Source organism: Gorilla gorilla, chromosome 5, assembly GCF_029281585.2.
Source record: "Gorilla gorilla gorilla isolate KB3781 chromosome 5, NHGRI_mGorGor1-v2.1_pri, whole genome shotgun sequence".
NCBI classification, from domain to species: domain Eukaryota; kingdom Metazoa; phylum Chordata; class Mammalia; order Primates; family Hominidae; genus Gorilla; species Gorilla gorilla.
Window position 1 is genome coordinate 163,616,017 of NC_073229.2, and position 72,089 is coordinate 163,688,105.

The window sequence follows — 72,089 nt, forward strand, 5'->3', positions numbered from 1 at the left end:
TCCCTCCACTTCAGCATCCTGAGTAGTTGGGATCACACGTGCACACCACCACACCCAGCTAATTGTTTGTTGTTGTTGTTGTTGTTTTGTATTTTTTGTAGAGATAGAGTTTCGTTATGTTGCCCAACCTAGTCTCGAACTCCTGAGCTCAAGCGATCCTCCCACTTCAGCCTCTCAAAGTGCTGGGATTGCAGGCGTGAGCCACCGCCCCAGCCTGTATACCAATATTTTACCTGATGACTTCTCCAAATGTTCTTTTTCCTTTGTTTTTCCAGAGCTGGAAGAAACGAAGAACCTCAACAATTTTTATTTCTACTTTTGATCAAGGAAAAGCGTATTTAGAAGGTTTGCTAGAGAAAAATTTAGCAGTTTGGAGGATTGAGATCCTTTGGCAGAGGTATGGGAGTGTGAGCAGGAAATATTTTTTTAAAGGAAGAGCTGGTGTTTTAGGATGTCAAAGGTACAAATTATGATGGTGCCATGGTTGACAGAAATTTGCAAGATCTCCATATCTACATTAACTCTTTGCTCCTGACTATTAGCTGACTGGTCCAGAAATTCTTGATCCAAGCTTGATATGTAAGCTTCTCTCTCCTGTGAATATGGCACTGAGAGACACAAGATTAGAAGCCCTGGGTGCTGATCAAACTTGTAGCAAGGAAGAGTGGTGGCTCAAGACTGCCTGCTCCTGAGACTTCTGAGAAGGGTGTCTCTCTGTCTGTGTGGATGCCTGATGCTTCTGGTATTTCACAAATCTTGAGCCTGGCCAGGAGTTTACTAACAGGCACCCCTGTGTCATCTGAACAAGGTATGTTCAGCTCTCTGTTTTAATCCCTCTTCTGCCTTGAACCTCCCCGTCTGCAGGAAGAGGCAGAAATCCATTCTGTCTTTGTGTGTTGCAGGGTGAGCACAGAGGCCCAGAAGAGTCTCCTAGGCTTGTTCATGTTACTATGATAGTGCTTAGCAACTGCTAGCTCCCCCTTCCCTATCTGTTGTTGCTGCCAGGCCTGAGGCTGAAAGGGTGAGAGGATGAAGTGAGGCTGAAAGGGTGAGAGGATGAAGTGAGGCTGAAAGCAATGGTAGCTGCTGCTAACAAAACTTGCAGGGTGGGGATGTTCTCTTCATGGCTCCCTGTTGGGTAAGAAAGGAAAAAGAGGAAGGCCGGTATACTGCAGAGGGACAGAGTGTGTACACAAGGAGTGTGGTGGTGGGGGGCGGTGCGCATGCCCTAAAGGCTAAAAAGCTCCTCTCAGCCTTGGCGAGATTGCATAACCACCTGAGAAACAAAAAATAGATGATTAGTAGAAACACCTTGTAAAAATATCTGCTCATTAAAAGTAGGTGTCTGAAATGTAAATGCTCAGAAAAATCTGCAAGTCTAGAAGATAAACTTTCTGAGTTTATTATCCTTTACAATGCACCGTAGAGCTGGGAGGAGATTCAGGAATAAATTTGCAATGGCTGGAATAAAGGTGTCTGGAAATGACCTCCTAGTAAATTAGATATGATGATTTCACAAGACAATGTAAGAAAAATTGAGAGAAACAGCAGCAGTACTGAACACCTAGCTATTCAGGAGGCCGAGTCAGGAGGATTGCTTGAGCCCAGGAAGTCAAGGCTGCAGTGAGCCGAGATTGTGCCACTGTACTGCAGCCTGGGCGACAGAGTGAGACTCTGTTCCCCCCCCCCCCCAAAAAAAAAGAGAGAAAAAGAAAAAGATCCCCCCTGCCACCCACAAAAACAGTTCAGAATACCTTTGTTGATGTAATCAAGGGCAATAAATAACATAGATTTCGAAGTGATCAATTGCAGCAAGCCAAACTGGTGGATTTAAGGAGACTTACAAGACTAACAATTGAGTCCGGCCAAGCAGATGTTAAATATTCAGAATTTAGGAAAGCACTTTGGGTCAGCTCTCAAAACATTTTACTTGCAAAATGAGTTCAGATTCATTTGGATATGAGCATGCTGGAAATTAGACAGCAAGCATGGGCTTTGGTGAGATCCAGGGTGCCCAGCAGAAAGGGAGATAGGAGGAGGAGGACAAGGCTCTCCACAAGGAATACTTCTTAGATTTATATTTATTCAATAATTATAAGGAGCTGATTCAATTTTCCTAAACTGTGAAGGCATAAAATAAAACAGAAACAAATATATGCCAAGAAAAAGAAATAAGCAGATTGGATTCTGTTTTTTCAAAAAGCAATCTGAATCTGTGTATTTTCCATGTTGAAGGGAATCATGGGATGCAGTGAGGCAATCCTAGTCCTCCTCTCTAGGAAATCATGGGATGCAGTGAGGCAATCGTAGTCCTCCACTCATCCCATGAGCATATGCTCCCTGCCTCCTGGAGGCCAGGTGCCATTCTAATGCTGGGCACAGGCTGAGTAAACACAGCCTCTGCCCTGGGCTGCTATTTGGTGCTGAGGAACCTCAGTGGAGTGGCTTGGAGGGACAGTGAGGCTCTCCAGAATAGGCTGGGCCTGAGTTGAGTCTTAAGTTATAATAATAATAACTGCTTATGTTGTATCATATTTTGTATTTTAGAAAGCACCTTTATATATTTCTTATTTGGTCCTTGTCACAGCTATGTGGGGCAGTGCAGACAGTGCCAATCCTTCTGAGTCTACTTCACATAACCTCTTTACTGTGTTTGACATGACTGGCCATGCCCTTATTGTTGACATTCTCTCCTGGTGTCTGTGAGACTTTGAACCAATAGTTTCTTACTGCTATGGTCTGAATGTTTGTGTCTGCCCCCATCCCTCTGGATCCCCTCACTCATATGTTGAAGTCCTCACCCCCAAAGTGATGGTGTGAGGAGGCAAGGCCTTTGGGAGATGATTAGCTCATGAGGCCAGAGCCCTCATGAATGAGGTTAGTGCCCTTATAAGAGAGGCTCTAGAGAGATTTCTTACCCCTTCTGCCATGTGAGGTTAGAGGGAGAAGACAGCTGTCAATAAGGAAGTGGGTCCTCACCACCAGATGTGGAATCTGCCTTGATCTTGGACTTCCCAGCCTCTAGAACTGTGAGAAATACATTTCTGTTGTTTATAAGGTATCCAGTTTATGGCATTTTGCTATAGTGGCCCAGACAGGCTAGGCATTTACTGTCTTCTTGGATGCTCCTTGGGATCTATTGCCACTCTTTTCCTTTATCCTACCCCTTAAATATCAGCGTCCCTAAGGAGACTATCTCCTGTTCTCTATCACTGGTGTTAATGTACTCCACTGATGGCTGACAAACCCAGTAATTGGAATGGCTTGCAGTTAGGGGATGGGAGGAAAGGCACTGGAGAATTTCAAAGGGTTGGTAGATGTAGTTGGAAATAGTTTCCCAGGTAAATCTGACAGCCCTCATTCCTCTCTGTTTTGGGAACCACCTACCTGTAGATGCCAATGGTTACATTCCTAGCTGATCTCTTCATTGAACTCTGGATCTACTACCTAATCTTCTACAGGAACTTTAGGCCTGGCTGTTTTACTAGAGCTTCAATCAAATGTCCCAAACAAAACCCACTAGTTCCTGCTCCCCCTACCATGGCCAGGATCACGGCTGCATCTTCCACTTCTCCTTCTCCCCTCACATCCCTCCCCATGGCTTATAATCCACCTCAAAACCTTCAATTATACTTTAAAAAATCTCTAGAATATGCCTAATCCTCTCTGGCCCCACTACCACTGCATCAGTCTCTGGACTTGTCTTCGTGGTTGTAAGCTCTCCATGCACGTACTCTATACTGCCATTGGGATAACAGTTCTAAAATAAAAACCTGCCTGCATTACTCATTGCCAATGGCCAGACAGAGAGGATGCTGTGTGCAGTTCTTTGGTACTAGTGCTTACTTACCAGCCTCATCTTCTGCCATTCCCACTCTGCCTTTTCCTTGATGTCTGTGCTTCATTCTGTACTTCTTTCCCCAATGCCCCATGCTGTCCCTCGTCTGCCTGCACAGCCCCACTCTGCTTGGCTAACTCTTCCTATACCTGCACCTTTACATTTGTTATGTCCATCTGGCAAGCTTTCCCTGACCCCTTCTAGCTAGGCAGAGTAAGTTTTCTTCTCTTTATTTGCTACCATAATTCCTTGGGTGTTGCAGCTATTTTATACCCCCTGCTAGAGTATAAAAGCTTTTTTTTTTTTTTTTTTTTGACAGAGTCTCACCTTGTCGCCAGGCTGGAGTGCAGTGGCACAATCTTGGCTCACTGCAACCTCTGCCTCCCGGGTTCATGCCATTCTCCTGCCTCAGCCTACCGAGTAGCTGGGATTACTGGCGTGTGCCACCACTCCCAGCTACTTTTTGCATTTTTAGTAGAGATGGGGTTTCACAATGTTGGCCAGGATTGGTCTTGATCTCTTGACCTCATGATCCGCCCGCCTCGACCTCCCAAAGTACTGGGGTTACAGGAGTGAGCCACTGCGCCTGGCCGCCTTTTTTTTTTTTTTAAATAAAGACAAGACAATTGTTAATACATCATTTTACACTTAGAGCCCAAACTGAGCAGACGTTCAGTTAGTGTCTGTTAGATAAATACATGTTGCATAATGAATTATTTCTCATATGAAGAAATAAAGGTTAATTCACACGTCTAAGAGGGACAGAGTGAGTCCTCTAATCTAGGGTTATTCCTAATAAATCATTTATCTGTGATTAGAGAGACTCTGTACATATACATGAATTGGGGTTAAACCTTAATGTGAGATACTATTTGATAGGCTTTTCTAGTTTTCTTTTAAAATTTTGCTACAGAATGATAGCATTCTCAAAGACAGCAAGGGAATAAAGAGCAAATGTGACTGCTTAGAAATGGGGAGCCCACTGCTAACTCTCTGTGTGCTTCTCTTACAGCACTTAGCTCCTCCCAGGCCAGGCTCCCTCTCCATAATATATGTGGGTAGATTAGATGATGTTTAAAGGTCTATCTCTGTAATTCTATTATGCTGCATGTGTCACAGTGCCCTTTAAGCTACTTCCTCCTTAAAAGGCTCAGTGAGCAACCAGTGAAATATACCAGGAAGTATGATGTATCCTGAAGCTTGACACAAAAATCTCTTGGCACAAGTATCCTGGACAACATGCAACTGATGGGCACACCTGGCCGGTCTCAGCTCCAGATGTTTTCCTTAATCCCTGGCCTTTCATCAGGAATGTGGATTTCTACTGCCATTTAATCCCTATCTAAACATACACCCACCTGAACGGTGTGGAGGACTGGATAGTAGATGGAATCAGTTCAAAGTGTAGATGGTGGCATGGTGTTTTTCACAGACAGCCTATCCTGGGGGTCTGTACTAGATATTTTCTCCCTATACCTATGTACAGGAAATTCTCCAGCCCATGAGGAAAGGACCCTATGCTGGTCTAGTACAGGGGCATGTTCAGTTCCCTAGAGGAGTCCCCTATCTTCTCTGCCACCAGCTGCTGCTGATTGGATTAGGGGTGGTGTCTGTCAGCACAGCCAGACTATGAACTGGTTCAAAACCTGTGGCCTGACCTCATGCAAAATACATCAGCTGCAACCAGACTCTTGAATTGAGAAATACTGAGAGAATGGGACCATTAACCCCATTAATTCCAGAGGAGGAAATGGTAGCTGTGAAGATGCAAGAGAGAAACTCAGGTAAAGTTAGAACCATGAAGTGTCATGGTAACCTGAAGTTATGAAGAAGCAGAAACTGGAATTTTTAAGAATTCAGAGGTTGCACTTCCACGTGGGAGTCCCCGAGGTGTGAACCATACAATCTGGAGTAAAGAATAAATCAGTTAGATAGAAGAGAACTGAGTGGATGAGCAGAGACAGATCACAGGGGTCCCACCACATACTCCTGCTGCTGCTGGCAGAGAATTGTCTCTGGACCTGCACAATCTTCTTGTCCAATTTCATGCTCAGAAAGGTCTGGCCCTACCACAGTGCTTGTTCTTATTTCTGTGAGGTTCTCTCTCCAGTGTGTATTCTTACAACCACCACTCCTCCCTCATTTCTTGCAGTAACTGGAAGAATCTAACACAGACACCTGTAGGGCAGGACTCCTTATTTTCTGACTCCCTGGCTCTGACCACAGGTAGGACATTCCGGTGTCTAAGTATCTGGGTTGCTCTTTCTCCACATTCATGTAACATTTTCATTTGCAGAGCAATGTCTTTAGATAGTCAGCAATCAAATCCCTACACCTTAATACTTAAGGAAATATTTAAATAGGAGTGCCATAATTTAGGGCTTATGGATACCAAGGAAATGCTGGATGGTTTTTAAGGGGTTCTAGAAACCCTTGTAACTGTATGCAGTGAAAATGTGTGTGTACGTGTGTGTGTGTGGGGGGGGTTGCATTTTCCTCGTGAGAGGTCCTGTAACTTTAACCAGTTTCTCAGAGAACTCTGTAACCCTGTGTCCCCCTTAAACTGAAGATCACTAGTCTGTGTGGCACGAGCTCAGACTCTAGAATCAGACCTGTGACTGATATCCCAGTTGTACCACTTACCAGCTGGGTAGCCTTGTATATTTACTTTACCTCTCTACAGCATATGTTATTTATGTATGAAATGGGTCTAATACTTATAGTACTCACACAGAGAAGTTTTATAAGGATTAAGGGAGATAACCCACATAATGTGTTTAGCACAGCACCTGGCATATAGCAAGTTCTTAGTGATGGTAGATATTACATTTTTGTTATAGTTAATAAATGTAAATGTGACCAATTCTTCACTGTCATGTGTTTTCAAATTCTGAATATTTATGTTTTATTGTAGAGGGTGTATTTTTTTGTCAGAGAATTATAAGACTAGAGGGAAAGACTAGTAACCAAATATAATTTTTCAAAAGTATAAATTTTATTCTCTAACAAGGCACATCAGAAAATACCATGAAAATTTCCTCATATTTTATAAAATTTATGAATATATAAAATACTGATGAGCTAAATGGATCTATTTTGTATTGATGAACATGATTTTATGTATTATCATAATAATAAAAATTAGATGAATTTAAAAGTCAATTGCTTGGAGGTTAGCAAAATATTGAAATGACTGAAGTTGAAGATTTATTACCACTTAACATACACTTATTTAATACCAAATATTTCACTGTGGAGGAATAGCTGAGAAACAAAATGTATTGACTAGAGTTTATATGAATGTTTCAATATAGCTGCTCTTACTTGATTATGTATTTTAAAATTTTGTTATTATTTTTTATTTATAAAATAGAGACAGGGTCTCATGTTGCCCATGCTGGTCTCGAACTCCCTGGCTCAAACGATCCTCCCGCCTCTGCCTTCCAAAGTGCTGAGATTACAGGAGCGAGCCACTGTGCCTGGCCAATTATATATTTTTAATGCCTAGTAAAATCCATTATAAGTTACATTTTTGGCATTACCAATTTAACTTGGATGGGAAAATGTGTGATCCACAGCAGGGCAAGATTTCTATTTTAGAATAAAAGCAGATACAGTCAAATGAACCTTACTGGAACGAATAGGAAGGATATTATTATGATATTCTGCATCCAAATGGCAAGAGATGACACCATTTTCTGAATTTACTTCAGATAAATATCCCGCAGTGGAATCAGCCTTCCCAGGGACCTCCCTGGACTCTGAGAAGTGATTAAAGGGACTGTGCGGCAGTCATGGGGATGCAAGCAGCTGTGGCCATCGAGCTGGTTCTAACAGGTCAGTCCTGATGAGAACTCCATGGTGGGGAAAATAAATCCTCTAAATTCCTGATGGGAGGCCTTTGACTTTTAATGTGACAAGTGATTAGTCAGGTGTATGTGAATAATCATTATACAGGAAACAACAACAGCAAAACAAAACCCAACCCAACTCACAAATGCAAAAAATGTCATGTTTTCAAAGTAATGATGTCCAGCCTGCCTTTTGCAAAGGGAAGAAGCACAGGAGCGGGTTTTACCAAGACAACAATGTGTTCTTATTCCACCAAGTGGAAGAAATAAAAGTAAGGAATTTTCTGGCCCACATCCAATCACTCAACCTCTGTTGACTGGGTCCAGATCTGCAGATGCCTCAGGCCACAGAGGTATTTGGCTGGACTCCATGTCTGTGTAGAAGGACAAAAGTCTTGCTATTTGCAGATTGTGTGGGTAGCAGGAGTCATGACGATGATGATGATGATGACGATCATGATCATGCTTTTAGTTGAGTGTTCTCTGACTTTTTGATAGCTATTTGCACATAATTTTTAACCTAAGGATCCCAGGTAGATCTGCTAGTGGGGCTTCCAGGGGCTGTCTTGTCTCTGAGAGAATGTCCTTGGTGTCAGTTGCCTCCACCTGCCCTGGGCCATGCCCAGGCTGAAGGCCAGCGGCCAGCATTTTGCTTAGGTGTGAGGCTGTTGCATAGCAACTTTCTGTTCAAATATGCTAAGAATGGATTATTATCCTTTTTCCAATCTTCTGTAAGACAGTCCCCATGTAGGACGCTATATTAGCACAGTGCCCAGCCTGCCCGAGTAGCTGGATAGGTACTCTGTAAATGCTTGGCTGCTGCTTCTTGTCGATGAATACATGAATGACTTCTTCCTGCAAAGAGCAGCTTGCTACTTTTATCTTTCTCTCTGTCTGTCTCCTTTTTTTTGGAGGGGAACAGAGAGGATTAGGAATTTGGAAAACTCCTTAGTACATTACTGGTAGTTGCTTTTAATTCAATAGAAGACATGATCATTAGTATAATTTCAAATAGTTCCCAACTCCAATCCTTCATTTCTTCTTGTTTCTATAAGGATCTCCTATTTAGTTGACTTCTCCATTCCTACATTTAGACATGAGAATGAGACCCTTAAGCAAGTCTTCTGGAAATTCCAGAACCTTGAGATTTGGTGCCAAGCCTAGGATTAAATTGAATTTAGAATGATTATAGCTGTTGTTTCTACAAACTCATTCCAGGGAGAGAAATGGAGACATCTATTGTGTACCTTTGTACTGGGTCATCTTAGTTAAACTCCATTTCTCGTAATCCCTTTCATTGTGGCTCCAGGTTACATTTAGGCACAAAAAAGATTTGAACAAGATCTGGAAGGAGAAAGTGAAGCAGCAGCCATATTTTACCCACTGAAGGTGAATGTAGAACTGCAGGTGCAGTGGCAGATTATGCAAACTGATGATGGTCATGAGTTCACATTGTGGACCACCCAGGCCACAACTCCTCCAGCAACCACGGATCTTCCTTTGGCTTCTCTGAATCTCTAGCCTGATATATGCACAGCTCCGTGGTAAAGTGTGTTGGCTTTACCATGCAGATTTCCTTGTCACTGATGCTGAAGGGGATGAAAGACAGAAGTGAATTCCAATTTGTCCTCATGGGTTCCAGTTTATTCTCTCTCTTTCTCCTTTTTTTTTTTTTTTTTTTCCTGATAAGGAGTCTCGCTCTGTCGCCCATGCTGGAGTGTAATGATGCGATTTCGGCTCACTGCAACCTCTGCCTCCCGGGTTCAAGTGATTCTCGTGCCTCAGCCTCCTGAGTAGCTGGGATTACAGGTGCATGCCACCAGGCCCAGCTAATTTTTGTATTTTTAGTAGAGATGAGGTTTCACCATGTTGGCCAGGCTGGTCTCGAACTCCTGATCTCAAGTGATCCACCCGCCTCGGCCTCCCAAAGTGCTGGGATTACAGGCGTGAGCCACCGCGCTCAGCCCAGTTTATTCTCTTAAGCTCTGGTTTGTCCTTGCGCTCCTGCACTGACGACCAGCTTTCCTTCCTGACTGTTGGCTCAGGTCCACAGCCACTCCATGCCCATGCCAGTCACAGAAGCCACAGCCTCATGTAGACTTTTCCACTAGCTCCCATACTAGTGTTAAGACTTGAATCCCTATTTTACATCACTCACGGTAGTTCTGCTTCTCTCATTGAACCTTGATTCACACACCCATTCTTACCCTAAATGAATACCAGCATCCCTTTTAAAACGGTGGCCCTGGTGTTCAGATGTTCTTTATACTCTCTTGGGGACCACCAACCCTAGTAGGGGAAGGCATGATGATCCTTTTCTGTATTTTATCCGGTATGTTAGCTGAACTTGTTTCATGTAATTCAAGTATACTATCCACAGGAGAGAAGTAGCGAAGGTTTATAGGGAAAAAAAATAGACAATCCATTGCCATCGAAGAGCCCGATCGGGAGGGAAAGTATACACACAGGTGCAAATATTAAAGGACTGATTAAACACCTGAAGGCATAGGAGAGATGAGAAAAAGATGAGGGGAGGGTGGAGTAAACAAAGGTAAACACAAGTCAAGAGTACAATAAATGTTTGTTGAATGAATGCATGAGAGGTGTTTTGACATTTTTATAAAAAACAAATATAACAAGAATATAATATTATTTTTTAATCTCCTACTTTCGTAATACACCAATAAAACTATTTTCACTTTCAGCTATTATTCTTCATCTCTGTATACATTTGTCAAATACTTAGAATTGCAGTGCAACAGCTTTTTGTAGTTTCTTTATTTTTCCCCACTTATTTTTTGATATATATATTTTTTTCCATTGACCTGGGAAGCTATGATGACTTTTAAGGAGATATTAAACCTCTGTTCAAAAAGGTTTTATGTTTTCCACCTCAACTCCTGCTTAGAATGTTGAGTTCTGAGAGGGATCTGAGCTGTTTTGGAAATCAGTCTGACAAACGATTGCGAAAGCAGTGTGTAGCCAAGGTGAGTCGTAAAAAGTAAGAGCTGTTGCCAAGGGAACCGCTAGAGAAACGGTGAGGGTATAAACTTTGCTATCATATTTAAATTTCTTGCAGCAGTCCTTGGTTATTGTACTTGAAAATTTAAACAGCTCCAGTTAAGACACAAATGTCCTAGGGGTGATGGATGTGGTCTGGCAGAGGCCATTGTCACAGAAGATAGTGCAAGCTGCTGGAAGGAAGGGAAGGAAGCTGTTTCTGCCCACAGACCAAGAAGAGCACTTTCTGGACCCAGGGATCTGTGGATTTGAATGAGAATTTAGTTTACAATTGGGAAAAGTCACCTTTGTGTGGCTGCACAGGTCCCTCTCTACCTGGGTGCAGGTGTTTTGTTAAGGTGGCTGGGCACAACTTATATATACACAATTAAATGCAACCTTACATTGAACTCCAGTGCCTTCAACTGGTAAAAATGGAGCTGCTTTGGTTGGGTTTTGAGTGAGGTGACAAAATTTCTCACTCTTGGCCTTCACCTCACCCTTACTCTCAACTCTACTTCTTTACCGCTGCAGTCCCTGAGGCCCACGTGGCTATCAGAAAAATAGCTTGAAAAATGTTAGTTTAGGACCACTTTTATTCACACTTATGAGGACATTGGAAGCTTTAATTTGTGAATCAGAGATTTTGCATTTCTTTTTCCTTTTCATTAATCTCTTGGTAATAATAAAGATACTACAAAAGCAAAATCTTCCATCATTCCTGTAATGTGCCAGGCATCGTGCTAAGCACTTTACAGATAGCAGTTCATTTGATCTTTCCAACAACCCTATGTGGAAGGTGCTACTGTAATTCATGCGTTGTAAAACAATTTTCTCTCACATTTTAACACTTGTGAACTTAGAATGTATCTTACTTTTGATGGTGTGACATAGTTTAATGGGCAGCATTTTAAAATTTCTTAATGGACCATAACATAATGGTGTGTTTTACAATGACAGCTTAGATTCCATGAAATGCAATATTAATATTCCCATTTTACAAATGGAGAATGAAGGCACTGAGAGGTTCAGTAACTTTGCCCAATAATACACCTTGGCATCCTGGCTCAGGAGTATGCTCTTTTCCAGGCATTTGGCCTGGGCTTTCCCCTGTTTATCTCTGAATTGACATTGAGGGTTGCTCCCTGGGCCTCAGAGGTCCCCTGCAGTTCTGACACTGGATTTCATCCATTGGGTGGAGGGCTTCCTGCAGGCAGACACCCCTGGCAAGGTTAACACATCAAGCATTTTTCATTCTATCATTAACACTGCTGGAATTTGCTTATTATATTGCTTTTCCAAATGAAAACCAATTCCAGAACAGTCCTTTGGAGATGAGGCCCAGATCAAGTTTTGATAAGGGAAAAGACTGGAAGGATAGATGTTGTGCTAGAACTGATTTCAACTGGCTTGGAAGAGCTCTTGCTATCTGGTTGTTTGAAATCATTCTGCCAATAAAATTGACCATGGGGGAACTATTTACATCATAGAAATGGTCAAACGTTATGAATCAAGACTTTTTTGTTTGTTTGTCTGTTCTTTTAGCTTAAAAAATTTTTTTTGGAGGCGATGCCATCCAATGTCTGTCCTTTTTAGAGAGCAGATTCAGAAGCCCGTCAGCAGATAGACGCTCAACCATCTGATTTCCACAGAAAACCTCATTGGTCAAAACACAATAGTGGGAGGAAAGCAGGTAGACTGAGTGTGAGAAAATGAGCAGAATCCGAAGTTTTCAAAATAGTCTTAATGTCAAATAATTTCATTATTATTACGGTTAGATCTTGTGCACGTGTGTATATGTTAATTTAATTCACATTATCTTTTTTTTTTTTGAGACGGAGTCTTGCTCTGTCGCCCAGGCTGGAGTGCAGTGGCATGATCTTGGCTCACTGCAAACTCCACCTCCTGGGTTCATGCCATTCTCCTGCCTCAGCCTCCCAAGTAGCTGGGACTACAGGCGCCCACCACCATGCCCAGCTAATTTTTGTGTTTTTAGTAGAAACGGGGTTTCACCATGTTAGCCAGGATGGTCTCGATCTCCTGACCTCATGATCCACCCGCCTCGGCCTCCCAAAGTGCTGGGATTACAGGCGTGAGCCATCGCACCCGGCCAATTCATGTTATCTTAATGTCATTATAGGTAGGAGAACATTGACACATATGCTATCCATATGTGTGGTGCTGTAGAGAAATAAAAATTTTCCAAGGAGCGGCCAGGCACAGTGGCTCACGCCTGTAATCCCAGCACTTTGGGAGGCTGAGGTGGGCGGATCACAAGGTCAAGAGATCGAGACCATCCTGGCCAACATGAGGAAACCCCGCCTCTACTAAAAATACAAAAATTAGCCTGGCATGGTGGCAGGCGCCTGTACTCCCAGCTACTTGGGAGGCTGAGGCAGGAGAATCACTTGAACCCGGGAGGTGGAGGGTGCAGTGAGCCGAGATCACGCCACTGCACTCCAGCGTGGGCAGCAGAGTGAGACTCTGCCTCAAAAAAAAAAAAAAAAAAAATTAGCCAAGGAGAGAGCACTGATCACTTTTAATTTTGTGTTCATTGCTAAGAGCAGGAAAGGCCAGGGAACTATTTGCCAACGGCAGTGAGTGGCCAACAGAGCTTCCAGGATCACCCAAGGGTAGCCCAGAAACAATAAATATTGGATCTCAGAGGGCATCCATGATCACCACATAAAAAGTGATCAGTGTATGTTCATTGCTGAGCTGAGCAATTATAGGAGTTCTCAAACAGTCACATCTCTTCCATATGAATTATTTTGTTTTGTTTTTTTTTCCTTCTTGGTAATTCTCAGTAAAACCCACGAAACGAAAAGAGCTGTGGGCTTATCACGAGAAGGAGGAAGGAAGTGAGCAGAAGCACAGGAGGCCTCACTCTCCTCAGCCTGAAGAGAGAAAACTCCAGGGAACAGAATGGATTGTGGCAAGGTTAGAAAGAGACCCAAAGCGACCTGAGATCTCTGGTGTTTGGCAAAGAGGAAAGGAAGAGCCTCGAAATAGGTTGGGGTTTGAGGAGAAGCCGTTGGGGCGAAGAGTGAGGGGAGGGAGATTGGGTCCTCAAACAGGAGCTCTTTGGTCATCTTGGGGCCACAGAAGTCACAAGACACTGTTGGGTATTGATGGTGGGGAAATGAGACAAGGGCAGGTGACCCCAAAAGCTGACTGGGGGAAGGGTTAGGGATTACGGTTGCCTTACAGACAGCAACGGGCCTGCCCATTTCTCATTTTCAAATTGGGCTATTTTAGAAAGAAATATCTTTGTGATTCTCTTCTGTTTAGAGCTGCCAAGGATTCAGTTCAAGAAAGGTATCTTTATGGATGTTAGGATGGAAATGTTAGCAGCTGGGTTCTTGGTTAACTTAAAAGGAGGGGTTTGGCTTTTTAGGGTATAATGTAAGGCTGGACAGCAACTTCTGAAATAGCCTTCCCTGATACCTGCCCCCACTCATGGAAAAGGGCTGCTCACAATTTATTAACAAATATGGCTCTTATTAATAATTCTTTGAGCTAGCAGAGCAATCCTAGCTGATTGAAAATAATTACCAGCCTCTCCAGTTGATTAAACAGCACATTTGGATTTTCATTTATATCATCATTTTGATTGAATGATGTGTGTGTACGTGGGGCTCTGTATTAACAAGGTGTCTCTTAAAAATAATAATAAGTACTCAATGAGAAAGAGTTGCATATTGCTTAGTATAAAAGCAAAAACAAGAAGTCTAAGGCAGGTGAGCAAAAGAACAAAACTGGGACCTAAAATAAATTATGAAAGACAGACTGTGACAGAGATAAAGTCTCATGGGACACAATGATAAACACGTAGAAAAATACTTATGACGTTCCAAGCATAGCATCAGAGGATTGAAAATTCTGGTCAGCATCAACAAACAAGCAGTGTAATTAATCTGGAACAGAAAGAATACCACAGATGTTTAAAATTATTTTTTTTTCTACTGACTCAGTCTCCTGCATACTTACAAATTGAAGCATGTAGATTAATAGCTCCTGAGGTTCACGCCCAACGGGCCCAGCTCCAGGACTGTGTTTGCACTCAGTGACATCCTTTTGGATTCAAACTATTTCCCCTAATCAGAATATAAGAATAATTAAAGCCTAAACTCTCTTTGTCTCGCAGTGGTCACCCAAGTGTGTTCTGTTAGAGATTCACTCAACAAGAATAACAAACAAAAACTCCCACCAGAAACTGCTGCGTCTCACAGAAGGGATGCAGGCTGCTCTTCTTTGCTCACGTAACTTAGTTTGGAGCAGCCTCATTCATAACACGATAGTGCTAACTTGCTTCCACCTGGTTCATTTGAATTCGGATTTTGCTGCAGGTCTCCATCTGGTTTAGTTCCACAAACTTTAAATGCTAGAGAAAAGATTATGCAAACGTGGAAGTTCATAACACCCTGAGGCCATTTTATTTCACAACCTTGAGGAGTAGCGCAAATGTTTTCCTGGAGAGGTAAACCAAGTCACCAAGCTGTTCTGCTGGTGTCTTAACATTTCCTATCAAGTCAGAGGCAAAACAAACATGAGACTCTCGGCCAGAATTGAAAATTCGCAGGTTTGTTAGAGCACTGCCCTCTCTTAAGCTGGCTTTTTGTTTTTTACCTGCAGTGCTGGTTAAACATGAAATTTTTCTGAAAGGGCAGGGAAAGGCAGAGTGGCCCATATGGATTGGAAAGAGCCAGCTCTGCTGAGGAAGACCTCATCTCAGACCTGGCAGCTCTTCCTTTAAAGAGTGTTGGCTCGCCAGGCGCGGTGGCTCATGCCTGTAATCCCAGCACTTTGGGAGACTGAGGCAGGCAGGTCACCTGAGGTCAGGAGTTCAAGACGAGCGTGACCAACACGGAGAAATCCCGTCTCTACTAAAAATACAAAATTAGCCGGGCGTGGTGGCTCATGCTTGTCATCCCAGCTACTCAGGAGGCTGAGGCAGGAGAATTGCTTGAACCCAGGAGGCAGAGGTTGCCGTGAGCCAAGATTGCACCATTGCACTCCAGCCTGCGCAACAAGAGTGAAACTCCATCTCAAAAAAAAAAAAAAAAAAAAAAAAAAATGCTGGCTCATGGAGCTCCAGGTTACCCTCACCATGGATTGTGCAGATCTCTGAGTGTCCCAAGTCAGAAACATGGCCACCCCTGCCAGGCCCTTTTTAACCTGGAGAGTTCACCCCACGCCTTTCGTTGGACCCACCAAATCTCATATGGGGTTGACACAGGCAACAGCCATCTCACAAACACTGAAATTAGATATAATGTACCAAACTGTGAGTTCCTGGATAAGGCCTTATACTTCTTTGCTATGAGATTGATCAGGAGCAAAATCCCTAGATCTCTGTTTGAGCTATTATTTAAAAAAAAAATCTTTGTTATCTATCTTTAGCTGCCAAGGATTCAGCTAAAGAAAGGTATCTTTACAGGTCTTCAGGAGATTTTGGCAGTCAGGCTCTTGGCTAACTCAGAAGGAGGGTCTTGGCTATTTTGCTAAATAGGTTAGTAAAATAGAATATGGAGAGAAGACATGAAACTGTACTAAAAAGACAGTGTTCTCATCTCTAAAAATTGTGTATTCACAATTTAAATGTTATCTTAACTTAGAAATGCATTTTGTCCACATTTACATCCAAGATGCAAAAGGTATTCTGACATACATACTTACACACACACAGAAAAAAGTATTCAAAGAGAGGCTGAGAAGTCACCTGTCCACTTAGTAACCAGAATAGAAATAGAAATAGAGAGCAGGTACAAAAACAATTTCTCAGAGTTTTTGGCCTACAAAAGATATATTTGGTTGTTCCATGCGAACTAGCCCTTCCCCCATTGCCTGTATATCCCGTCTTAATAATTCCTATCTCTTTATTCTTCCCCAAGTCACTAGGCTAAGAGAATGTTTCTAATTATCTCTAACAAACCCACTTAGGTTATGTTTACATAACAATAAGAAAATGTTTCAGGGAGGAATTAACTATTGCACTGGGGCGTAGGCATTAATTTCTTCATGTAAGATCCAGTTCTTCTTTACTGAATGTTTCATCAAAATGTTTATCTCAAACTAGTAGGCTCAGCCTGGTTAAGGGGTGTTTTCCACATAAAAGCCTCCTGATTGGACAGAAACTGGCCTCACCCAGGGTGTCCTAAGATGGTCTTATCTTTTAACACACTTTCTGACTCCTTTTAGACAAAAGAAGGAAACTAAAACAAAATTGGGGCTAACAATATGGTTAGGAAGATAGGACATTAGTATTAAACCAGGGACAGATATCCTTGTGAAAATGAAAGAAATGTAAAGGACAGAATCATTAAATTTCATAATAGAGCTGGAAGGACTTAAAACTAATTTAATCTTCCTTATTCTACAGATCTGGAAACGGAGAACCACACAGAGCAAAGTGACTGACCACATTTTCTTTTTTCTTTCTCTTTTTTTTTTTTTTTTTTTTTTGAGATGGAGTCTTGCTCTGTTGCCCAGGCTGGAGTGCAGTTGAGCGATCTCAGCTCATTGCAACTTCTGACTCCTGGGTTCAAGCAATTCTCCTGCCTCAGCCTCCCAAGTAGCTGGGACTACAGGCGCCGGCCATTATGCCAGGCTAATTTTTGCATTTTTAGTAGAGATGGGGTTTCACCATGTTGGCCAGGCTGGTCTCGAACACCTGACCTCATGACTGATCACATTTTCTAAAAGCACTGGCCTATGGTCCAAGAGCTAATGTAAACATTTCAAGGCAGATTTTTCTAGATATGCTAGAAAAAAAACTCATCCAATATTCTCTTTTATTCGAAAATCCAATCATTCATATTACAGTCTTTTCCCATATTTTTCTGAAATTTCTCATGCTGACTAGTTCAGGCCAGGTCTAATTTTTGGTAAACTGTCTTGGGGGGCAAATATTCCAAGAGAAGGACCTAGAGTCTGCCCCTGGGTAGAGGGAACCATACCTGCAGCTAGAGATAAACCACTACAGCTGCCAACGTAGGCCTTCGTGCTTAGCAGTTTGCCCGTGACTTGTAGCTAAGGCTTCTTTAGCACACAGGAGACAGAATTCTAATCAGGACCATGTTTTCTGGGTTACTATACCCCGGCTCAGTCTGAGGGACAGAGAGGAGTGGTTTTGTTTTGATCACTTTCGTTTGTGGCAGTCTATGCCTGCCTCTTGCTCTTTCAACAAATCCATGAGATTCCTCATTCTCCTCTTTCCTCTTTTTTAAAATCTTAATTTCCTAGTCATTTCAAATTTGCTGTTTTTCGATTTTCTGCTCCGCCTGTCCTTCACCTTAATCCTCTAATCCCATTCGAGCAAAGTAGTAAGTTCTTTTTCTTCTTTGCTTTCTCCCCGTAGTTTTCTATTTTTTATTTATTTATTTTTATATCTTGGGAAGTTTACCCTTTTTGCCAAATGTGAATTATGCTCATTTGGACATTTAAGAATTCATCTTCTAGTTTTGATGAGGCTAAAACACTATGGTTTTTTTCATTTTTTTTTTTTTTTCTAAATCACTAAACTTCTTGAAAGAGGTCTACACTTGGTCTATACTTAGTGTCTTTACATTTCATTAATTCCTCAACCCAATACTGTCTGGCTTCCACCAACACCACTCAATTAAAAATACTCTGTGACCAGCATCCTCCCAAGTGGGCAGTTCAGTGGCCTCACTTTCTCTTGTTATCCTACTTGACATTTATGCAACATTTGACACGGTTGACCAGTCCCTCCTTATTGAAACTCTCTTCTTTCTCTGCCTCTTTTATTTCACCAGCTTCTGCCTCTCTAAGCTTTCTTCTTGGGCTTCCTTTGCTGGTTTCTCCCACCCTTTGATGTTGTTTTTCTAGGGGATCGATTTATGGTCAGCTCACACTGCACACTCCTGCCCTATTCTAATTTCTTTAATAGCTCCATAAGCATTGATAAAGTTCTGTGGCTCATAACTTCTCAGCTGAAGTCCAGTTCATATTTCCTAGGGCCTATAGGACATCTCTTATTTTCTCTGAACAGGCTGTATTATTGTTATTATTATTATTACCATTATCATGATCATCATGATTAAATTCTCCACCAGTTTGCACGTACTGTTTTCTTTGCTTCCTACATCCTTCTTTCACCACACCAGCTTGGAGCACTCCCGCTAATTATTCAAGACCAGCTCTCCTGCTATCTGTTCTTTGTCACTCTTAGGAAGAGTTACTTGTTATTTCCTTTCTTCTTTTTGAAGCATTTTGATAGACATAATGACTTACATTAATGGAATTCTTAGGTGCCAATTGCTGATCTAAATTTTTCACACACATTATCTCATTCATTCTGCCTGGTAGCCTCTGATAAAGTTACTCTACCAATTTTGGATGAGGAACCTAAGACTCCATGTAGTAACTTGACCAGGGTCCCATAATAAAGTTTCAATTCCAGGGAGTCTGAATAACCTCCCCAAATAATAGTAGCTAACTTTTACTGACTGATTACTTTGTGCATGGATTTTCTGTGTTACCTCATTTAGTCCCCAGAACAGTTAGGAAGGAGTATAATCATGATACCTATTTTATAAATGAGGAAATTGAGGTGTAACTTGCTCAAAACTGCATAGCCTATGAAGTAGCCAAGTGAGAATGTACTTTGTATTATTTATCTCTATGACAAAACTTACCAAACTGTTCTATGAGTAACCACTTAGGTGCGTCCATCTTGCACTCTTCCTTCAGCTCCTTGAAGGCCCAGACGATGTCATTTTCAACTTTAAAACCTTTTATCTAGTCACAAAATGCAAGTTTGATCAATGTGGAGAGAAAGAGAGACCGATAGACAGATTCGCTATTGTTGTCTTTGGGTTGTTTTTCTAGGGCAACTGATATGCACCCACTTTATTATATGTTTTCCATTGCAAATCATTTGTTTTGTGTAGCATTATGAAGTCTAATGTGAAAATGCTGTCTCTGCAAACTTTCTTTTTGAGTAAAAATAGTTTCAGTTCCCAAAGGTAAAATAACTGCTGCCCTGACAATCTGTATCTGCTTCTCTCTCCCTTTAGCAGTTTTTTAGCTGTTGTGTCCAGATGGAAAGTTTACTTGAAAAGACCCTTATCTATTCAGAGATAAATACCACATTTCACAGAATATAAGCTGACAACAAATTCAAGTCATGTCATAGTCCGAAAGAGGACATTTTTTTGTTGAGTGAGACTGTATCCATCTCAGGTAATTGACAGCTCTATTAGTGTTTGTGAAATTACAAAAGTAATACATTATATTGTAGAAAATATCCAAAATACAAAATTGTATAAAGTAAAATTTTAAAATCTCCTTTGCTATATATCCTCAGTTATTTTCCTTCATTCACTTTGCTTACTATACTTTTTCTAGGCATTATAAACACAAATGTGCATATATGCCTACATGTTGAGTTTTTTAATTTCACAAATTGAGATCACAGTATACACTTTCTTTAGCACATTTTTCTTACAACAGTGTATCTTCACGTGTCTGTATTAATCAATCTACTTCAATCTTTTTAATGGCTACATAGTGTTCTATGTTAAGGAATGCATACCCTGTAAACCAATTCCATTTAGAAGAATACATGGATTGGTTTCCACAATGCTAACTACATACATATCTTTGTGCACACATGCAAGATTTCTGAGGCTGAGTTCCTCAAAGTAGAGCTGCTGGGTCACTTGGATAGATTCTTCTTGTGGTAGCTGGCCTCCAATAGCTGCCCCCACCACACCACACCTTCCAGATTCACATTCTAATGTGGAAGCTGCCCACATGAGTCTGGGCTACCCATCTTTACAATTTTAGCAAACATAGTAAAATCTATCTACTGTATTTTAATCAACGTTGAGAATTTATCTGAATCTATAACTTCCTCTTTCTCCTGAACATGACCAAACCGGTAGCACGCTTTTACTTTTCCCTCTCCTCTCCCATTTTCTGTATTTAATGAAATCCTCTTGCACCATGTCATTTCTTTTTAAATTGCTCTTTTGTAGTTTTAATTTTTTCCACTGGAATAGACATCCTGGTGGTAAGGATTATAAATCATTGCATGTGTAACAATATCTTTATATTTTCTGCATTCTAGATTGATGTTTTCTCTGGTTATGGGATTCTGGGTTCAAGAGAGTTTTCTCTTCTCTTTTTAAAGCAATTTCTTTGTTATGTAGTACTTGTTGATATAAAATGTGATGACAAACTGATTTTTGTTCTTTTAGGTTACCCACGTTTTTTTCTCCTTGGAAAATTTTTAGATTTTTTTTCTCTTTGTCCTTGTAACTCAATAATCTCACTAAGATTCCTTTCTGTTTTTGTTTGCTTTTTAACATTTTCTGACTCAGCAGTTTGTCAGCCATTATCAGGAAGGACATTCAGATTCTGGAATCCTAAAGCTCTCATAGCAAGGAGGCTGAATTTTCTTTTGTGATTATTTCCTGCCTGATACTCCCCCCAACCTTTTTTTTTTTTATTTTTTTTTTAATTTTAAAGAACTGTCAAGCTGTGAGAAAAACCAAAACAATATTACAGAGAAGGAGAAAAATCGGATGTGCATGATTTAAAAAAAATCTTCAACAGTTACATTATTTGTTAATAGCTTTTGATGACTAATCATTCTACTTTTTCCTACTGAATAGGCTTGAATATCTGAAAATAAGATATGTTATCATTCTTTTTGGTCATGAAGGCTACATAGTTACAGCCAGGCACGAGAAATTTAAAGTACAGAATTGATGTATTCCCAGGGGTGGGGGAAATCTGCTTTCTGTGTCCCAAAGCCTATATTCTCACTCATTTTCTTGATAAAATTGGAGATGGGCTTGTCTGGAATAGTAATTTGGCCCCATTCATTATAAAATCATTTTCAACAGTTTAACAAGTGCATTTAGATTACATATTTAGATTGCATGAATTTCTAAAAAATATTAATAATGTATAAAACTAATGTAAGCTGTCAAAATAAGTCCCTAGCCTAAATAAATAGCTTAAATGTATTAAAGGAAAAACGGTGGATCTAACTGAATATCCATGGGCTAATCTTCAATGAATGTCTCTCTGTGCCAAATACCTCTGCTATTTTGTATAAGCATTGCTTCTTTTAATCTTCTCAGCAGCCCAGTGAGGCAAGCAATGTTATTACTCTATTGTACATAGGAGGAAACTAAAGTTGAGAGAACTTGCCTAGGATCGTGCAGTTAACAAACAACTTGCTGTGATTGAATCCATTCTGCCTAATTCCTCAGGAGTGTTCTCTTATGGTGCACTGTGATTTGAGAAGCGTTCAGGGGCCAAGTGTGGTGGCTCACGCCTGTAATCCCAGCACTTTGGGAGGCTGAGGTGGGAGGATCACTTGAGGTCAGGAATTTGAGACCAGCCTGGCCAACATGGTGAAATCCCATCTCAACCAAAACTACAAAAATTAGCCAGGTGTGGTGGCAGTGCCTGTAGTCCCAGCTGCTTGGGAGGCTGAGGTAGGAGACTCGCTTGAACCCAGGAGGTGGAGTTTGCAGTGAGCCGAGATGGTGCCACTGCATTCCATCCTGGGTGACAGAGCGAGACTATGTCTCAAAAAAAAAAAAAAAAGAAAGAAAGAGAGTGTTCAGGAGCTCAAGTCTCTGCATCTCACAATCAGAGAAGACATCCTGGAGGTGGAGGCTCCTGAAGGGATCAGCAGGTGAAAAAGAGAAAGGTATTTTAGGAAAGGGCAATTTTTATAATGATACCCAAGAGCAAAGGGTGCGGCCCACTGGGGAGGATTGTAGGTTGTTGTGTATGGTTTTAAGCATCCCTGTATAAGCCATCAACTTTTCTGAGGACTGTGTTTGGTACTTTGAATTTTATCAACATTTTGTCTTTTGTCTGCACAATTGTCTATTCAGTGATACTCATCAATGAATAAGTGGTTGAAATAACGGAGTGAATGGAGATCTGGTTATTTCAGTCACATGGACATAGCTGTGAGATTCAGTTTCCACTATTTAGAATTGGAACCTAAATTACCATGGACTTGAGATAAAATTTATTATAAATGCATGATGAGATTCATTCATATTTGTTTATCCAAACAACAGACAGTATGAGATCTTCATGATTCTGGACCATAAGGATTCCAAATAGGCTGTTCACTTATGAGTAGGCCTGTAACACGGACGTGTGAGAATAAACGCCAGAGAAAAATTTTTGGTAAGTAATGTACTTTCAATTTTAAACTTTCAGAGTGTTTCTATGCACATGAATGAATCAAGAGCCAGTGGATGGTTAAGAAAATGCTTTTCACAGAGCCCTTTAAAATTTAACAGGTGCCAAAGAAATTCTACCAAAGAAGCTGAAGTGCATTTTAAGTGTGTATTATCTTCAGTGTTATTGCCTGATACAAGGACAGAATATGAGACCAAGTATCTCTATCCAGGGAATGCATAAATTCCAACTCTGGGTTATATTTCATTATGCTCCAGAAATATCCTGGATGATTAAAGTAATTCATTGTAAAAAAAAAAATGCACCAATTCCTACAGATTTTTGGTTTTCATATGACATAACAAAAAACTTGAAGTAATGAGTTGCATTGTGATTTTATTACATCAACCTACTACTGGTTGTTATATGTCATGTTTATCTGTGGGATCCAATGTAATTGTGTGTGTTAGGCTAAATTCCTTCGTAATTTGAACTCCTCTCTATTGGAATGATCTCTGAGCACTTTAAGGCCTTGGTATCTCTTCAAAAACAAAGGTCTTATCTCTTTAGATCTCACCCTGAATTCCATTTGACTCTGAATCTCAATCAAAGACAACAGAATAATCCAATTCCCTTTGAAATTTTTGATGCAATCTGATATTGACATGGATCTCAAGAGTAGTCTATGTGAAAAGCATGCTCTCATACTGGATCATTGCCCACATTGTTTTTCTGTATGTGATTCAAAGCTGTTTAGACCAAGGTTTCTCTCAAGTCCCTTATACTATCACAGCTTGGATAAATTCACTTTAGTGTAAAAACATCTTGGTATATCAGCTTTATGAATTTAGGAAATATAAGGGTGTTGTCAGGAAAAAGTGGTATGATTAATCCTTGATATAAGAAAAAGAAGAATGTAATTTGAGACCAAGCTATTGTTCAACAGATGGGCTATTTCTAAGGGCTGACTTCTAGTTTGGAGACGGGCTTGCCTGTAGGACTTGTGATTCTTGTGCAACATCAAAGAGGGAACGGAGGATGTAGGGCTGAACTTACAAGTCACAACATGTTTCCTGGGGCATGAACATTCCTCTTTCTACTCTGGCCCCTAAATTTTATCCTTCAATGGCCTTCTATTACACCAATTCTCTGAGCCTCTCATATGGGCACTTAATCTATTTATTCTTTTGTCTTGTTTTCAAATTGTTCATGTGTTGTCTTGCCTTCACAACCAGATTGAAAGGTCCTGGAGAGCAAGGGTCATGGTTTTTTTTTTTTTTCTTGAGACGGAGTCTCATTCTGTCACCCAGGCTGGAGTGCAGTGGTGCAATCTTGGGTCACTGCAACCTTGGTCTCCTGGGTTCAAGCGAGTCTCCTGCCTCAGCCTCCCAAGTAGCTGGGACTACAGGCATGTGCCACCACACCCGGCTAATTTTTTATTTTTAGTAGAGACGGGGTTTCACCATGTTGGCCAGGCTGGTCTTGAACTCCTGGCCTCAGGTGATCTGCCCGCCTCAGCCTCCCAAAGTGCTGGGATTATAGGCGTGAGCCAGTGCACCTGCCCAAGGCCCCTGTTTTACATCGCTTTTGTGGCCATTACAGCATCTGATAGTGTGCTGAGGTCACAGGAGACTTCTCTCAATCCTTGTGAAATGGATTCAAATTGAGTAAGGAAACTTGGGAATCTTGACCCAGTGCCAGCACAGATTCCGCAAAATCTATTCTTTCTCATTGGCAGCCACCTCACATCTCATTGTCTGCCCAAGTGCTCTCCGGTGCCTTAACTACCCACATGCATTCTTCTCCTCAAAAGGCATCTTCATTTTTAGCACACCTCAATGGTTTTCCCATTTCTAGTCATTTTCTTCTTCTTGAATGCCAAATTCAGTTAGAGGGCATTAAATGTTTTTTTTTTTTTAAATAATTAACAGGCTAATAGTTAACAAAAACAGATTAACAAGTTAATAATTAACAAGTTTAATAGATTATACCTGTGTAATTGCCTCGTCTCAACACGGGATTTAATAATGATATGCTTAAAGGCCTCATAAGTGGATTTTCAGTGTATGAATACAGTTTTTACTTACCATGGCAAAATTCTCATCTTTGCTTGCAAAGCCCAAGCTATTCCTTTATTTTTTTCATTTCCTCTTTTCTCTTAAAAATGTATATTATCTCTAATTCTAAAATTGATAAGTAGGCCGGGCGCAGTGGCTCACATCTGTAATCCCAGCACTTTGGGAGGCTGAGGTGGGTGGATCACCTGAGGTCCGTAGTTTCAAGACCATCGTGGCTAACACAGGGAAACCCCATATCTATTAAAAATACAAAAATTAGCTGGGCGTGGTGGCGGGTGCCTGTAATCCCAGCTACTTGGGAGGCTGAGGCAGGAGAATCGCTTGAACCCAAGAGGCAGAGGTTGCAGTGAGCCGAGAACACACCACTGCACTCCAGCCTGGGCGACAAGAGTGAAACTCTGTCTCAAAAAAAAAAAAAAAAATCGATAAGTAGTTACTGTAAAGATTTTGTCAAATGCAGGAGGACAACAACAGCAAAAATCTACCCATAATCCCACCATCCAGAGATAAACATGACTAAAATAATTTTCTTCCAGGCTTTCTTATGCGTATGCATGTGCATGACCCTTGCTTCATAAGCTTGGATATATGACATGTTTTCTAATTTCCTTAAATCCAAATGAAATCTGGCATTATCCTTCCAGAGGATACTACAATCACCTTGCCAACTTTGAGAAAACTTCACTGATGTTTTTATTATAACTGACTGGAAACGATAAATTAATGCATGGAAAGTAAGTATTTTGATAATATTTAGTCTCATCTAAGAATATGGTATATGAACTTTATTCAAGTTTTCTTTTGTCTCTCAGTAAGTTGTAGGTGTTTTGTGTGTGTGTGAGGTGGGGAAATACAGAAGTGTTACCCTTTCTAAGTTATTTCTAGGCATTTAACATTTTTTAAAACTGCAATCGTGAAAAGAATCTGTTTATCCTTAACATTTACTGCTATTGCTGGCATTATTTAAGAAGGTACTGATTTTGGGGGTATGTACTTTGTTTTTGATCATATTAGGTGAACATTCTTATTAGTTCTATCATAATAGTTTTTCAATGTATTCCTTGAAAGTTCTAAGTAGACCGTAGCATCATTTATGAATAATAATAGTTATAATTCTTATTTCCATTTCATCTCTTACTGCATTGACTAGAATGCGTAGAACAAGATTAACAATGCTGGCATCCCTGTTTTAAAAGGAATGTATTGAGTGTTTTATGAACATATTTTAGCTGCTTTTTGAGATAAATGTTCTTTTTCATGCTAAGTAATCAATAGTTGCTTTTAAAATATGTTGTTTGGATTAAGAGTTTCTTAGAATTTTGCAGCCACCTGTTTTAAAAAAAATCCATTGTCTTGATGGTAAAAGTGTGAACTTAAGCACAATTTACTAAATATTGATCACTAATGGATAGTAGTAGGGTAATTATAATAGTTATTAACACTTGTAACATTTGTTTACATTATTCCACTTAACTTAGACTTTATTGTCCTATTTACATTTTTGTTTTTATCAGTTATATTTGCATTTTTCTTTCTTCTTCCACTGCATCATAATCTTCTTGGTAAGTCATATTTTTCTTTTGGAAAATCCATAGTGTCTTCTAAAGTGTTCACAATCCATGAATATGTGTTATTGATGACCTACTTACTTAGCACTAATAAAAACAATAATAGCAACTTAATATTTATTGAGCACTTAGTATGTACCAGACAGTTCTAAACACTTTATACACTACCTTTTTTTTTTGAGACGGAGTCTCGCTCTGTCGCCCAGGCTGGGGTACAGTGGCACAATCTCGGCTCACTGCAAGCTCTGCCTCCCGGGTTCACGCCATTCTCCTGCCTTAGCCTCCTGAGTAGCTGGGACTATAGGCGCCCACCGACACGCCTGGCTAATTTTCTGTATTTTTAGTAGAGACGGAGTTTCACTGTGTTAGCCAGGATAGTCTCGATATCCTGACCTCGTGATCCACCCACCTTGGCCTCCCGAAGTGCTGGGATTACAGACATGAGCCACCGTGCCCGGCCTACACTAGCTTTTTAACCCACACAGTAATCCTTAGAAGTATTAGATATTATTATACACTTTTTTCCATATGAGGGAACTGGGAGAGATTAAGCACATTGTTTGAGGTGTGCACCTAGGCAATTATAGAGCCTGAATTTGAATCCAGGCAACCTAACCCCAGAGCGATGCTCCTTTCCATAGATGGCCATGTTACTGTATAAATCATGCTGGTAAAACTTCTTTAAATACAATTTTAATCCTGCTTTATACCTATGCGGCACTGAGCAACCAATATGGTAGGGTAAGACTCGAAAGATGTTTCTCTGGAATAGCATTTAATTGTTGCTTTTGTTTGTACTTCTCAAGATTGAATTTTTGATTCATCTATGTGAAATGGCCCTAAGAATGTCTTATTCTGTAATCTTCATAGTTTAAGATAAATTAATCCATGAAACTAAAGCCATAAAGTTATCTCTTTACTAAAGAATTATCTCTTGAATCTTTGTTTGGCAAAATTAATTAATTAATTAATTAATTATTTACATTTTTTTTGAGATGGAATCTCACTCTGTCACCCAGGCTGGAGTGCAGTGGTGCGATCTCAGCTCACTGCAAGCTCCGCCTCCCGGGTTCACACCATTCTCCTGCCTCAGCCTCCTGAGTAGCTGGGACTACAGGCTCCCGCCACCACACCTGGCTACTTTTTTGTATTTTTAGTAGAGATGGGGTTTCACCGTGTTGGCCAGGATGGTCTCGATCTCCTGACCTCATGATCCACCTGCCTCGGCCTCCCAAAGTGCTAGGATTACAGGCATGAGCCACCGCGCCTGGCCAATTCTTTATTTTTATTGAAAGCAAAGATTATTTTAACAGAATCAATATTCACTGTTAATAAATTACAATGATGCATACCAGCTTTGAATAGTCTACACTGAGACAGATTTCCCAGGATTTTCTGGCTAACTAGTTAAACTGTCTGTACTCTGTTGAGTACAGGGTGGACTCACAGGGGCCTGGAGGAAGTGTGGAGCAATGGGGCTGTGGTCCAACTATCACCAGTCACTTGTGTGATCACTGGAAAACCAGCAAAGTGTTCTTGTGTATGAAAGAGTATGTCCAACTAAGTAAAATAGGATTAAATTTTCTTCTAGGGGTAGACGTTTATTGTTTATATGACTGAGAAATTCAGAAGTTTCAAAAATATATTTTGATATACATAAAGACAATTCTACTTTTTGGCCATTTGAAATCTCTCAATATCTTGTTTAATCAATATACACACTATCTGAAAATCTTAAACATTACCAGTTTACAATATACATTAAACATCTTCAATTCTGAGTGACAGAATCATCATTCTCATGCTCCTTTAGAACATAAATTTAATTGACTCTTCTAGATATACTGTAGCTGCAATCACATTTATGTTCCTTTTCTTTATCCCATATGTTCACAAACAATTAAAATAATAACAAAATAATAGCTACCCCTGGTTCCACTATAAAAATAGTGCTTTAGAAAGAGTTTATTTCAGGTTATCAAACACTCCACTTATTTTCACGGTTTCAAGTCTATCGGCAAAATTCTATTTTCCCATAATTTTAATTTCTACCAGCTTAGATTATAGTCCTTGGAGTTGATGTTTCTCAAACTAATCATGCTTCTTTATTGAAAAAGAACTTTTTCCCACATTTATTTTGTATCTCCCAGTTGTGACTACTTTCAGTGTTTTAATTGCAGGTTAGTTTGGGCTATCTGCATAAAGATGAATTAGTTTGGAAGCCAAATTTCATTACTCCTACTACAAAGATAGGCTCAATAACAGATGCAACAAATTTTAACTATCATTTCCGTCGGGATCACAGATGGTATTGACGTGGAAGGCATCTGTGGCACAGGCCAGTGAAGAGATGGTTGGCTTCCTCTTCGAGTCAGAGCAAAAGGATGTGGCAAAAAAGATCTAAGGATGCCATGAGGAATTCCATGTGTGCATGCAGGTCGTGGTGAGTCAATTATAACAGATTCAGAGCGCATCTGTGGGGAACCTGGGGAAAGACTGGGTCCCGGGTGAGCCACAGTTTTTCTACTCCGTTTCTGGCAGAATCTAGAACGAAGCATACATGTGATAAAGTGTTTACACTTAAAGAATAGATAGAAAAGACTTCTAAGTGGGAAAAGTGTTTTAGCAAGCAGGAATATGGTCACAGTAAGTGTGAATCCCCTTGCACTACTGTCAAGGAGAGTTATGCATCCAGAGATAAATGGAGTGGCAAGGTAAATAGATAAAACCTATATGTGAAAGATAAAAAGTAAAAATAAATGTGAGGCAGGATTGTACTATTGAGTATATAATTGAGTATATTGACAAGGATATACAAGAGGGCTTAGATTAGCCAGTTGTTAATTTAACAAATACTACTGGGCACCTACTATGTGCTAGAAACTGTGAGAGTTCCCAAGAGACAACAACGTGCAAACTAAACATGGTTCTGACTTTTCCAGAGTTTATAGTCTTGTTGGGGAGGCTTTATGCATGGTAAAACACTAGCACCAATGTAAAGGATAAATATATCATAGAAACAATCTTTTTCTTTTGCTTTTGCTTTTTCGAGACAGAGTCTCGCTCTGTCGCCAGGCTGGAGTGCAGTGGCGAGATCTTGGCTCACTGCAAGCTCCAACTCCCGGGTTCACGCAATTCTCCTGTCTCAGCCTCCCGAGTAGCTGGGATTACAGGCACGCGCCACCACATCCAGCTAATTGTATTTTTTTTTTTTCGGTAGAGATGGGGTTTCACCATGTTGGCCAGGATGGTCTCGATCCCCTGACCTCATGATCCGCCTGCCTCAGCCTCCCAAAGTGCTGGGATTACAGGCATGAGCCACTGCGCCCGGCCCAATCTTTTTCTTTTTATCATTCACAATATTTGAACTTGTAGATTCCATCCTTTTCACTATCATAAACTATTAGTGCAACAATAAGCATTTTACACATATTAACTCACTTAATTATTGCAATACTTTCTGCAGCAGAACTATTAATATTCTCAATTTTACAAATGAATATGCTGAGGTGTAGAAAGATTGGAGTTATCTGCTCAAAATTGAACAGCTTTTAGCTGGGGGGCTGGGAACCAAACCCTGGCAGTCTAGAGGTCCAGAGTGTGTGCTCCTAATCATGACTGTATTGCAGTGATGCAATTCTTCACGTTAAACTTCCTGTAAAACTTTATGCAGAGTGCTACTATTTATTAATTTCCCTTTCATGGGATCATAATGTTCCTGTGCCATTTATGTTTTCTGGAATGCTCTGCATACAATGAGCCCTTGGAATATGTTATTGATAAGTGGCCTCATCAGCCAGACTAAGAGGGTCATTTTGTTGCACAAATGATGATGGTAAACTTCATTAAATGTAGTTTTAATCCTGTTTGGTAACTGTCAGTTAACCTCAGTTGACAGGCTTTTAAGTAAGAATAAACCCTGGGGAAGGAAGGAGGACTTATCTCGGGAAAGTTCCTGGCATGTGCCATACAGTGATGCTTCAAGGAGGCTGGGAGGATAGCTGGTGACCAACAGCATCTCTCTGAGGAGGCTATTCTTGGGACAAAACTCCTCTACCTTCTTCTTTTTTTTTTTTTCTTTTGAGACAGGGTCTCACTCTGTCGCCCAGGCTGAGTGCAATGGCATGATCCTGCCTCATTGCAACCTCTGCTTCTCAGGTTCAAGAGATTCTCATGCCTCAGCCTCCCGAGTAGCTGGGACTACAGGCGCATACCACCACGCTTGGCTAATTTTTGTATTTTTTGGTAGAGACAGGTTTCACTGTGTTGTCCAGGCTGGTCTCGAACTCCTGGCCTCAAGTGATCCACCCTCCCGGCCTCCAAAAGTGTTAGAATTACAGGTGTGAGTCACCGTGCCCAGTCTACCTGCTTTTTCTCCATAGTGCAATTCTCTCTTTACTTTCATTCTCCATAGAACGTGCCTTGTTATTACACTCTGCTTCTATTGCTTCATGGCACTGACTGCACACTTATTTCCACAGTGCTTTGTATTTGCTGACATACTTCCGAGCCTCAGTTTTAAATTTCCCATAAGATAGCATCCCATGAGACCTGGTTTAAGGCACCTGGTTTAGGGCAGAGGTTTGGTGCTGGTGTTCCCATGAGTTGTTGACCAGTCTGGACCTCGACTCAGAAGTTGACACTGGTCCACTAATTTGTGGCCAGGTTGTGATATGTCAGGAGCTTCTGCAGGGAGAATCTGGGACGTGAGTAGTAAAATTACTGAAGAATTTGTGTAGCTTTTTCAGTATAAACAATTATTAATGTATTTCCACATTGAATACCTGACTTATGATCCATGTCAGTAATTTGTGTGGCCAGTGGGACAGGGAACAGAGAAAGAATCTGTTAGAATGAAAAGAGAATTAGGGAAGATGGACCATGAAACTGTTAGAATTTCATAAATATTAAATTTTGAACAAATTTCTAAAAACAGAGTTGTTCATAATGTGGTTAATTATGAAGTTGTTGATAATAAAGTAATAGGGCAGAAAGGAACCTTAGGAGATTAACTAGATCATTTGCTACTCTGAGAAACTAAAACAGGTGGATGCCAACCATTTAAACATTTATATCCAGAGGAAAACCTTCTAAAAACTGTGGAACAATGTGTTCTTGAGAAGCCACTAAAATAGGTGGCCTGCGCCTCCTCTCAATCTCTTCATCTCCGTTACTCCTTTTAATTTCTCTTTGCACCTATCGCTACTTGCACAGTACATATCTATGCCTTTATTTGTGCTTGTCTCTCCTGCTAGAATATAAGGTTATTCTAGCTGCTTGGTCTCTTTCACTCAGCACTCTATTTCCAGTGCCTAGAAAGTACCTGGCCTGTGGTAGATGTTTATAAATGTTTGTTGAGGCCGGGCGCAGGGGCTCACACCTGTGATCCCAGCACTTTGGGAGGCCTAGGCGGGCGGATCAGTTGAGGTCAGGAGTTTGCGACCAGCCTGGCCAACAGGGTGAAACCCCATCTCTACTAAACACAAAAACTAGCTGGGTATGGTGGCGGATGCCTGTAATCCCAGCTACTCGGGAGGCTGAAGCAGGGAGAGTTGTTTGAACCCGGGAGGCAGAGATTGCAGTGAGCCAAGATCATGCCGCTGCACTCCAGTCGGGGTGACAGAGCGAGACTCCATGTCAAAAATATATAATAATAATAATAATAATTGTATACATTTATTGAGGGTAAGAATATTAACATGGATTGAAACACAGCATTAATTATTTCTCTACCTTTTTGGACTCAAGAATCCTTTTCACAACAATGTATAACATCTCTGGTCCAGTTAATTCTTTATCTCTGTATTATTTTAGCAACATATTATGGCATCAAAAATAAACACATATTTCTTTACTCACTTGATATTAGAAATTTTCATACATGTGCTCAAAAAATCAATGTTTTAAAAAATGTATTTTCTGATTTGTTTCTAATTGGTGAACTGAGTGAGAGACTTTGCGGCTCTATTTGTAAATATTTCTTGTAAAAATATCTTTTTTCCCCCAACCCCCCAACAATAGATTAAAAGCTAAATTAGACATAACTGTCATTATACTTTTATTTTTTTAACTTTGGCTTTTGAAATATTGGAGATATTTCAATGTACTATGTAGGAATTTAAATTAAATAAATGAACCTTGTGGATCTGTTGAGGATCATCTCGAGGTGAATTTGCAGAATTATTATCATTTATTGCTTTTCATCAACTATATAATTGAGAAGGTTTCCCCAATGATTTATACCACCATAAAACACTTGGTCTTATTTCTATTAATTATGATTTGGAAGATGTAGTAAGTATAATGTTAATGAACATGTTGAATGATGTTAGATTAATTGGAATGACAAAAACGCCTTAAGCAAAGAGTGATAGTTTGAGAGTATTGGCCAATCCAAAGATAAACTATTATTTACTTTGTGTACTGCCCTGTCCTTAGAAATGTGGTCCTGAGCAAGAAATTAGAGTCAATCGCTGATCATAATTTCTTATTTTTTTTTAAGAAAACTTTTTATTATGGAAATTTCAAACATACACAAAAATAACTCCAATATTATTCATCTAACTTCAACCATAATCAACTCATGACCAGTCTTGTTTTCATATATATTCCCATCCAACCCCTTTCTCTCTCCATCTGAACACCACTGGATTATTTTAAATCCAATCCAAGAAGTCATATCACTTCATTCCTGGTTTTAATGGGCCTTTTGTTGGGAGAGAAAGGGGGAAGAGAACTAGTAGCATTTATGTAGCGGTGTGGTAGGAAGATCAGCGCAAAGTTCGTCTGTTTTCCAAAATGCCTGATATTGTGGGCCATGGGTGTTAGAAATTACCAGGGAATTACGTATCTTTGGCTATTGCTCTAAACATAAGAACTAGGTAAATGACCTTGCAAAATGCACATCTTTCTGAGAGTGGAAAATACATTAATTTTCAGAAATTATAGGTATGCATTTTAAAATCAGATTCACATACAATCATCTGATCCAAGGTATAACCATAATGAAGCGGAATTTTGGACAGATATGTTTCAGAGATAATTAGAAATGTCACAAAAAATTTCAGAAACTAGAACTTGATCTTCACCAGCAATGACAACAGTACACTAGAATTTTTGTTGGGGGGCAGTAAGGGAAAGAGGAGAGAACTTTGTGCAGAAATAAGCAGGAGGAAGATTCTCTTCTCACTTTTCACAACCTTCTTGGCAAATATTAAATAATATCTTTGTCTGTGGCATCAATTATTCTCTGTGTCGGTGATTTCTAGGTCTGCGTTTCTGTAACTTTCCTTAGTTTTGCTTCAAACATACAACTCCTTTGGTCCAAATATATAAATAGCTCTTTCTACATAGTTGTGTACAAACTTCCTCATATTCAACATGTCTGGGAGAGACCATTCTGACCCCAAAGCACATTTTCCCTCCCATTTTTTTCATCTGTATGACTAGCATCATCATCCAGGTAGGTATCCAAGTTAGAAACAAGAATCTTAGTCTTCTCCTTCCTCTCCCTTACTCTTTAGATGAATCAGTCATTAGTTCTTGTCCCGTCTGCCTCTCAAAAAACTCTTACTAGATCTGCCTTAATTCCACTTTTTGTTTGTTTGTTTTGATTAGAACTAGTAAACTTGTCTTAGATTGAATCCATTCTTCACCCTGCTGTTAGGCTTAATCTTAGCCAAAAGCCCGAGAAGTGATCACCCTGCTGTTAGAGACATGTTGAATATAAAAATCTGTTATCTCTCCACTCTGCAATTCTTAAACTTACCCCTTTATTTATTTATTTATTTTTTGAGACGGAGTCTCTCTCTGTAGCCCAGGCTGGAGTGCAGTGGTGGGATCTCGTCTCACTGCAGCCTCTGCCTCCTGGGTTCAAGTGATTCTCCCGCCTCAGCCTCCCGAGTAGCTGGGATTACAGGTGCGTGCTCCCAAGCCTGGCTAATTTTTGCATTTTTAGTAGAGACGGGGTTTCACCACATTGGCCAGGCTGGTCTTGGTCTCGAACTCCTGACCTCAAGTGATCTGCCCGCCTCGGTCTCCCAAAGTGCTGGGATTACAGGCGTGAGCCACTGCGCCCAGCCAAACTTACCCCTTTATATGGCAAATATGACTCTTTACAATCTAGCCCTCCCTTACTTTTTTGGTTCGTCTCTGGCTATTTTTTAATGACTTTACCGTCTAACAATATGGAAAAACATGTAGTTCTCTAAACATGCCATGATACGGATTCTGATTCAGATGGGGCTGTAAATTCTATTCAGACACTCCTCAATTGACAATGGGGTTACATTCAGATAAACTCATCAATTTACAATATTTTCAATTTATAATAGATTTTTCCAGACCTAACTTCATCATGAGTAAATGAGTGAACAGAATGCATATTGCTTTTGTACTATCGTAAAGTTGAAAAATCCTAAGGAGAACCATCATAAATTGGGGACCATCTGTATTTCTTTTTCTTTTCTTTTCTTTTTTTTTTTTTTTTTTTTAAGACGGAGTCTCACTGTGTCGCCCAGGCTGGAGTGGAATGGTACCATCTCAGCTCACTGCAACCTCCCGAGCTCAAGCGATTCTCCTGCCTCAGCCTCCCGAGTAGCTGGGATTACAGGCGCCCGCCACCATGCCTGGCTAATTTTTGTATTTTCAGTAGAGACGGGGGCTTCACCATGTTGGACAGACTGGTCTTGAACTCCTGACCTCAGGTGATCCACCCACCTCAGCCTCCCAAAGTGCTGGGATTACAGGCATGCGCCACCACGCCCTGCCGACCATCTGGGTGATGGCGTATGCCTGCAGTCCCAGCTACTCGGGAGGCTGTGACAGGAGAATAGCTTGAACCCAGGAGGCGGAGGTTGCAGTGAGCCGAGATTGAGCCACTGCACTCCAGCCTGGCAAAAGAGTTAGACTCCATCTAAAAAAAAAAAAAAAAAAAAAAAAAAAAAAAAAGACTATCTGTATTTCTAATAAGATGTCAGCTGATGCTGCTGGTCCACAGACCACATTTTAGCAGCAAGGGCTACAGGATCTATGCTCATCCTATCTCTTAATTACTAGAGGAGTCATGGTTGTTTCTTCCCCTTGCCGTTCATTCTGTTTTAACTGCTTTATGGTTTCAGCCATTTCATTTTGCAGATCAGTCAGTTTCTCTCCCTAGATCACCAACTTGGCCAAATCCTTCTCCCCTTTAAGTCTCAACTCAGATACAATTTAGAAAACTGCCCTGTTATTCTGTTATTGCACCAGCGCATTGCATTCTGGATTCTTACTTGTCTACTTCCGCATTCAAAGTGTTCTCAGAATTACTCACAGTGCCAGGCACATGGGAGAAACACAGAAAATATTTGTTGAAAAATAGATAGGTGAAAATTTCCCCTTGATGACTTTATGATTGTGCTTTGACATTCCCATGGTATTCCCAGCATTTTATGGAGTAGTAAGTAAATATTTCTTTTTCTTTTTTTTTTTTTCACTTTTTAAATGTGCATTTCTTTAATTTTTAAAAATATACACAGGAGAAGCCATATGTTTTACATAGGAATACACACATTAACAAAGCACTTCTTATAGTTTTCCAAAACTCTATTATATCAGTCCAAAATTTATAAATTAAATATATCAGAATTCTTAAAGTTAAAATGAATTCCCTGAAACTACTGGATATGCTAGACTTTTTCCAAAATCAAATGAACAGAGGATATGGATGTGGTTTGTGTTAAATAAGGTTTATTGTTAGCTTTATTGCCTATAGTCTATAAGATGCAACTTTACTGTGCCTTTGCAAACAGGATACATTTCTAAATATTTCTAAAGAGTCCTGAAAGTGGCTGGGTGCGGTGGCTCATGCCTGTAATCCCAGCACTTTGGGAGGCCAAGGCGGGCAGATCACCTGAGGTGGGGAGTTTGAGACCAGCCTGACCAACATGATGAAACCCCGTCTCTACTAAAAATACAAAATTAGCCAGGCGTGGTGGCACATGCCTGTAATCCCAGCTGCTGGGGAGGCTGAAGCAGGAGAATCACTTGAACCTGGGAGGCGGAGGTTGCAGTGAGCCAAGATTGAGCCATTGCACTCCAGCCTGGGTGACAAGAGCAAAACTCCATCTCAGAAACACACACACACACACACACACAAAACAGAGTCCTGAAAGTTTCATGAACTACAGACCTTAGAGATTTATTTGTAATCCCATTTTCATAATAGTATGGCAACCACAAACTAAGGGGTCCAGGATTATCTCCGGAGAAGCTTCATAGAGCAGCCATTTGGGCTTTGATTAACTTATCATAGTTTGTCTTTAGCCCTAAGGCTTGTAGGCCCAGAAAGCTGAGGTGTCAACATTTTGAGCAAGTGTTCCTTTCTCAGTGGGGAGAGTCACGTTAACCCAGCTTTTAAGATTGATGTATAATTTAGAAAGTCAACCCATTTACTGACTGTGACAAGTTACGGCCTTAAGAACCAGAATATTAGAACCTCCATGATTAGCCCTTTCCTTGAGTACTCAAACTTTAAGGCAAGTCAACCCATACTTCAAATTTGTTTTGTAGGGCAGAATCTGAAAAGTAGGATTTAGATACATTGGATATATAGTGGCATCAGGTTAAGTTGGCTTGAAACATCTAAACAGCATTGGGAATAATCTTGCCAATAGGACCAGAAATTGTTAAGGTCTGGCAGCATGTTTTGCATTCATCTCTACTAAAAGAATGAATTTTCAGTGGGTCCGAAAATGCTCAATCAACCTCGAAGTCTGATGAGGGAGCGGACATTCCCAGAGCACCTGGATGGGCCCTGCCACTGTTTGCCTCTGGGAGTCTTCCTTCACCATCCTTCCATGGCAATGAGCCCCCTTTAGAGTAGACTTATTTTTTTCACGGAGCAATTCTTCCTTTTTAAAGGTGACTTTGCATAATTCTGCTCTGATCCTTCATGTCTTGTTTTACATTATTTCGAAGACCTAGGAAGCACTTTCCAATAAACTTCCAAGTGATGCTTAAAAAATAACCTTCTGCCTCTGCAGTGAAGGCAGGGCTGGCCTTGTAAACAAGGCTGATGCTTGTAAGACCTGATAAAGGGAACGTCCTCCAGCCCAACTTCTTGGCATAAAAAGGAAAAAATAAAATTTCTTTTCCTCTGCCAAATACTGTAGATTCAGTCATTTCTTTTACTCAAATAAAAATGCCTCTGGGAGAGTAATACTATTCTCACCCTTCTCTCTCTCTGTGAAGTTTCACTGGGTGTGATGGAGGATGAAGCACCTATCACAGTATTAAATATCTGAGTGGGTAGAGAGTATTGGGGCCTTAGGTCTTTGTTCCAAAGCCCACCATTTTAGACTGTAGTCATCCTTTTTTTTTGGTTTTGTTTTTTTGAGAAAGGGTCTCTGTTGCCCAGGCTGGAGTGCAGTGGAGCAATCTCGGCTGACTGCAACCTCCATCTCCCTGGTTAAAGCTATTCCCCTGCCTCAGCCTCCCGAGTAAGTGGGATTACAGGTATGTGGCACGATGGCCAGCTATTTTTTTCTTTCTTTTTTTTTTGAATTTTTAGCAGACACTGGGTTTCACCATGTTGGCCAGATTGGTCTTGAACTCCTGACCTCAAGTGATCTGCCTGCCTTGGCCTCCCAAAGTGCTGAGATTACAGGCGTGAGCCATCTCATTCAGCCAGACTGTAATTACCTTACGTTGCCATGAAGTTGTTGGGAGAATAGGAATCTGCACATAGAGCAAAAAAAATCCCAATAAATTATGAGAAGGCCGATGGGTGAAGGGTGAGAGTGCAGCTGCATCTTGATTACTTAGGCTAATAGTTCTTGGAATATGTACCCAGGGAAGTTATGAGTTTTCTCCCCATTGGATATAAATATTTAAATCATTGACAGGTGTGTCTTCAGTGGAGATTGACACAGTGAAATGTTTCTCTGTCTTTAATGTGCACTCAGTAGGTCTGAAGCAGAGTAGGCATTTTTCTTTTCTGGAGATGGGGGTGGGTCTCACTATGTTGCCCAGGCTGGTGTTGCACTCCTAGGCTCAAGTGATCCTCTCACCTCAGCCTCCTGAGGAGCTGGGACTACAGGTGTGTGCCACCATGTCTGGCTAATTTTTAAATTCTTCATAGAGATGGGGTTTCTCTATGTTGCCTAGGCCGGTCTCAAACTCCTGGGCTCAAGAGATCCTCCTGGGGTGCCGTGTACACTATTAGGGTGATGGGTGTACCAAAATCTCAAAAATCACCACCAAAGAACTTATCCACGTAACCAAACACCACCTATTTCCCCGAAACTATTGAAATAACAATAATAATAAAGAAATCTGCTGGACGCGGTGGGTCACGCCTGTAATCCCAGCACTTTGGGAGGCCGAGGTCGGCAGATCACCTGAGGTCAGGAGCTCAAGACCAGCCTGGCCAACATGGCAAAACCCCGTCTATACTAAAAGTACAAAAATTAGCCGGGCATGGTGGCAGGCGCCTGTAATCCCAGCTACTCAGGAGGCTGAGCCAGAAGAATCACTTGAACCTGGGAGGCGGAAGTTGCAGTGAGCTGATATCCCGCCACTGCACTCTAGCCTGGGCGACAAGAGCGAGACTCCGTCTCAAAAAAAAAAAAAAAAAGAAAAGAAATCCTCCTGCCTTAACCTCCCAAAGTGCTGGGATTATAGTTATAGCCACCATGCCCAGCTGAGAGTCTGCATTTTTGACAAGCTCCCAGCTGATGCTATGGGTCCATGGATTGCATATTGAGTAGCAAGGGCTACAAGATCCCCTGAGGTTTATTCCCACCCTCTCAATTACCAGCCAAGTTAAAGCTCTTCCTTTTTCTTGCCATTTGTTCTGTTTTACCTGCTCTCTGTGTACAGCTATTTTATTTCACAGAATCAACCATGTCATATGGTAGAAAACCTTTCTCAGGCATGTGGATTTGCATGGCCTTGGAAACATTCAGTAATGGGGAAGTGTTGAACAACAAGGAAAAAATACTAGAGGGGGATGGTACTGTGTGGGTGGAGAAGGAGAGAGAGTGGTGCTGTGTGTGTGCACGCTGCAAGGGTGGGGTAGGGAGGAAAAGGATATAATAGGTCTCACTGGAATGTGGAAATGTGTGTATGTAAAGAGACCTGTTAACTCATGTCTAAAATAGCATAACACCCCAGCATGGTTGGGCAAGTACAGTAGCAAAATGGAAAAAAAAAAAATCTAGGGAATGTCAAAGAATATTTTGGAATAATATAACCTCACTTCATGGTTTCTTTTCTCTTCTTTGCTGTTGTTGGTTGGATGTAGTTCTCTACTGTTCAGAGTTTGCTCCGTTCCCTATCCTGTTTTGCAGGGATGAGGTGGAAGGCATTACAAAGGGAGAAATTTCTACTGTTTGTGGCCAAACAGTATTCAGGATGTCATTATTCCAGTTTCACTTAAGTCGTCTATCCAAAGTGTTATTATATAATTTATCTGCACAAATCCGATGTAACACCCTGACCTTCCTGACTTTGCTCTTTCTTTTTTTTAACCTTGTCTTTGTGCAGATTACACATTAATGGTGGAGAATTTTTTTCCCATTAAAAATAAAACTGCTTGAAATTTCACTTGTCAACTTTTCTCTTCATTTTAGTCACCCTCTCCCCATTTCAATTCTTCGGAGTCAGAAATTCCATAAGTATTTTATATTGTTGTTGTTAGTTTTCTCTTATTTATTAAATTGTTTTCCACAATTATGCATTCTTTTACCAGCCTTTAGAGTACAAAGACATTTCAAAATAATGCAAATAACAAAATTTTAACTGATCAAATGGCAGTAAAAACACTTCAAAGAGTTTCCCTTGGAGAAGTTTTTTGAAAACATAATCTTTCACCAGAAAGCTCAGAAAATGTATGTTAGGCCTGTCTTTAACATCATTTTCTGTGATATCTTTTCTTCATGATGGTAAGAAAAAGAATATATAGTAACTAAAACAAAGAAGACTGTTAGATGTATTGCAATTGTGATAAAACTCCAATATTCAAATGCAGATTTTGTTTCGTTTCTCTGTTTCTCTGTAGGGTTTACATTTCACATCTGCCTGTGCAGTTCTGTGGCTTAGACATCTCTGGAAAATTTGTATTTGTTCAGAAGAAAGTGGCTTTTATGGAGATGTCACTGGAAAATGTTACTTTTGATTGCTTGGACTACTTAGGATTTTATGTGTGTAAAGTGCCACATAATCCCATCAGTGGTTATTCCCCATAAACAATTTCATGACTTAATTTATTATTGCTACATCCATTTTATAGACGGTAATACCGAGGAATGAGTTACAGGACAGTTGAAATTAGCACCTACAATCACAAAGTTTTCCCAGACAGTTGTTTAGTTTAAACTATAGACTGCAGAAGTGTTTCTTTGTGCCAAATATCTGATAAAAAAGTGAAATATCTGGGGGCTCGGCATCTCTAGGGTTGTGTCAGGGTATGTAAAGGAAAAATGAGATCTGAATCAGTTATATAATGTCATTGAGAAAAAAAAAAATCTCTTGAAGTGGGAAAATTGTGGGTCCCATTGGCTCAATGGTCCTCCCTGGCAAACAAAATCTGCCAGATCATTGCTCAACTTGAATTTGTTTTCATAAACATGGCTATCTGTTACAGTGCCACAAACAGCTGCCTTCCACGTTCTTTTAATTTTACTTTAAATCCTGAAAATGTGTCAATCAGATCTTAATGGTCACCTTAAGATTATACTGCTGTGACCTCAGAGAACCAGACAGTCTATGTGTAGAATGAACTGGGTAGAGGTATCTTGACCATCCTGCTCTATTTGCCTACAGCCATTAGTATTGGCTTTAGAAAATGTATTCTAAAGTGAATGAGCTGGTAGGATCAGTGTGCATTGCTGTTCTCGGGGGAATTTTTCATAGCCCTTCATCAAATGGTGCAGTATCAGAGGTTCTCAATGACAGCCGGACTCTTAACTTCAATAAGGACATAAGCAGCATGGGGCAGAGGACATACAGAGGCAAAGGAGGGTTATGTCTTACTACAGTGCTCTTGCTGCTCCCTAACATGATGTAGGATCCTCAGTTCTTTCTCCCTGTCGACATCTGGATTTTAGTCGTGTAAGTCCCATTTCGGACTTCTGACCGCCAGAACTGTAACATAATGAAGTCACTAAGTGTGTGGGAACTTGTAACAGCAGTAATAGGAAACTAACCCAGGCACTTTTTGCCTTCATGGGCGCTTTCCTCCAGTGAAAAAGTAAAAAATTGTATTTTATGATCATGTTGGTATGAAGATGAATATGGTATATATTAAAAAGGCTTTCTAGGCCGGGCGTGGTGGCTCACGCCTGTAATCTCAGCACTTAAGGAGGCCAAGGCAGGAGGATCACAACGTCAGGAGTTCAAGACCAGCCTGGCCAAGATGGTGAAACTCCATCTCTACTAAAAATACAAAAAATTAGCCGGGCGTGGTGGCAGGCGCCTGTAATCCCAACTCCTGGGGAGGCTGAGGCAGAGAATTGCTTAAACCTGGGAGGCGGAGCTTGCGGTGAGCCAAGATCGCGCCACTGTACCCCAGCCTGGGTGACAGAGCAACACTCTGTCTAAACAAACAAAAAAACTTTCTTTGACCTAAAAGTTCCTTTTTTTCTTCTGATTTTAAAAGAAATTAAAACATTTTCATGGGCACCTAAAAGTATAACGGCCTCTGAGCACGATGTCAGGTGAGCCTCACGGATAGCTCTGCTCTGCGTAGGAGTTGCTCTGTCCAAATCTTCCCCACCATTCACCGCTCTGGATCTAGCGTAGCCGGGTGCATGCCAACTGAGGGATTTCAGAGACACTGACCTCTCATTCTGTTGTCTAGTTTCCTGATGTTTGAATGGGAGGGCACTTTACGTGGGTGGAGATATATATTTTGAGAAAGAAGAACTTATTCAGAGTGTGTCTTCAGTCGCATGACATCAGGATTGCCCCCTTACTATACACACAGTAACCAGACAATACATTCTAGTTGAGTGAAGAATTGTTACAAGATTTTTGTCTTTTAGTTCTGTTTCTTGGAAGATCTTGCACAATCAATATACCTTTGTTTACCTATCTTGCAAATAAAAGATAGAATAGACTTTTTGTTTATTTGTTTGTTTGAAAAGGAGTCTCACTCTGTTACCCAGGCTGGAGTGCAGTGGCGTGATCTTGGCTCACTGCAATCTCTGCCTCCCGGGTTCTGCCATCTTGGCTCACTGCAACCTCCGCCTTTCAGGTTCAAGCAATTCTCCTGCCTCGGCCTCCCGAGTAGGAGTAGGAGGCGTGTGCCACCATGACTAGCTATTTAATTTTTATTTTTTTGTAGAGATGGGATCTCCCTTATGTTGTCCAGGCTGGTCTCAAACTCCTGGGTTCAAGCAATCCTCCCATCTCAGCCTCCAAAAGTGCTGGGATTACAGGTGTGAGCCACTGCACCCAGCCCTTAGAATAAATTACTTGTTAAAATTTGGAGAGAGGCTGGGCGCGGTGGCTCACACCTGTAATCCCAGCACTTTGGGAGGCCAAGGCAGGAGGATCATGAGGTCAGGAGATTGAGACCATCCTGGCTAACATGGTGAAACCCCATCTCTACTAAAAAATATAAAAATTAGCCGGGCGTGGTAGTGGGCACCTGTAGTCCCAGCTACTCGGGAGGCTGAGGCAGGAGAATGGCGTGAACCCAGGAGGCAGAGCTTGCAGTGAGCCAAGATCGTGCCACTGCACTCCAGCCTGGGTGACACAGCAAGACTCCACCATAAAAAAAAAAAAAAATTTGGAGACAGATGTGATAATAATGTCAATAATCTTTATGTAATAGCATCCATAGTTTGCAAAACACTTTCATGTACATTATCTCTTTTGATAATCTGTAAAGTCATGTAAGATCTTAGGAGGAAAAATGCTTTATATTTATATAAAAATATTAATAGTAACAGTGGTTTTAATTTTAGATAAATCATTTGTCATTTATAATTCTATGAAGAAAAATGCTATGAAAGACAATTATATATCTGACTTTTGTCACTCTATAATTTGGCCTATGCTCTCAGATGTAAGCAAAAATGCAAAACAACATTTGTACTCCTTACTCATATATACTACTTTCCACACTTTGCCTCCGTGAAAAATGCTACATTTCAAGTTCATGACTACAAGCGTTAACGCTGTGAATTGGAAATTACAACATACCTCATTGCATACTCCATTAACTGTTTCCACTTCTCCGACAATTGGAAGCCAGAAAGGCTTGATTTCTAGCTAAAAAGCAAAGCTAGATTGAGGGAAGTTCAGAGACGCCATGAAGGAACTGGTGACCAGAGTCCCTTGCTGCTTATGGAACCCACAAGAATAAAGATAGCCGCTTTTCGGAATTACGATTCTAATTCAGGATTTGTGGAGTTTACTCTAATTTGGTGCTGTTCTGGAAAAGGCTATGTCGAAAAGAATTTGTTTCTAGAGATTTTCAGGAAAGTAGCCAATTCAAACTGCTCAACCCTGTGAGATCATTCCTGGCTGGTAGCAAGAACTTTCTGTCATGTGGGGCTTGCTTGAGAGTGAAGAGTACCCGCATATCCACTGCTTCTGAATTCATACCTGTTGGGGCTTATATGCACACGTACACACCAGCATCTGGGTCTTCATACCCGCTTTTCACACTGATCGTGTGAACTGATTCACAAGCCTTCAAGTGTCCTAGTTAGACCAATTTAGTCCAGCTCTGAAAGAACAGATAGGTAAGATAGACTGTCACATTCCATCAAGTTAATTTCTAATTTCACAATTGAGGTTTTAATAGGACGTCTGGCCTATTAAGGTCTTTTACTCTGTTCAAGAGCAACCAAACACCGCTGCCAATTCTATCATTAAGATCAAGCTGCTGTTCAGTGACCCTCCCCTCGGCTGCCCTTCCGTCTTGGGGCCTTCCCAGCCTGCCTATGGTTAGGAGCCGTTTAAAAAGTTGCACTCATTCTAGTTACACCCTGCCACACCTCCAAGCCTGTGGATGCTTTAGTCTGAGTTCCCAGCAGTCTTAAAGCTTTGCCAACAGCAGACGGAGGTATCACGCTGAGCTCTGTGGAGAGAAAGCTTTGCACTGTGCAAGTGACCCATTTGGCACCAGAGAGGGGGAGGGGAAGAGAAATCCTGATGGGCTCCAGGGACTCCTCATCCATCTACTTCCCCCCGGGATCCTCTCCTGGAGGGCTCTTGCAAACACAGTTGCCCCGCCACGGTGGAGGATCATCAACAGAAACCCGCGAAACAAGGCCATGCCCCGTGGCACTCTGAGTCAGTCCCGTAGCGTCATTTACCAGCTCTCTGAAAAAAGAAATCTGCTAGGACCTGGGCTGGAACCGTAAGATGTAAAGATGTCAAGTTGAAAAACCTAGGGTGGGCCCAAACCTCCAACTCCCCAGCCCCGATTCCCACCCTGGGAAAATCATTCCAGTGTAAACATTTCTTTTTACATTTAGAATATCTGTGCAAGAAAAACTACTTTATTACTCAACATTAATAACATTCACTTTGAACCTTAATTCTGAAAACCACAGAATTTTTTAAATGCTGTAAATAGCTGACACGGGTGTTCTTCCCTTGCTTTCAAAGGAATTGTTTTTGTAATTACTGAGCAGGGTGAAGCTGAATTTCCCCTGCAGTAAACAGGAGAGTGTGTAATGAGATATCTTAACTAAAAACATTAATCATATTCAGATTAATTAATAATAGAAAACTTTCAGAACATTCTTAATGCTTTAAAAACAAAAAAACTTTTATTTTTTGAAGTTGTTAGGTCTCCATTCTAGTTCTGAGTACAAATAAATGCCTGACATATGGTCTAAGCCAAATTCCAAAATGTAGCAAAAACAGTGCCTGCATATTTGGCAGGAATTTAAACCAGTTCAGGTCAGTGTCTGTTTCTGCCCAAAGAAGAGTTTCTGCATTTACACTGAGCTAGGAAAATAACACAGGAAAACATGGGGAACAACACGGAATATTGTAAGCTCCAGTACCCGGCTGGCCAAAGAATAATGTTTGGGGCAACTCTGAAATTACCGCCCAGGCTGCAGTTTGGGTTTGCATAACGTCTTGGAGGACTGTGAGCAAGACAGAAAGTACCGATTGCATTGTTTTAAGGAAATTGCCTTCCCCCTTCTAAAGCTCTCACCTTGCAAATCACCCCCTCTTAGCAAAAGCACATCTTACTTGTTAACTCTTCCCCTGCTACTAACCTTTTCAATCATCCCCCTTCATCATTCCAGAATGGCCTTTGGAACAAAGCAGCATTTTAAAGCCTTTCCCACTAAAAGTTTGCCCCTCCCCCCCTTTAAAGAGGCAGTGTGGGGGTAATTTTCTTTCTTCCTTTCTTTTTTTTTGTTTTTTTTTTGTGTGTTTTTTGTTGTTTTTTAAATTTGTTTTTCTGCAGTGTACTCTTATGAGGTTGTCATTGTTTGGGGGTTGATGGATATTTCTTCAGAGATACCATCATATCGCTTGTTATTGTAACACTTATTGGTGATAAAGTTCAGACTAAAAATTAAGCAGCTGCAATGTAGCAGCACAAATTAGTTTAATGTAAGCAGTCAGGAGCAGCTGGCTGGCTCAGGACTTGAATTTAGCTGTGGGGGGAAGGGTTCTGTGACGCTGACAGTGTTTTTTTCCTCTACATAAACATTTTTGGCTGTTGCAGCTTTTGTGCTGATCATGTGACAGTGTCCCTAGGCAGATAATTTATTTCTGTGGCTTTCATGAGCAATCATTAACCTTCAGACACCGAGTTTGCTTTTGCTTTGTGGCATTTGTTATTATTATTATTATTATTATTATTTTTCGTATACTAACTAGTTTAATTCAGAAAGTGTCAGGAGAAAATTACAACCAATTTACAATAGACTACAATGCATAATACTTATGTTTCTATTAAAGCAGACCTTGCTTATAAGACCATTCTCATAGCTTTGAGGGTGTTTGTGGATCAGGATAATTATTTTCAGTGTGTCTGTCGTTAGGATGCTCCTTTAGTATCCTCTTCTGATTGCCAGGCCTCTGCAAGCTGGCCTTGGAGAAACTCAATTTCGAGATCAACCTTTGGCAGTCGTCTACTCGCTAGGAGGCTGGAACCCCAAAGGGGTTAGAAATTGGGCTTCTGGAGACAGGCACTACTTGGGTCCCTTCTTCCTTCAACAACTGACACACCAGCCTTCAGTAAACAGTGTGGCCATTTGTAGTGAATAACTGGAGCTGGAATATATTGGGGTTGAAAAACAAAGGAAATTAGAAACAGTGTCCTGCATAAATCAGAAGGGGGTGGGGGACAGAAAAGTATCATTTCTGACATCTACTAATCATGCTGACCTGTTTTCTGAATTTATCTGTTTTGTCCTTCTCAGATCTGTTTGTGTTGCTCAGCCATTTCTGCCAACCAGTAATTCAGGAGTGAAATGCACAGGGTCACTCTTTGGTGTCTATCATACATGATATCTTCAGACACTTTCAGAATGCCGATTATCTCGTGGGTATTGTGTGGGCCCTGTTAGATATTCATTTATTCATTCTCTCATGGTGCAGGGTTGGTAGGGGGAGCACTCGGGACTACTTGCACAGAGGGATTTGATAAAGTGTATTTATAAGCCCCAGTGTACTGTGTTTGGTGAAAAATAACAGAAAGACGTAACTCCTTTTCTGTTTTCTTCATTTAGAATATTCCAATCATGAGAGTTATTTCATAATTAATACATAGAATGCAGCATGAAAATTCAATGTTTCTAAATGTTTGATTCAAAAGCTAAAAAAAAAAGGAGAAATTGATCACTGTCATTCTTTAAACATTTTAAAGCACCCTCAACAGACTAGGTACTATGTACGCTGAACGGGAAGAAGAGCTTGACCACTGAACGATAGAAATGAGGATGCCTCAGTAGCCGGGTGATCTTTGATGAGTGAATGCGTCCCATAGGTGTAATGAATGTGATAGGGCACAGAATGTTCTATGAGTTGCATTGTTGCTGGGGTGGGGGCAGGAGGGTGGGTAGGATATGGGAACTTCTTTGTCCTCACCCAAAAGAGAGGGATTTCTTTCCCAAACATAGGGCGCTGGCGTTCGGGAATTTTCTGTACTTCTTCCTAATGTTATTTTCTTGCTCACTGGATTCCAGCTCACACAATTGTCAGCGCTGCATTATGACTTTTGTGGCTTGTCTGGTGGTAAGTGGTTCACTTGCTTTGCTTTTGCCTTTGTGGGCCTCTTCCTCCATAAAAATATTGATAATCATATTTTATGACTGTACTGGTGTAAGATCATATAATTCAGGCTGGATTCATGTTTACATATTCATTATTATTATATAGCTTTTTTTCTTATGATTTTAAATAAAATGAAAACATTGTTGTAAACCCCTAAAAGTATTGTGGGCCCTGGGTACTGTGCTTCCGATGTGCCTAAGGGAGAATTCAGCCCTAAGGGTGGGCACAAACACACAACTGACCTTTGCCCAAGGTGAAGATACCCTGGGGGAACAAAGCAAATAGGGTAGAGAAGTCGCAGTCTCTTTTCCTCAGGTTAAAGCATTCACAGTTAATTCCAGACACTCCCAGATTCGACTTTCTATGGGGGGCCCTTCTTGGGGAGCTCACCCTTATCCTGCCCTCTTCCCCCAGTGGTGGAGGCCACTCTTACAGGGCCCAGAAAATACAGCAGTCAGAGGTTTGGGGTTAATGGGAGGGTAGCTGGGAAGACACCTTGGAGAAGGAAAAGTTTAGACTCTAAAGGAAGGATAAATTGTAGATAATGGAAAAAAGGGGGAGGGAGTTTCCATGTCAAAGCAAAGTCTTGGGCAAAAGGCCAAATATTTTTCTGGTTTAATCCATAAGCTTTAAAATAGTCAACACCTGGCAGTTATAGAATAGCCCAGAAACCACTGCCCTCTTCGCTGAGTGGATAGTTACTAAATTATAATGACTTTAAGCAGGTAGAGAGCTGGGGCCAAAGATGAGGTTCACCTAAGACACAGGAGAAAAAGTCAAAGTGATGTCTGTGGGAATCATCCCATTCATTTGTTCACACATTTGATTTTTCACCATCCTTTACTGAATACCATTTTCCAAACAGTATAGGAAACTTCTCATGAGATCAAGCTTGAAAAGCCAGCCCTTGTTCTCAACGAGCTCAGTCTAGTAGGGCAAAGGAGTAGGAAAATGTAAATAGTTACTCTTAAATATGACCAAGGCAATTAGAAAATTATATACTGGGGCAGAAGTAGCACTGAGCAAGGAGCTCCTGCCTCTTTCTTGGGATCAGAGAAAGTTTCATTTTGGAGGTGTGGGTTGAGTTGTGTCTCATAGATGAATAGGTGTTCCCCAACTTAAAAAGTAAGAAAAGACATCCTAGGTAGGGAGATCAACATATGCAAAGAAGAGGTGAGAAGTTTGACAAATGCAGAGAACTCCAACAGTTTGTTATCACTGGACCTTTAAGTTTTCCCCTGGGGAATTTGGAGTTGTGGTCTCAGGCATGGTGAGATTGCAAAGGTAAGGTTTTTAAGCAGAGAAAGTCACAGTCACTTCACAGGGGCAGAGGATGAACTGCAAGGTAAAAGAGGGAAGAAGGAAGACAGGTTAGGAGCCCATTGCGATTAATTTCCATGCTAGATAATGAGGACCTTATTCAAGGTAGTGGGGATGAGGACAGAATGTGTTTATTTAGGCTGAGGACTGATGGGGTGTGTTTAGAAGGAGAAGGTTAAGATAACTCTCAGGTTTCTGGGACATTAATGGAGCGTATGGATACTGATGGAAAATTAAGATGGGGTAAAGAGATAGTTACAGTTTGATTTTCATTATTTACTGTAGTTCTATAAAGTTGCCTAAAACACTGAATTAAGGAACATTAAACTACTGTTCCTAGGGGAAATACAGGGTTAGTTTCCTTTGAGCCTCTGGTCACAACATTTTCATCAACTGATGATACATAACCTTATTTTATGTGTTTCTGTTTAAAGACACCTTATTTAATATGTATTGTTGATTCATTAACATCACAGTCACAGCTAAAAACACTATAACTCATGCCTAAATGAAGGTAACCCAACACATGCATTTTCTCTGCAAGGCACATCACACTCTTCATGTGCTTAGGAATACTAGAGAATATTTCAGCACTACGCTTGGGAATAGCATTTAATTTAATTTAATTAATTAATTTATTTTTTCTTTTTTGAGATAGAGTTTCTCTCTGTTGAACAGGCTAGACTGCAGTGGCACAATCTCGGCTCACTGCAACCTCTGCCTCTCGGGTTCAAGCAATTCTTCTGCCTCAGCCTTCCGAATACCTGGGATTGTAGGCATGCACCACCATGCCCCATTAATTTTTTGTATTTTTAGTAGAGACGGGGTTTCACTGTGTTGGCCAGGCTGGTTTTGAACTCCTGACCTCAAGTGATCAACCCGCCTCAGCCTTCCAAAGTGCTATGCTAGGATTACAGGTGTGAGCCACCACCACTCCTGGCCAAGGGGGTAGCATTTTTTTTTTTTTTTAGACAAGAGTCTTGCTCTTGTAGCCCAGACTGGAGTGCAGTGGCATGATCTCGGCTCACTGCAACCTCTGCCACCCAGGTTCAAGCAATTCTCCTGCCCCAGCCTCCCAAGTAGCTGGGATTACAGGCACCCACCACCACACCCAGCTAATTTTTGTACTTTTAGTACAGATGGGGTTTTGCCATGTTGGCCAGGCTGGTCTCAAATTCCTGACCTCAGGTGATCTGCCCACCTCGGCCTCCCAAAGTGCTGGGATTACAGGCGTGAGCCACCGCGCCTGGCCAGGGGTAGCATTTTAAAAAGTGAAAACCCCAGCAAAAAGCACAAAAATATGAAGAATGTGGCAATACATAGACTGCAGAAAGGACACTTGTTGACTGTGTAAGAGCTGAAAGAAGAAAGTAGAGCATTGCCTTGTTTGACCCCGCTTGGAACATGTGTGACCAACACACTACCCAAAATTTTCACTGCTCTCTGAATGTCTGGAAATGAGTGTGGAAACAGTGTGAGTTTTTATTTTCAGGTTTTCAAATAAATTTTAGGAAGGAGAAAAATTCACAAATGTGGGATCTGTGAATCATAAAGATTGACTGTAATCGTTTGGAATTTGGAAATTTTGCTTTTGATATGCCTTGAAGACATGCAGCTGTGATGTCTTAGAATGAAAGTCGGGAGAGATGTTGAACTAGAAAGTAGATACTGACTTTGTGAGAGACCATGATGGAGTGTGAGATTATTTACATAACGTAAACACAGAGTGTCAGGATGGAGGAGGGGTGGGGAGGGGGTTGTTACAATGCTGGGGCAAGACTGGCAGAGTGCGTGAGGCATTAAAGGAGCTTTTGATCGTCAAGTGGTGAGTTTCTACCTGCGCTGCTTCCCTTCACATCTTGCAGTAGAATCTAGCGTTAGTTGAGCTCTGGCTGACATCCTTGTGAGAGGTCCAGGGAGCTGGATTCAAAATTACTACTGCAAAGGTCTCTTTTTGAGCTATGCTTCATGGAGAATAAAGTCTTCTAGAAGAGGAGCATGGGTCAGAACTCAGTGGAGAGGAGAGCTCTGGGAAGTGTCCACATCTCATGCTCTGGGCTGCTGCCTTGGTAGGGAAAATGAGTGTGTCAGCTGCTCTGTCCTGGATCTCTTGTGTCCCCTTCACACTCACACCAACACAATGTCTTTGAGACATGTGACTTCAGAGAGCCATACTTTGGGGCCAGATGTCCTGCTGTGATGTTCTTTCTCCAGTTATAAGTTTCTGGTATTTCAAGCCAACCCCATCCTTTCTCTTCAAACCTCATAACCCACTCCCGATGTGGTCCTTTTGTCTGAGTCTATCTTTTCTCCACCATAATCTCATTCTCACAGATCCCTCTAACTAAGCTAAAATATTTAAGACAGAAAAATGAGTTAGATTTGGAACTCAACTGCTAAATACTCCTTCTTTCTTTCCTTTCCTCTGTGCTATGTGTTAGACACTGTGCTAGAATCTGCGTATGTGGTGACAAATGAACTAGGTGCAATTCCTGCACTCCTGCACCTTACAGTGTAGGACATACGATACAGTGAGAGGCAGGCTGAAGCCAGGACACCCCAGGGGTCAAGGCCCAGGTTGTGTCAGTATTTGCTGATGTAAGATTGCACAAGTCACTTTAGCTCTTAGAATCTCTTCTCTCACTTGTAAAACATTTGGATTTAGGTTTCTGGGTTCTTTTCTGCCCCTTTATGTTCAATGATTCTATAAAGTAAAATTCTCTCACGTTGCGTTTCAGGGTGGTGGCAAATGTTATCTTTGAACTTGATTGTTGTAAGCAAGACTCAATCAAGATTGTCTAAGTTGCTGAAAGCTTTGAGCCACCAGCACTGTGTATGCGTATGCCCTGCAGAAAGTACAGGGTGATTGTCAATGCTTACCATGCAACTGTTGAACCCTGAAGTATTTGGATTCTGTAGAGAAATTTACTGAATGGAAGGGAAGATGCAAGCCTTGGGAAAAGGATTTGATAATACCTTGCACAATTTAACACCAGCTGGAGAGTAGATCCACCATTCCCATTGTTGTGCTTGGGTTTAACTGAATGACTGCATTTGAAAGCCACCGCTGTGCTGTTGTGAACAGTAGCAGGAGCTCATGTATTGTTCAGGGTCCCCAAGAACAACTTAGAGATATGAGAAGACCCTATTTGAAATACTGAAGTTGAGTTACTTTACCAGAGGCGAACACAGAGCTGAAAATCGGTCTCATGTGCAGTAATTTTTACATTGCACCCTGTGCTTTCTCACATGCAGATCTAGTGAAAGCATGAAATGAAGCATGAATCCCAATAAACTTTTTTTGTTGTTGTTGTTTAGAGGGAGTTTCGCTCTTGTCACCCAGGATGGAGTGCAGTGGTATGATCTCAGCTCACTGCAACCTCTGCCTCCCGGGTTCAAGTGATTCTCCTGCCTCAGCCTCCCGAGTAGCTGGGATTACAGGTGCCTGCCACCACACCTAGCTGATTTTTGTATTTTTGGTAGAGACGGGGTTTCACCATGTTGGCCAGGCTGGTCTTGAACGCCTGACTTCGTGATCCGCCCACCTCGGCCTCCCAAAGTGCTAGGATTACAGGCATGAGCCACTGCGTCCGGCTTAAACATTGTTTTTCAAATAAATATTAGGTAACACCCCAGCAGAGGCTGGTGGTTCCTCTACTATACAATGTACACCTGTGGTTCAGATTTTCACTCTCAGCAGAAGAAAGCTTAGAGAGATGTTATACGTGAAAGAACCTCACACCTGCAATGAATGGCTCAAAAACTTACAGGAAGAGTTTTACTACACTCTATTGTGTGAATATATTCCTCCTGCAAAGGGTATTTTTTTAAGGAAAAAAATTACATCCATCACAAAAGATCCCCGTTTTGTTTGCTTTATGGCTAAAGAATGGTTCTATTTAAACTCATCATCTATTATAAGACATTGAAGTTGAACCCACAGAGTGGGGCATGGCTCTTGGGGTTGGCATTGCCCTTGATTGGCCATGTGACCTTAGGCATTAGAATACATTTCTTTGGCACTTCCCCTGACTAAAATGTGCAGACAGCAGCAATTTCTATCCTTTTTTCTTACCCTATATGTTGATTACTATGTAGTAAAGTGGATGGAGTTCTTCAAGAGAAAGGCTTGCTTTTAGTACGGGCCCACTGGGTCATATTGATGGGATGCACCAGTATATTTAGAACTGTGATCAGAATTGAATTGAGTTACTGAAAAATGCAAGGCACTTAGACTCTTGGGAATACTTGATCATTATAAAATGTGGCCAAAATTGTAATGAAATTACTGCTTAGGCTTTTCGGACTTCAGACACTCTGGTCACCTCTGACAAAGAAGGGGCTCGAGTTCATGGGCATTCTCTTCTCCTGGCTGTTTTCTCTATAGTAAATTGTTTTACCTTTTTCCTTTCCAGACCTCTTGTTTCCTGCCTCTTGTTTTCTGCTTCCTCCACTTCTGCTTCTTGTTCTTCTTTACTCAGTGTTCCTCTGCTACTCACACAAGTGAGGGAATCGGTATTTAAACTCAAACACTTGGGGTCTAAGGAGTCTGTGGGAGTCAAGTGACACAGTCTTTTGTTGGGACCCAGAGAAGGATTATATTACAACGTTCCAGTTCCCCAGGGAAAAGAGGAGTTTGCTATTCAGCGGTTTAATTAAGAAAGAGCTGATACTGAAGGTCATGTCTGAAGAGACAACAAACAAAACCCCAAAATGAACGTCTTCTAGAATGCCAAGCCATTGTAAAGAGCATACTATCAAAGTTGCAACACTCAGGAAATGCAGAGATAGTGTGGTTTCCATTATTAGTATTATTTTTTAAAAAGGTATGGGATATCTGTCATAAGGCCCATATGTACAACTGGGTCTCTTGAGATTCAGCAGATGAGACCTGCTAAATTTAAAAAGTTTGACTGAAATGTAAACATGGAGTTTTAAGAGAACACACTTTCACTGAATTGAGAAAAACAGTGAGTTGTAAAAAATTAAATGAAATAATACTGAATCACTTGGATTTGCTTTTAAAGTGACATGAAATTTTTTTTGGCGTATTAATTTAATTTTAGGTATAATTCAACTTATTTCTCTTCTAAAAAATGTTTTAAGGTTTTCTTATCAAAAACAATGATAAGAAAGCACACTTTTTGTTTGACAGTGAAATATGCATTCCACTATGAATCGACCATCACGGTAGGTGTGTTGATACCAGGTGAGCAAGATAGTGTTAGCCCCCGGGAGGCTTGCGATTCAGCCAGAAGAGGAGGTTGACAGACCATTACAGGAAGGAGGAGCAAGTCCTGGGAAAGGGGCTAGGACAAAGAGGTAAGACAACCCCAGAAGGGGCCATTAACTTCAAAGGAGGCCTCCTGCGGAAGTGGCATATAATTGGAGATGTGCTCTATGGTAAATGCTACAATAGCAGCCTCAGCAAAAGCTACAGGATGGCTGATGGGAGATTATTTTGCCTGCAAATGTCAAAGAGCCTGGGAGGGCCTTGAAGGAGGACAGAGTACGAAGGAGGCATTTGAAAGGGATGGAGAGCATGTGACTGCGCCCGGCCTGAAGTAAGCACATTTTTAAAAAACTTGCATTTTAAGTTTTCAATCAAATTTATCATAGGCCGGGTGCAGTGGTTCACACCTTTAATCCCAGCACTTTGGGAGGCCGAGGCAGGCGGATCACCTGAGGTTGGGCGTTCAAGACCAGCCTGGCCAACACGGAGAAACCCTGTCTCTACTAAAAATACAAAAATTAGGCGGGTATGGTGGCACATGCCTGTAATCCCAGCTACTCAGGAGGCTGCGGCAGGAGAATCTTGAAGGAGGTGGAGGTGGAGGTTCAGTGAGCCGAGATCGTACCATTGCACTCCAGTCTGGGCAACAAGAGTGAAACTCTGTCTCAAAAAAAAAAAAAAAAAAAAATTATCTCTGAATTATGTTCTTATAAATTGCAAACAGACCTATTCCTCCGCACATGGCAACATTGAAGATTCCTCTGTTTACTTCCACATGGTATTGCTTCTGCCTGGAATTCTGCATTGATCAGTTTTGTTGATTAACTCCCACACATCCTTTAGATATCAGCTTTAAGGAGGCTTCCTTTCCTAGCATCTCCCTCTCTCCTCTTGCCCACCCAATCTGAAACAATTTCCCCTAAACTCATCACTCATCACACCTTTTATTTTTCTTTCACAACACTTATCAAAAGTATAGATTTCTTTTTTTTTTTAATTTTTTTGGAGACAGAGTTTCACTCTTGTTGCCCGGGCTGGAGTGCAATGGCACAATCTTGGCTCACCACAACCTCCACTTCTGGGGTTCAAGCGATTTTCCTGCCTCAGCCTCCCGAGTAGCTGGGATTACAGGCGTGTGCCACTATACCCGGCTAATTTTGTATTTTTAGTAGAGACAGGGTTTCTCCATGTTGGTCAGGCTCTCAAACTCCCGACCTCAAGTGATGTGCCCACTTCAGCCTCCCAAAGTGCTGGGATTACAGGCGTGAGCCACCACGCCCAGCCAGATTTCTTTTTCATGATTTGTTTTTCCTACTAGACTGTAAGCTACCTATAAATAGATAACTAATATATTTAGTTTAATATTATATCGTTAGGACCTGGCACAATATCTGGAACAAACCAAGTGTGCAATAAATATTTGTAAAATTATGATATATTTTGCTTTTTCTACTGTATAAGAGATACTATAGGAATACATAGGTAGATAATTGTTGTTAGCCCTTATGGGGACGCTTAGTGTCTCTATTGCCTTCAAGATGAAAAGATACATTGTATTAGGGATAAAAAGGAATACAAAAAGTGTAGTGATTGACTATGGAAATATTTTCTTATCATAATGTGTGTGATTTTTTTTCCCTTTTTTTTTTTTGAGACGGAGTCTTGTTCTGTTGCCCAGGTTGGAGTGCAGTGGCATGATCTCAGGTCACTGCAACCTCCACTTCCCAGGTTCAAGCGATTCTCCTACCTCAGCCTCCCGAGTAGCTGGGATTACAGGCGGCTGCCATCATGCCCAGCTAATTTTTGTATTTTTAGTATAGATGTGGTTTCACCATGTTGGTCAGGCGGGTCTCGAACTCCTGATCTCATGATCAGCTTGCCTCAGACTTCCAAAGTGCTGGGATTACAGGCGTGAGCCACCGAGCCTGGCCAATAATATTTGTAAATATTAAACATTAAGGAAATTCATGATGCTAGAGAACTATATATTTATTCAGTAATGTCATTAAATGAGTTTATACATTATTAATTACAGTATTATATAATTTTGGGGGATGGTATATATGGTGAGAGACATAGACTATTATTTATTTCTATATTTATTTTTAATTGACAAAAATTGCATATATCAATCATGTACAACCTGTTTTGAAATAGGTATACATTATGGAATGGCTAAATTAAATTAATTAACATATGTATTACCTCATATGCTTATTTTTGTTGTGATGAGGACACTTAACATTCACTGTCAGCAATTTTTGAGAATACAATACATTGTTATTAACTACAGATAACCATGTTGTTTAATAGATCTTTTGAATTTCTTCCTCCTATCTAGCTGAAATTTTGCATTCTTTGGCCAACAAATGTACAACCTTTTTGGTAGCTGGATACATATATCACACCCCTTGCAATATTAGCCCCAGAGTCCCCACGCTTTTTGGTTGCTGGGTGTCTAGAGCTCAGGTTGAGGAAATTAAGACTTCAGGAATATTTCTAACAGGAGAGAGGAGACTGAAAGGATAATTGAGAGGATTCAAGGATTTGTTGATTTCTAGTGCTGGTGGAATTTACGTATGCCCTTCAATTTTGTATTGTTTAAAAATTTTCATCTTCCTTTTCAAGACTACGTGGATTAATTTTAAATACTCTTTAAATAACCAGCAGTTGCTCTGGCATGTGTTCACTGATGACCATATTTAGTTAAGAAGACACTGTTCTTCTGTATTTGCTTTCAGCTCTGATAGACAGTATGGAAATAAGCACTTTAAAGTACAACAAACCAAAGCATTATGTAATAGGCAGAAGCAAACACATAATCAGGTAAATGTATAAATATTTACAGAGTTTAGCTGCATTGGGCATTAAAACAAATAAACAAAAATCCACACTGTCACCCTTCTTTCAAAATTTTAGTCAGGCAGCCTTCAGGTAAAGCAAAGAAACTTTCTAGGCAGTGAAACTGATGTGAGAGCTAATACTTACCTTGGGCTAAAATATGCCAGCTAAGTGATTTATAGGTAATAATTCATATAGTGCTTATGCTAACTGTAATGGATGCTGTGGTGTGTCACACAGATGTCCCCCTATAGGCCCAAGGCATTGCTCCCATTTCCGGAAGTGTTGTCTGCTGACAGCTCATAGCTAAATCCTTCCCTAGAAATTGCTCTTGGCAGGGAGGAGCTGCCTGTCCAAGGCTACAGACTTTTTCAGGCCTGTATCCAATCACTGGTCAATATCTCTTCAGGGCCACGCCAGCTTCGGAGCTGGAATTAGTGGGATCAGCTGAGGCCTCTGTTGCCACTGCCTCACTGTTCAACTTCTCTCTCTCCTCAATCTTGCTTCTCTCACTGCCTTACTGGTGTTTGTCCTGAGAGCATGCCCTCCACAAATTTAACATCTCTCGGAGTGCTATTATCAGGATTTATGAGAAAGTTGAGGTGCAGAGAGGTCAAGGAACTTGTTGCAGCTCACTGAACTGGTAAGTTGCAGAGCTAGCACCTGAACCCAGACTGCGTGACCTTAACTACCATCTTTTGGAGCACAAGGTTTGTGGTGATATAGTAGATCAGGTGTGCCACATCATGAGGCTCTTTAAACTGGAGGTTGGAAGAGTTTTGATAGATCCATTAGGTAATTGGGGGCCTTTGTAATCAGGGGAAAGCGTGGGTTTGGAAGTCGAACTGATGAGAATTCTAATTTGAGCTCTAGTCATTCCTGGAAAAGTTGCTTATTTATTTGTTTCAGTTTTCTCTATTACAAAATGGTAATAACGACACCAAACTTATAGGGTGATAGTGAAGATTAAATATAATGTATGAAAAGCAACTTGTATAGCACCTAGGATGATTGCAGCAGGTAACCAGCTAATGCATGGTCATTGCTGTTGTTTTAGGGTAGGTTCTTTTTTTTTTGAGATGGAGTCTCGCTCTGTCACCCAGGCTGGAGTGCAGTGGCATGATCTCAGCTCACTGCAAGCTCCGCCTTCTGGGTTCACGCCATTCTCCTGCCTCAGCCTCCCCAGTAGCTAGGACTACAGGCACCCCCCAACATGCCCGGCTAATTTTTTTGTATTTTTAGTAGAGACAGGGTTTCACCGAGTTAGCCAGGATGGTCTTAATCTCCTGACCTTGTGATCAGCCTGCCTTGGCCTTCCAAAGTGCTGGGATTACAGGCGTGAGCCACCACGCCCGGCCATTTTAGGGTAGGTTCTTAAGCTAGGGTGGAAATTTATGGAGAAGATGGGAATAGAAGTTAAAATACTGAAAAAGGTATTTTAGAAAGGTAGAGATGGCTGCATGGTGTGTGATGGTGTATGATGGGATGGAAGAGCTGGATGCAGGTATGTTAAGTAGCCATAATTAGAATTTTCTAGTAATATAAAGATATGTGGTAAAGAGGGTCAAACCTTGGGCAGTGGCTGTGGAAACACAGAGGAAAAAAGTAAACCTGGGTGATATCTTAAAGAATTGGCAAGATTCTGTGCATACAGGGCAAGCAAAGAGGCAGTGAAAAGCAGCCAGGCAATTTGAAGAACAAAAGGCTGAGGAAAGTAATACCATTGAGGGAAAATATAGGGAAACCAAGGAAGGTGCAATAGTTGGGGCCGTGGTGAAAAATTCTGATGTTGAGGTGAAAGTGAGTAATAGATGTGAAAAGGATTGAGAAGAATCTGAACAATGAGAAAGGAGTTTTTCTAGAAAGCCAATGGTTTTATTAATTTTGATCTTTAAAAGGCAAGATTTCTGGTTGTAGCTTTTCTGGCTAAAATTTTGAGGGACAGAGAGGCAACAGATGTGGCTGCGTGGAACAGGTGCCATCCTTCTATGAAAAGGAGACGAAGACATTGGAATGGGGAAGGGCATCAGAAATTGGGTTTGCAAAGAAAAGGGTCAAGATAGATTCATTCATGGAGATCACGTGAGGGGTGGATGCTGTCTTTTTACAAACAAAATCCCTTTCTATGTGGGTCCTATGGGAGGTATTCTTCCGTGAAATCTACCAATTCCAAAACTGACTCAGTGATTTTGCTATGTTTTCACTTTTGGGGGTTGTTTTAGAATGAAGTTTCAAGGTTATTGTGTCTCTTCTGTTCTTTCGCTTAAGAGCAACATGGTAGAATGCCTAGGCAACACCAAGGGGTTCAGAAGAATTATTTCTGGTTTTCCGCAAGGCTTAATAAGAAAGCAGCGTATTCTCCCTGAGGAAAATGACAGTTCATGAGGGCCAAATATATTTCTGTAAATTGTGAAGGATAATAATATTGTTCCAATTAAGCTCTTCATGCTCACAGTATAGAGGCCAACCTGACCTTATACAAATAGGACAGTAGGAAAAGAAAGAGGGGCTATTGCCAAAATACTCTCACCTGGAAGATAAATGTCTCAAATAAGCAGTTGCCAAAAAACTCTAGAGAAACTAGGAGCATCATTTTATTGTTTCAAACAGATGACTAGATGAATTTTTAAATTGAGAAACTATCGGGAGCTGGAATCAGGGAATTTGAAAGTATCAGCCATGCTGAGCCAAGTGGCCTTTCTCAGGGTCTAGGATTTCTTATGTTCCAATAACAAAGCCGAAATCCTTTAGGCAAACAGTCCTAGAAAAAAAATTTATTATTGGTTCACTAGATGAATTTAACTTTGAGCTCCTAAAGTATATTTGTTTTACTGAGTATTGGTGATGTTTTCTAGGAGGCTTCCCTATAATTCATTTGCCCTAAAAATGATCAAGGCCAAATTTTAATGAAGGTCCACCTTTTCTTTTCTTGCAGACTTCGTAAGATGAAGAACAAAAACCTGAGAAGTAGGCTTTTCTTAGTTTGTCTGTGAGCAATAATGTTGTCTATTAATGCGCTTTTAAATATACAGTGAAAAAAATTATCTCTACAGTCAGTAAAATATACTAGAGGTGGGAAGAAAGAAGAACTCACAACTGTACTTAAAATTCAATTAGATGGGCTGCAGGCTTAGCATGAGATTAGCTTGCATACTGATTTTTTTTCTCCCCTTAAATGCTTAAATTTTATCCTTAACCATTAATATAAATGTTCATGCTAAAGGATCAATACATGCCGTGGAAGCCTTCTTTTTTTTGAGTGAATTTTTGCCTTATTTAAGGAAACAAAATGCATTTGCGAAAGAAAGAAAGAAAGTACAATTTCATGCTCATTGAGCAGACATAAACGCATGCTACCTGTGGCTCTTTTGGGAAAAGCCTCCCTTTTGAAGATTCCTAAATCTTATTCTGTGATATGGTATGATTGACTCTAAAGGGCAAAATGTAGCTATATGGCTTTTTCTCATTGATGATTGAAATGTATGCCAGTCAAGTCTATGGTGGTAAAAACCATTGATCCATCATTTTATAAGGCCGCTTTCTCAAGTGACACCCTCACACTGCAGCAGTTTTCAATGGAGACTTACTCCTCCAACTTCTTTCCTTCCAGGGGAGAAACTTCAAGATGGTTCATTTGATTGTCTAGGATTTCTTAAACTTGGTTACTGATGATAAACTGATCATCAGTTCAAATGTTTAGTCCCCAGAATTCTTTTAAAAAATGACATCTGGCCAGGCACAGTGGCTCATGCCTGTAATCCCAGTACTTTACTGAGGTGGGAGGATTGCTTGATGCTAGGAGATCAAGACCAGCCTGGGCAACATCATAAGACTTATCTCTACAAAAAAGTAAAAAAATTAGCCAGACATGGTGGCAGGCACCTATAGTCCCAGCTATTTGGGAGGCTGAGGTGAGAGGATTGCCTGAGCCCAGGAGTTTGAGGCTGCCGTGTGCTATGATTGCACCACGGCACTTCAGCATGGGTGGCAGAGTGAGACCCTGTCTCTATTTAAAAACAAAAACATCTTATAGGGAGCTCCACAGAAAAAGGAGCTTATGAGGCTGAGGCTGGTGAGAGGATGAAGCGGTGAGGAGGTAGGGAGAATAGAGTTAAACTTTTGCGATTTTAAGGCCCAATTAGTGCTATTCTATACTGCTGCTATCTGGGAAAGAGGAAAAATATCACCCAAATTCTTCTTGCCTCATGGGTTTCTGTTTATGAAACGTGAAGAATGATTGCATCTCTGAGAACAGCCTTTACCTCTCAGGTGTTATGCTAGGAATGGGTGCTAACTCTTGTTACTTCATCTACCTGTGCATGCCCCAGGTCTCTTATGCCTGGAATGAATTAGCAGCAATCCCTGACTTTTACTCAGTACTCTACACTGTATGAAAGATACCCTGCTCTTACAGAAAGTAACTAAGCCATCATGGACATGGTGTTCTTTCTTTGGAGACAATAAAAAGCACATTTCTTATGTTAAAAGAAAAACTTTAGACTAGTTAAATTTAACAGAATTTAATTGAGCAAAGAACAGTTCAAGAATCAGGCAGCCTCCTGAACCAGAATAGACTGTGGCACTGCTGGGTGGTGAAGAAAAATTTATGAACAGAAAAGGAAAGTGACAGACAGAAAACGGAAGTGAGGTACAGAAACAGCTGAATTGGTTACAGCTTGGTATTTGCCTTATTTGAACACAGTTTGAACAGTTGGCTGCCTGTGATTGGCTGAAACTCAGTGATTGGTGCAAGAGTAGGTTAGTCTGTTTACACATCCAGTTAGATAACAGTTCACTATGTATGGAGAAACCTTTATGGCAAACTTAAAATGTGTAAGGAAGCAGCTTTAGGCCAAACTTAATTTAACACTTAAAGGGCCAATCGTTTTGAAAGAGTTGACTAGGATTCTACTTATAAATATTCCAGTTATTTAAGTGTAGAATGCTGAAAAGAGTCCAATCTTAAAACAAAACAAAACAAAACAAAACAAAACAAAAAACTTCCTTTGCTGTGAACCTATTTCTTTTCACTACATTGTGAATTGGACACTTTTGTTTCTTTTAAGCTTTTGTATTTTATTTTGCTTTTCCAACTTGGTTCTTTGATGGCAATCATGACAATCATGTCACACCTGAAGACTCTCTTTTTTTTCCTTCATGCTCTCTTTCATTTGCTTTCATGCTAGCTTAAGGGCAGCTTCATTCCTGCATATATTTGTTATTTATTTATTATTGATTTAGCAATTTGGTTAAAAAATGTTATTTTCATATACTACTTTTCCTTTCAATCACTTATCTGGTCTACTTTTTATTTCTTTATAGGCCTGCACTTTCTTGTTGATGTTTCTTTTAAAATGAAACTGTCCAAGGATATGAGCTTTTTCCTAAATCTTGCTGAAGTTTATGAGTATATTTATTTATTTTTGTGGAGGGGGGGGAGAGAGCAAGGTTGTGTTTTTATTTTTTAAGGAAAAATTTATTGTTTTAGTTTGTTAAAAATGTTAGTGTGAAAAATTAGCAAAATAGTAATTACTTGTTGAAAAAATTATCAAAAATATAAAAGTGTAAAAAATGGCAAAGAATGAAACTGTTCTAATAGGTCCTTAATCCCACTCTCCAGAGGTAACTGCTATTAATAGTTTATATACGTCCAGATATTTTGCTATGTAGAAAATAGATAGATATGTCTACACAAATCTATCTATAACTGTGGCTGTATCTGTTATATCTATTATATATGTATATATTTTAGCAAATGTAACATCTATGTATAATCAATTCTCATTATTTACAGTAATTATGTTTTATAAAATTGCCATGAACACTGAATTAGTTAATACTAAAACATTGCTCCTAGGGGAAATACAGAGTTAGGTTCCTGTGAGCCTATGGTTACATTTTTTTCCAACTGTATTAGTCCATTTTCATACTGCTATAAGGAACTACCTGAGATTGGCCGGGCATGGTGGCTCACACCTATAAGCCCAGCACTTTGGGAGGCCAAGGCGGGCGGATCTGGAGGTCAGAAGATCCAGACCATCCTGGCTAACAACGGTGAAACGCGGTCTCTACTAAAAATACAAAAAATTAGCTGGGCGTGGCAGCATGTGCCTGTAGTCCCAGTTGCTGGGGAGGCTGAGGCAGGAGAATGGCATGAACCCAGGAGGTGGAGCTTGCAGTTAGCCAAGATAGTGCCACCGCACTCCAGCCTGGGCGACAGAGCAAGATTCCGTCTAAAAAAAAAAAAAAAAAAAGGCTGGGCGTGGTGGCTCACGCCTGTAATCCCAGCACTTCGGGAGGCCAAGGTGGGTGGATCACGAGGTCAGGAGATCAAGACCATCCTGGCTAACACAGTGAAATCCCGTCTCCACTAAAAATACAAAACATTAGCCGGGGCGTGGTGGCGGGTGCCTGTAGTCCCAGCTACTTGGGAGGCTGAGGCAGGAGAATGGCGTGAACCCAGGAGGCGGAGCTTGCTGTCAGCCAAGATTGCGCCACTGCACTCCAGCCTAGGCGACAGAGCGAGACTCCATCTCAAAAAAGAACTACCCGAGACTGGATAATTTATAAAGAAAAGAGGTTTAATTGACACACAGTTCAGCATGGCTGGGGAGGCCTCAGGAAACTTACAATAATGGTGGAAGGTGAAGGGGAAGCAAGGAATCTTCTTCATAAGGCGGCAGAAAAGAGAAGTGAACACAGGAGGAACTACCGAGCGCTTATAAAACCATCAGATAGGCTGGGTGCAGTGGCTTACGCCTGTAATCCCAACACTTTGGGAGGCTGAGGCAAGTGGATCACCTGAGGTCAGGAGTTCGAAACCAGCCTGGCCAACACAGTGAAACCCTCTTCTCTACTAAAAATACAAAAATCAGCCAGGTAGGCTGGGCACAGTAGCTTACACCTGTAATCCCAACACTTTGGGAGGCCAAGGCGGGTGGATCACCTGAGGTCGGGAGTTTAAGACCAGCCTGACCAACGTGGAGAAAACCCATCTCTACTGAAAATACAAAATTAGCCAGGCACAGTGGCGCATGCCTGTAATCCCATTTTCTTGGGAGGCTGAAGCAGGAGAATCCCTTGAACCCAGGAGGTGGGGGTTGCAGTGAGCCGAGATCGCACCATAGCACTCCAGCCTGGGCAACAAGAGCAAAACTCCGTCTCAAAAAACAAAAAAAAAATCAGCCAGGTGTGGTGGCATGCACCTGTAATCCCAGCTACTTGGGAGGCTGAGGCAGGAGAATTGCTTGAACCCGGGAGGTGGAGGTTGCAGTGAGCTAAGATCGCGCCACTGCCCTCCAGCCTGGGCAACAAGTGATACTCCATCTCAAAAACAAAAACAAAAAACCATCAGACCTCATGAGAACTCACTCACTATCACGGGAACAGCGTGGGGGATTATGGGGACTACAATTCAAGATGAGATTTTGGGTGAGGACACAACCAAACCATATCACCAACTTATCGATACATAATCTTGTTCTATGTGTATTTCTGTTTAAAGACATCTTATTCAGTGTATATCATTAATTCATTAACACTGAACATTAATTCATTAACATTGAACTCATAGCCAACACTACTGTAACTCATGTCTGAAAAAAGCTTCTCAAACACACATATTTTCTCCAATGGCACAAATGGTCCTTTTCCCTGTAAGGCACATCACAGACTTTGTGCCCTTAAAAACACTAGAGTGGCCAGGCGCCGTGGCTCACGCCTGTAATCCCAGAGGAGGCAGAGGCAGGCGGATCACGAGGTCAAGAGATCGAGACCATCCTGGCCAACATGGTGAACCCCTGTCTCTACTAAAAATACAAAAATCAGTTGGGCGTGGTGGTGTGCACCTGTAGTCCCAGTTACTCGGGAGGCTGAGGCAGGAGAATCACATGAACCCGGGAGGCAGAGGTTGCAATGAGCTGAGATTGCACCACTGCACTTCAGTCTGGGAGACAGTGCGAGACTCCATCTCAAAAAAAAACAAAAACAAAAACGAAAACAAAAATCACTAGATAGCACTTCAGCAGTATGTTTGGGGACATTATAAACAGCAAAAGAAAATACAAAAACATGGCACTAAATAGATTGCAAAAAGGACACTTGTGTACAGTATGAGAGCTGAAACAAGAAGGCAGAGTGTCACTTTCTTCTTCAGCCTCAGCTAGGAATGCACATTGTTGTATATAACAGAGAAAGTGTCATGAGTGTTGCTTTTGGGATTACAAATTGGCTTAGTGAGTAGATGAATTAACAAACAGAATCAATGAATAATGAGGATCAACTCTTTATCTTTCTATAATGTGTTTTCTTTTCTCTCCTCAACAATAACGTAGGCACATCTTTCCATATCATTGCCTATGGTCTTTAATTTATTCATCCCATGTTTGTTGAGCACCTACCAGGCACTGTGGTTATTGCTGGGACACTGCACTGAGAAAAACAGAACAGAATCGTGCTCATGGAGCATACATTCATTATGAATAGAAAGTTTATTGTTATAATAGATAGTGGTAAGCACCCCGAAGAAAAATGAAACAGTATTAAGTGTCGAGAATGACAAAGAGAGCGATTAGCTAGAATGGTTATGGAAGGCTTTTCTGATGAGTTGACATTTGCACAAGATTTGAATGACCTGAAAGAATCAGCCAAGCAGACCAAGAAACTAATGAAGATTATGTTTCAAGGCCCCCTCTCTAGCAGTGGCCTTATGTCTTTTTAAGATTGCAAACAAAGATATTTGAACTGCAACTGGTTAAGACCAATTGCAAGCTAGGCTTTCCTCCTTCCTTTTCAATTTCCCTTCTGGCATGCTCCTCCTTGTATTGGGTGGTATTGGCCACGGGCATTTTCGGAATTGACAAAGGCAGTGGTATGCTGGTAAATGTTTAACGACTGCCTCTCAGGAAATAAAAACCTTAGACTGCAGCATTGGTCATTTTTTGTGGTGTAGGCATTCCCACCATGGCCAGTTTCAATCTACCAGCATGAGGTTACATAATGTGAAGGTGGGAAGAGATGTGCAGTAGCACATGATGTAGCATTTCCACCATACGGATACTTTTTTTTTTTTTTTTGAAACGGAGTTTCGCTCTGTCGCTCAGGCTGGAGTGCAGTGGCGCGATCTCCGCTCACTGCAAGCTCCGCCTCCCGGGTTCACGCCATTCTCCTGCCTCAGCCTCCGGAGTAGCTGGAACTACAGGTGCCCGCCACCATGCCCAGCTAATTTTTTGTATTTTTAGTAGAGACAGGGTTTCACCATGTTAGCCAGAATGGTCTCGATCTCCTGACCTCGTAATCCGTCCGCCTTGGCCTCCTAAAGTACTGGGATTACAGGCTTGAGCCACCACGCCTGGCCTCCACCATACAGATACTTATGCTCCATGGACCCTTGAATTTTCTCTAAATTGGTAACTAGATTTGGAAGCTTGATGAGACTAAGGCTTGATTTTTTTTTTTGTATTACACACATCCATCAGGAGATCTGTAATGTAATAGTCTTATCTTAAATAATTTAATTATTTACCACCCTGGAGTCAAAGGACAGATGTAAGTGATTTATTGAAAATCCTTTTGGAAAAATGGCTATAAAAACAGGTACACCTGGTTTGCATTTGTGAGGATAACCCTGGAAAAAAATGTTTATACCATGACCATAATCTTTTCAATAAGTAACATTACTGACTACAATACTGAATTCCGACTCTGGAATCTTGGCAGTACAGGTAAGTTAAATGATGTCATTTCTAATTGGCGAATTGGGGTCCTAGTGGAATAATTTGGAGTCTTTTATGCTGATCAATGTTGAGGTTAAGGGATTGAAGCCATTTCTTAAAGATTTTTTTTTTAAGTTTAAAAAAAAGCACTGCATTTCCCAATGCTATATGGTAGGAAAAACTTTTAAGGCTACAAGATTTTTGATGAGTGTTTTCACCCTTTGAGCGTCTACGGGATTGCCTCTCTGGCTCGGACTTTATTGTCTTCATAAGTATAATTTTTGGCTGTAGCCATTTTAGTTCCTGGGAGTGTCCATCTCCCCTTTATCCTGTACACGCCTGAGTTATTATTGCCCACTTCATCCGTGGCTGTGGTCTGACTGATAAATTAGACAATCCTTTCTCCTTTGGCTTCCAGGATTAGGACCACTCTCAGCCCCCACTCCTCATTCTGGACAAATACATGCAAACCAGCACATTCTCATTTAGTTATCACAGATTCCTCTAATTTCCGATATAAACGTCCATAGGTCTAATGTGAAGCACTCCTATATTTTATTTTTATTTATTATTTTTTTTTTTTTGAGACAGCGTCTTGCTTTTTTGTCCAGGCTGGAGTGCAGTGGCACAATCTAGGCTCACTGCAAACTCCACCTCCAGGGTTCAAGCGATTCTCCTGCCTCAGACTCCCAAGTAGGGGATTACAGGTGTGTGCCACCACGCCTGGCTAATTTTTGTATTTTTAGTAAAGATGTGGTTTCACCATGTTGGCCAGGCTAGTCTCAAATTCCTGACGTCAGGTGATCCGCCTGCTTTGGCCTCCCAAAGTGCTGGGATTACAGGCCCGAGCCACCGTGCCTTGCCAGGCATCTTATTTATATGAGGCAATGAAGATCAGGAACAGCATCTAGCTTCAAGGAATGGATCTGGAAGGAATGAGGAGAGATCTGAGTGGGGAACAGATTTGGGATCTTGCTGTTTGGAAATATTGGAGAGAGGCAGAGAGAGCAGTGATGCTGAGAGCCTGCAGCCAGGGCTCCCAGTGGCTCTGAGGCCAACAGGCCACCCTTAATAACCAGAACTGACATCCACAGGCATCAGGCATGGGTGGGAGCCTGCGTTCTGAACCTGTTGGCTCCATGTTACCCAATTTTGAGTCAATACTCAAAGTCCCTGAGTTTACCAGCTGTTTAGCTCTATCATACTTGGAAGTTGAAAGTAATTTGCAACATGTGCACTAAAGCTCTGCAGCATACTCACAATGGCTAGACCCATGGGCATCTCCCAGATGGTCCTTTACTGACAAGTAAGCCCAGAATTGGGAGTAGAGATGTGAGCTGGACATGACTGGTACTCTGCCCAGAGCTCTTCAGAACCCATTTGATGGTCTGTATGCTCCTCAACTGGCTTCTGGGTTTCTTTGCTTTGACAAGCCTGCACCTGACACTTTTCAGAGGTCAGCCCTGGAATTATCCCAGCCATTTTGGCCAGAAAAGCAAAGACCTGGAAGTGCCTGAGAACGCAGATCTCTCACAGGAAGCCCTGAGCCTGTGACAGTCTTATCTAGGAGCAGAAAAGCCCAGCTTTCTTGCCTCCGTTTGAAACAAACGCAGGCAAAATATATACTCCAGAAGTTCTGAAGGATCCAGTTGAAGCTATCCCTGGAGACTTTGCCTGAAATTGCAATCCTTGTCTGGCTATATTTTTCTTCTTCTCCTTCTTTCCTGTTCTCATTTCTTCCATTCCCTTCCTCGCTTCTCTTGGGAGAATTTCTTCATAAGCCACCTGCACATGAACTCTTATCTCAGGGTACCATTCTGGGAAACCAGAGTAAGATAAGGGGCCACAGTGAGTATTCAAATAGCAGTTTTGGGGCAGGATTCCCTGGCCCCACCCTTCATGGTCTAGGCTTCAGAACTTGCCTCTGACCTTGATCTCCCATAGTCTCCATGGTCTTCCTACGTCTCTTGGCTGGGACCACAGATCCCTCAGAATTAGGGCCCTGCTGGTATGGTTGAGTGCAAATATCCTTTCTTATTCTTGCCAAACCTCTTTTCTTTCCTTTCTTCTTTCTTTTTTTTTTTTTTTTTTTTTTTTGAGACAGGGTCTTGCTTTGTCACCCAGGCTGCAGTGCAGTGGCACAATTTTGGCTTACTGCAATCTCTGCCCCCTGGTCTCAAGTGATTCTTCCACCTCAGCTTCCCGAGTAGCTGGGACCATGGACAGGCACCACTATGCCCGGCCAATTTTTTATTTTTATTTTTGTATTTTTAGTATAGACGGAGTCTCACCATGTTGCCCAGGCTGGTCTTGAGCTCCTGAGCTCAAGCAGTCTGCCCGCCTCAGCCTCCCAAAGTGCTGGGATTACAGTTGTGAGCCACGGCACCCAGCCTCAAACCTTGTTTCTGAAATTGAAATCTTCCGTTCCATTCCCCAGCTTCTTAAAAAAAAATTCTTCTATGGATGGACAGAGTTCCAGGAAATACTTCTTCTGCTCCCTGGCTGGTTCCCACACATTTGACCATTGCCTGGAGTCACTGTGGCTGAGATCTGCCTATTGGTTTATTCCTACAACTGCTGATGATTTCCAGAATTATGCTAGAGTTGATTAAATCCTGGACTTACTGCTCATTGGTCATTGCTGGGCCAGCCTTGGAGGATGGATCTTTCTGCCCCACTTGGCATCCTCTACCTCCCAGCTAGCTCTGTAGTTGAAGTCCCAACATGGTTCCTGATTAGTAAACTTGTGAGAACAGTGGCTGTATCTACGTTATTAAATTGTTCTCATCTATTGCAGAGCCAAGTTTAGTGAATATGTATTGAATGAATCAATGAATCCATGAGTATTCACCTAAGTTATTATATATAACTTGAGACAGAGTTTCGCTCTTGTTACCCAAGCTGGAGTGCAATGGCATGATCTCGGCTCACTGCCTCCCTGCAACCTCTACCTCCCGGGTTCAAGTGATTCTCCGGCCTCAGCCTCCCAAGTAGCTGGGATTGCAGGCACGTGCCACCACGCCTGGCTAGTTTTTTGTATTTTTAGTAGGAACGGGGTTTCACCATGTTAGCCAGGCTGGTCTCAAACTCCTGACCTCAGGTGATCTGCCCACCTCGGCCTCCCAAAGTGCTGGGATTACAGGGGTGAGTCACGCGCCCAGCCTATTGTTTGCATTTTATCACTGACTGGCTAAAGGTTTCCCAAGGATTATATCATATCATCTATAAATAGAATTTAATTTTTACTTTCCAATTTTTGTCACGTGTCTGGAATCCCTTCTCACTTTTTGCCCTCTTCCATGCGGCCCTTGCTGTTAATATAATCCTTAAGGTATCTCTGTCTTTTCTGTTTTATTAAGATACCCAAATGAACACAAGTGTGAACCAAAAAAATCTGAGACAAAAAATCTGAGAAATTAAATCAGTTAATTTAGAAAGTTTATTTTGCCAAGGTTGAGGACGCACCTGTGACAGCCTCAGGAAGTCCTGACATGTGCCTAAGGTGGTCGGGGCACAGCTTAGTTTTATAGATTTTAGGGACACATGAGACATCAATTGATATATGTAAAAAGTACATTGGTTGGTCTGGAAAGGTGGGACAACTTGAAGCAAAGGCAGGAAGCAGAGAGGGGACTTCCAGGTCACAAATAGGTGAGAGACAAATGGTTGCATTCTTTTGAGTTTCCGATTAGCCTTTCCAAAGGAGGCAATCAGATATGCATCTATATCAGCGAGCAGAGGGGTGACTTTGAATAGAATAGGAGGCAGGTTTGCCCTAGCAGTTCCCAGCTTGACTCTTCCCCTTTAGCTTAGTGATTTGGGGGCCCCAAGATTTATTTTCCTTTCACACAAGCATGATGTATTACAGGCTTACACCCTTCTAGGTATGATCCTAATGAGAGCATTACCTAAAACAAGGAATGTATCAATGTGTCCCAATTGACATTGTCACCTTCACCTCCAAACCAGGTCTTCCACCTCATTCCTAGGTATTTCCTGGGTGTTCCTAAACCTTGGCTTTTGCTCTCCTTTCTCCTTCCACCTTTAAATCATATCAGCTGGTATTTCATGAAGATTTTAATTCAGCAAACTTTTCCCCTTTTCCCCAATATTCAGTGGCTGGTCTACTTGTGGGTACAAAGGCCCAGACCCATTGTTTCAACTGGAGACCTGTGAAGGGCGATCCCAGCCTCAGAACCCCGCATGGGATGGACTCAGTACTCTGCTGCAACTGCATTTCAGTTTAACTTCTCCCTCTACCCAGTCCTAACTTCCTTATTCCCTAAAAAATGTTTCTGGGAGTGCTCCTCAGTAAACTTCATGCATAAACACTTCAGAGGCTCAGAGTATGTTTCCTGGAGAATTCCATCTATGGCGTTTCCTCTTCATGCCTACTGACACCATCCAGATTTAGGTCCCCATTACCGCTTACCTGGAATATTGCAAAAGCTTTATCACTATTCTCTTTGCTCACTGGCTCTCCTATAATCAGTCTACACAACAGCAGACTAATTTTTTTATCCCAGATCATAGCTCTTATGCTGTTTTCCTGCTCAAAAACTTTGGTGGCCCCCCCAGTCTATTTAATTAGGTTCTTACTCCTTATTGTGATTTTCAAGACCCTTCCCAATTTAGCCCGCACTGTTTTCAGCTCTCATCTTCTACTCCAGTATAAGAACGCTCCGCTCCATTTAAACTAGAACATTTGCAATCCTCCAAATCTACTGTAAAAATTCATTTTACCTATATTTGTTCCAAATTTTCTCTTCTATTATCTTCTTTATAAAATTTGAACCATATTTCAAGGTCCATTCTCCTTTTTCTTTTTCTTTTTTTTTTCTAGATGGAGTCTCGCACTGTCGCCCAGGCTAGAGTGCAGTGGCGCGATCTCGGCTCACTGCAACCTCCGCCTCCCGGGTTCAAGCGATTCTCCTGCCTCAGCCTTCCGAGTAGCTGGGATTACAGGTGCCCCCCACCACACCCAGCTAATTTTTGTATTTTTAGTAAAGACGGGGTTTCACCATGTTGGCCAGGCTGGTCTCAAACTCCTAACCTTGTGATCTACCCACCTCGGCCTCCCAAAGTGCTGGGATTACAGGCGTGAGCCACTGCTCCTGGCCAGGCTTAAGGTCCATCGTGAGAGCAATATTCATTCTTGGCATACCTGTATCAATGTATCTTATGTACCCCATAAATATATATCCCTACTATGTGACCAAAAAAATTA

The 72,089-nt window shown here is 41.2% G+C and overlaps 1 long non-coding RNA gene across 1 annotated transcript; it reads right to left on the reverse strand.

Annotated features, from left to right (window-relative positions):
* Positions 1–27,999: 27,999 nt before the first annotated feature.
* On the reverse strand, positions 28,000–45,813 carry LOC101128244 (uncharacterized). The gene is made up of 3 exons (XR_002006316.4): positions 45,745–45,813; positions 44,111–44,234; positions 28,000–29,062 (listed from the first exon to the last, which is right to left on the reverse strand). It is a non-coding gene; the product is annotated as an uncharacterized lncRNA (long non-coding RNA).
* Between the last annotated feature and the right edge of the window lie 26,276 nt (positions 45,814–72,089).